Below are 72089 nucleotides of genomic sequence, written 5' to 3'. Positions count from 1 at the left end.
GCAAGGCTCGGCTTCGCTCGCGCTCACGCTCTGTGACGTTTATGCGTGAGCACGAGCGAAGCCGAGCCTAGCCGAATGTAGCCGAGTGTACTGCACTCGGTATATATCGGCGCAGGATTTCAAACTGAGCGCGGGAAGCGGCTATCGGCGTATATCGCGCACCCACGATTTTCCCCTTATTTTAAGGGGAAAATAGTGCGATATACGCCGATAAATACGGTAATTTTTTTACTATTTTAAAAAGCACATTTAACGCCTGGAGCTTTGTGACAATCCCCAGTCCTTCTATATTTTGTGAAAGCAGAGACCCTGGAGAATAAAATGGTGGCAAGCTGCAATTTTTTTTACATCGCCTAATATTAAAAGTTTATCAAATTTTTTGTAAAAAAAAAAGCACACACTAAAGTTCATGCATGCACGCGACCCGGTCCGAAGCTCCGTGACCGCGGCCGTGGGACCCGATCGCCGCCGGAGTCCCGCGATCGGGCCTCCGGAGCTGAAGAACGGGGAGCGGTGTGTGTAAACTTCGTTGTGGCAGTGTCATTGATCGTGTGTTCCCTGTTATAGGGAAACACGATCAATGACGTCACACGTCCAGCCCTGCCCCCCTACAGTTAGAAACACATATGAGGTCACACTTAACCCCTTCAGCGCCCCCTTGTGGTTAACTCCCAAACTGCAATTGTCATTTTCACAGTAAACAGCGCATTTTTATAGCATTTTTTGCTGTGAAAATGACAATGGTCCCAAAAATGTGTCAAAATTGGCCGATGTGTCCGCCATAATGTCGCGGTCATAAAAAAAATCGATGATCGCCGCCATTAGTAGTAAAAATATATATATATATATATAAAAATGCAATAAAACAATCTATGTTGTAAACGCTAAAAATTTTGCGTAAACCAATCGATAAACGCATCAAAAAACAAAAAGTGGGGAACAGGGACGGGGGGAGCACTCACATTAGCCACATGCGTAGGTAAGTAAACAAAAAAGGGAACAGTTGCTCAAGAAAAGCAATTGATGGTCGGACTTTAGGCAAAAGTATATAAAAAATATAAATTTATTACAAAAAGTAGATTAAACAAACAGCAATAAAGATAATAGAAAACCATATAAATTGATAAATAAATATGGACAATATCCTCTGTACATCGTCCGGACGATGTACAGAGGATATTGTCCATATTATGCTTATTGCGATTTTTTTTACCAAAAATAGGTAGAAGAATACGTATCGGCCTAAACTGAGAAAAAAAAATGTTTTTTTATATCTTTTTTGGGGATATTTATTATAGCAAAAAGTAAAAAATATTGCATTTTTGTTCAAAATTGTCGCTCTATTCTTGACTATAGCGCAAAAAATAAAAACCGCAGAGGTGATCAAATACCACCAAAAGAAAGCTCTATTTGTGGGAAAAAAAGGACGCCAATTTTGTTTGGGAGCCACGTCGCCCGACCGCGCAATTGTCAGTTAAAGCGACGCAGTGCCGAATTCGCAAAAACTGGCCGGTCCTTTACCTGCATAAAGGTCCAGGTCTTAAGTGGTTAAACTTCAGCTTTAAGAAAAACAGCGGCATCGGCTGTATTTGCGTTTTCCTCCTCCTGATGGAAAGAAGCCGTGTTCAGCCGGTAACTTTTGAAATGACCCGTGACGTGTTTTTTTTAATATTCGCCATCGTGCAATTTAAACGTAATTTAAATACAACTTATGTTTACTAATCGTGTTTGTTCCATTTGTCACATATTGTTATAGTCATCGGTTCGCTCGCTGGCGATGACACTGCACAGGAAAGTGGCCGGCACATTATATTGCACAGTGGCTGGCACTATCATTGCAAATGTGATCCTGGCCACATACACACATCAGATAACATTGAATGCTTACACATCTGATTGATCGCTTTGATCATTTTTGGTTGTCCCTTTGTCCCATTGGTCACACACATTGGGCCAGATTCACAGAAAAAGTACGCCGGAGTATCTGCTGATACTCCGGCGTACTTTCAAATTTGCTGCGTCGTATCTTAATTTGTAATTCACAAACAAAGATACAACGGCATTTGGCTAAGATCCGACAGGCGTACGGCTTCGTACTCCTTCGGATCTTAGGATGCAATACTTCGGCGACCGCTGGGTGGAGTTTGCGTCGTTTTCTGCGTCGGGTATGCAAATTAGCTGATTACGGCGATCCGCGAAGGTACGCGCATTCGTCGCATTCTCTTACGTCGTCGCTAGTCGGTTTTTCCCGTCGCAAACATAAGCCTGCTTTTTCATGGCTTACATTTAGAACAGCCATGTTAAAGTATGGCCGTCATTCCCGCGTCGAATTTCAATTTTTTTTTTTTTGCACAAGACGTCCGGGAATACGAAAGTACATTACGCACTTCGCCATTCAAAAAACACACCGTTTTCTTCGCGCAAAGCACGGCGGGAAATTTCCTAACGGAGCATGCGCAGAACGGGCGGCGCGGGAACGCGCCTAATTTAAATGGTACACGCCCCATTTGAATTAGGCGGGCTTGCGCCAGGCTTTACGCTACGCCGCCGCAAGTTTACAGGCAAGTGCTTTGTGAATCAAGCACTTACGCCGAAAACTTGCGGCGGTGTAACGTAAACGGGATACGTTACGCCGCCGCATTTGTACCTGAATCTGGCCCATTATTTTGGAGGTTTTGTTTGCCCATTCAAGTGGTTTTCAATTAGGTTGCAAAAGTGCTGTGCCCCCCAAATACAAACCAGTTTATTCTAGTGCAGAGATCCTGCATGCTTTTGGCGAAACCGGCTTCAAACACCGCATAAGAGGAGTATGTAGAATAGGGGTTCATCGAGATTAGGGCTCAGTTTAGGTGTATGTGGAAAATTGGCATGTAGAAAGGCATACATGTTTACGGGGGGAATTTATAAAAATTTGCATAGCAAAATGCCTGCAAATTCGCTCTGTGCAAATGGGGTGAAAAAAACAAATATTAGGCTATTTCCTTTGCTGGTCGAATGTTTTTAGTTCATTTAAACTGCTAAATAGCACATTTGGCCACTAGATGGCACTAAGAATCTTGAGAAATTCCTGTGATACTTAGCACCACCTAGTGGCCAAATGTGATATTTTCATTTTTAATCAATGAAAAACATTCAACCTGCACAGGAAATCGCAAAATAAAAAATGTTTTTGATGTTGTCCCATTCACACAGATTGAATGTACATGCATTTTTTTTTTTTATAACTATATCCCTATGTATGTAAATACTTGCTGGCATTTGTTTTTTCTCACAGAGATCACAGTACACATCCTGAAAAGACAGAGCCCACCCCGTTTTCTGGCTGGAGGGTGTCCAGCATCACCTTGGCAGGCCCTCCTGCTGTTGCAGAACTACAAGACCCATGAGGCATTGAAATGGTGACATTTACAAACATGACTGCCAAAGACAGAGGCATGATGGGACTTGTAGTTTTGCAACAGCTGGAGGGCTGCCAGTTTGACACCCCTAGCCCTTCCCTCCCCATCTTGGCTATCCCTGGCCCATAGTTCCCAGCTGTCCTGGATTTCGAGGGACTGTCCCTGATTTCGAGGGACTGTCCCTGATTTGGAACAAAGTCCCTCTGTCCCTCTTTCCTCCTCATTTGTCCCTCATTTTGTTCTGATTTTTATAGTTGTATATAAAATGCACTATTTATCTTTCAAAAAGTGTTTCCCAATGCTAAACCTTTCATCCATTTTCCAAATTGCTGCATTTACAAACAGCTCCCGATCCTCGCTCTGTAACGAGCAATCGCGGGTGCCAGGCGGCGATCGCGCCCGCCGGGCACGCGCACGGGAGTCAGGGACGAGCGCCCCTTGTGGCAGCTTAGAGAGCTGACGTTATAGTACGGGCTCTCGCGCAGGGGAGCCGACCTGCCGCCGTAGAACTGCTGCGGCAGGTCGGCAAGTAGTTAAGGGGTTCCCAGAAAAGGCTTTTCGGTGTTTAATGTTAAGTCGTACACCCTGGAGGAGATCTACCATTGTTTTCAAATGTAAATTTTTTTTTTGCATTTTAGTGCAGTGACAGATATACTTTAACTTTATGACCTCCTAATTTTAAATGTTGCTATTTAAAGCGAAAAGTGGTAAAAATGCTCGGCTTTTCTTCTACCATTGAAGGTTTCTGGATCTAGGCAAGAAAATGTATTACAAAATGCCAAATATAATTGAAGGTCACGGAATCATAGTCGTAGCAGTTTATAGCTCAGAGTAGAAAAAGTAAATGTCTAAGAGTTATTCTGACCTGAATTATGGCTGGACTTTAGAAAAAAGGTCATTTTATAACCCATATCTCTATTCTTTAAGTGCACCTGTCACCCATATAAAAAAAAAAGCAAATTATTTAAGGGTGGTCCTGGACCAAGAAATGAGCGATAGGCAGCATTTTTGGGCTTGAGGGGTGATTTTGTGAGCTTAACCAAGATGAGTTTTAGGATGCTGACAGCCTACTTGCAACCATAGAGCCAAATTTTTGGGACAAAGGCAATATTCAGCCTACCAGGGGCGTTGCTAGGTCTGCAAAAGATCTGGGGCTTGCCATGGATTTGCAATAGTCTGGCAGCTTACCTGTTTCCATCTGTCCATTAAGAGACCTGACTCTGTTCTGGTTACCTTCTTATCTCCTCTGCTTCCTGTATGGCCCCACCCAGGCCATCCCAGGAAGTCTTTATTAACTGTTGCACTACAGGTCTGCAGTGCTGTTCAACAGTGTTGTTTGCTTAAGTTTCTGTCTGCAGTGTGCTACGATTATCTTCCTGTGTACCGTTTTTGGCTCGTCCCTGACTTCTCCTGTTTGCCAGTGCCCTTGACCTTTTGCCTGTCCCTCGGTTACCCTTGTCTGCCTGTTGTCCTGACCTTGGCTTACCCATCACTACCGTTTGTCCTGCTTGCTGCTTCCCCTTTCTCTCTGCGGAGTGTGGCCTAGGGGATCCCAGGGGTCGCGACCTGGATCCAGCTGCGGCGAAGGCCATCCTCACCACTAGAGGCTCTGGTGAACACAAAGCTGAGTCTTGGACTCCGCACCCTGGGCGATCTTGGGTTCACGCTTCCTCTCTGATAGCAGTAGTCGGCTATAGGGTTCACTACCCTGTGGTGCATCCCTGACCCCAACGGGGTGCACTTGTCACCTGGCCACAGGTGACCTGACAGGGCTAGAGCAGAGAAGTCATAGAAGAAGAAAGAAATTCATACGCGTGGGCGGGCATACACGTGTATATATTATATACGTGTGTGTATATGTATATTCAGTGGAACCCTTTGGATTGCGAGTAACGCGGTTAACGAGCGGTTCACAATACGAGCACTGTATATGAAAGAATTCTAACGCGGTTTGCGAGTTTTGTCTCGCAAAACTATCAGGATTCAGGACAAAGCAGTGTGCAGTACCGTGGGGCGCCGAAGCCGAGCGGAGCCGAACGCAGCTGAGCAGAGCCGATCACACCCAGTTGGCGCCATTTGGAAATGCTTGGAAAGCCACGGAAAGTCTCAGTTTCCAAGCCTTTCCGAGGTTTGCCGAGGTCAGCCGAGGTGTCCTTGGGCCTTTTTTTCTGACCGTTTCAGAGGCTCTCCGGCACCCCCCACCTCTGGCCGCATGCGGTATTGCATGCCATTGAAGTCAATGCTGAACAAATTGACTTAAATGGGGAAACTCACTTTGATATGAGAGTACTTTGGATTACGAGCATTCTCCTGGAACGGATTATGCTCGTAATACGAGGTTCCACTGTATATATATATATTAGGGCTGTGCGTTAAACGCGATATTAACGGCGTTAACGCAAACCCATGTTAACGCCGTCAATATTTTTGTCGCGCGATTAACGCAGGAGCCCTCGGGTGGACATGCAGAGTGTGCAGCGGCGCGGCGCGGCTTACCTTTTCACTGGATTCACAGACAAGTTACTCACCTTGTCCCTGGATCCAGCGATGCCACCCCGCTGTGTGATCGAGCGGGTCCTCCTTGCTTGGCGGTTCCTCCTTGCTTGGCGGGTCCTCCTTGCTTGGCGGGTCCTCGCTCGATTCACAGTGCCTGTGTGACGCCGAGCTCCGTTCCCTGCGACGTTACGACGCACGGGAGCGGAGAACGGCGCCAAATTTAAAAAAGTAAACAAACACAATGCATACAGTATACTGTAATCTTATAGATTACAGTACTGTATGTAAAAAATACACACCCCCCTTGTCCCTAGTGGTCTGCCCAGTGCCCTACATGTTCTTTTATAAAATAAAAACTATTCTTTCTGCCTGAAAAACTGTAGATTGTCCAAAAGTGTCCCTTTATGTCAAAAATGGTTTTAGATCAGCTAGAAAACAGCGATAATAAATTATAATCACTTGCAGAATTGTGCGATATTTGTGGGGAAATTCGTCATAAATTAGAGCGATTAATCGTGAGTTAACTATGACATTAATGCGATTAATCGCGATTAAAAATTTTAATCGTTTGACAGCACTAATATATATATATATATATATATACACAGTGCCTTGCGAAAGTATTCGTCCCCCTTGAACTTTGCGACCTTTTGCCACATTTCAGGCTTCAAACATAAAGATATAAAACTGTAATTTTTTTTGAAGAATCAACAACAAGTGGGACACAATCATGAAGTGGAACGAAATTTATTGGATATTTCAAACTTTTTTAACAAATAAAAAACTGAAAAATTGGGCGTGCAAAATTATTCAGCCCCCATAAGTTAATACTTTGTAGCTCCACCTTTTGCTGCGATTACAGCTGTAAGTCGCTTGGGGTATGTCTCTATCAGTTTTGCACATCGAGAGACTGAAATTTTTGCCCATTCCTCCTTGCAAAACAGCTCAAGCTCAGTGAGGTTGGATGGAGAGCGTTTGTGAACAGCAGTTTTCAGTTCTTTCCACAGATTCTCGATTGGATTCAGGTCTGGACTTTGACTTGGCCATTCTAACACCTGGATATGTTTATTTGTGAACCATTCCATTGTAGATTTTGCTTTATGTTTTGGAACATTGTCTTGTTGAAAGACAAATCTCCGTCTCAGTCTCAGGTCTTTTGCAGACTTCATCAGGTTTTCTTCCAGAATGGTCCTGTATTTGGCTCCATCCATCTTCCCATCAATTTTAACCATCTTCCCTGTCCCTGCTGAAGAAAAGCAGGCCCAAACCATGATGCTGCCACCACCATGTTTCACAGTGGGGATGGTGTGTTCAGGGTGATGAGCTGTGTTGCTTTTACGCCAAACATAAAGTTTTGCATTGTTGCCAAAAAGTTTGATTTTGGTTTCATCTGACCAGAGCACCTTCTTCCACATGTTTGGTGTGTCTCCCAGATGGCTTGTGGCAAACTTTAAACAACACTTTTTATGGATATCTTTAGGAAATGTCTTTCTTCTTGCCACTCTTCCATAAAGGCCAGATTTGTGCAGTATACAGGGACTGATTGTTGTCCTATGGACAGAGTCTCCCACCTCAGCTGTAGATCTCTGCACTTCATCCAGAGTGATCATGGACCTCTTGGCTGCATTTCTGATCAGTCTTCTCCTTGTATGAGCTGAAAGTTTAGAGGGACAGCCAGGTCTTCGTAGATTTGCAGTGGTCTGATACTCCTTCCATTTCAATATTATCGCTTGCACAGTGCTCCTTGGGATGTTTAAAGCTTGGGAAATCTTTTTGTATCCAAATCCGGCTTTAAACTTCTCCAACAGTATCTCGGACCTGCCTGGTGTGTTCCTTGTTCTTCATGATGCTCTCTGCGCTTTAAACGGACCTCTGAGACTATCACAGTGCAGGTGCATTTATACAGAGACTTGATTACACACAGGTGGATTCTATTTATCATCATTAGTCATTTAGGTCAACATTGGATCATTCAGAGATCCTCACTGAACTTCTGGAGAGAGTTTTACTGAAAGTAAAGGGGCTGAATAATTTTGCACGCCCAATTTTTCAGTTTTTTATTTGTTAAAAAAGTTTGAAATATCCAATAAATTTCGTTCCACTTCATGATTGTGTCCCACTTGTTGTTGATTCTTCAAAAAAAATTACAGTTTTATATCTTTATGTTTATAGCCTGAAATGTGGCAAAAGGTCGCAAAGTTCAAGGGGGCCGAATACTTTCGCAAGGCACTGTATATAGAGCGAGAGAGAGAGATAGAGAGACACCCCTTACATCAGGGTCCCCAGAGCTGCTCCTCCTTTAGCATTAAATAATATAAGCCTCCTAAACTTTCTTACCTTCTTTAAATTCACAACATGTGGCAGGGCACTGGCAGCAGCCATGTCTAAATGGGAAAGTTCCACACTGGCAGGGAGCAGAGTTAGACAAACTGTGGTTGTTTGATAGCAACCAACCACTGAGGAGACAGTGATCCGGGAAATGTGGCAGCAGATGCTGGGCAGTCCTAGTAACCAATCACCACTGGAATGTCGGTTAGTAGCAAGCAGGAACCGGGACTGCGGCGGCAAGCGTACGGCACCGCTGCACCCGGTAACACACTCGTGGGCTATGGGCCCCAGATTCGGGGCTATTTCCCCAGAAGCCACCCCCTAGCAACGCCACGGCAACCTACCATCTCAATAGATACCAATGACATCAGTGTGCTATGGGTATACCTGAACTGCCTACGCAGGGCATAGGTGCCTGTCTAGCGCTAGCTACTCTTTATCTAACAGACCAAACACAATTAATTGTACTGGTAGCAACACCAAAAGAGGGAATTGTGTGAGAGGGTGCAAAATGTGAGCCAACAGATTTATATTTCTGCAAGAGAGCCATGTGACTACTACTATATGGAGAAGAAATTGGGAGCACCTGATCATTGTCAGGGCTTTTTTTCTCAGATAATAGGTGCAGGAACTCCTTCTTTCCTCCGCCCCCTAACCACCTCCAAGCACCCTCCCTTGATTCCTCCCACTATCCACCTCCCAGTACCACCCCTTTTAGCGAATACAGAACCAAGTATTATTTTACGGTACGGTAAGTCATTTGTATGGAATTTGTTAATGATAAGCTGTAAAATATATCCTCTGCAGCCAGAGACAATAAACCCCCCTTTCAACAATTTTTTTGCCCTTGCAACAATAGACCCCCCACAACAAACAACTAGAGATCCACCCCAGCGTTGTTAGACCCCCACCAGCAATAATAGATTCTTCAGCAGCCAGCATCAACAGACCCTCCAGCAGCCAAAAACAATAGACCACTTCCTCAACAGTAGAACCCTCTCAGCAACAATTTACTATCCCCCTAAGCATCAATAGACCTTCCAGCAGCCAACAACAATACACCACTTTCTCAACACTAGATCCCCCCCCCCAGTAGCTATTAACCCCCCCCCACAGCAACAATAGATCCTGCGGTAGCCAGCATTAATAGACCCCCCAGCACACCTCAACACCCCTTGCCAATAATACATTCAGTGGTGAAGGTGCCGGAACTGCATTCTCCGCGTTCCCACTGAAAAAAAGCCCTGGGTGTTGTAAAGAACAGTGCTGAGACACCATGGGCCAGATTCTCAAAAGATATACGCCGGCATATCGCCTGATACGCCGTCGTATCTCTGAGTCTGCCCGTCGTATCTATGCGCCTGATTCATAGAATCAGTTACGCATAGATAACCATTAGATCCGACAGGCGTAAGGCTCTTACGCTGTCGGATCTTAAATGCAAATTTTTTTTCGCCGCTAGGTGTCGCCGACGCCGTTTTTCCGATCGAGTATGCAAATTAGCAAAATACGCGAATTCCCGAACGTACGCCCGACCGACGCAGTGAAGTTACGATGTTTACGTAAGATTTGCGACGCGTAAAGTTGCCCCTGCTATATGAGGCGCAGCCAATGTTAAGTATGGCCATCGTTCCCGCGTTGAAATTTGAAAATTTACATTGTTTGCGTAAGTCGTCCGTGAATGGCGCTGGACGCCATTTACGTTAACGTCTAAAACAATGACGTCCTTGCGACGTCATTTAGCGCAATGCACGTCGGGAAATTTTAGGGACGTTCAGCGCGGGACCGCGCCTAATTTAAATGATCCACGCCCCCTACCCGGATCATTTGAATTAGGCGGGCTTGCGCCGGAGGATTTACGCTACGCAGCCGCAACTTTACAGGCAAGTGCTTTGTGAATCAAGCACTTGCCCGTAAAACTTGCGGCGGCGTAACGTAAACGAGATACATTACGCCCGTGGAGATTTACGCCGAGATACGAGAATCTGGGCCCATGTCTATAATTTTGGGCTATTTTGCTCTATATATCAACAGTTATGGATGTAGATCTGGCCTATGAGGTGTAAAGAATTTATTTGCATGGCCCCACTTACTCTCCCGAAAATAGGACTCCTACTTTTTTATACGGGATGGATAGAGTCATGCAAATACCTTCTGTTCTACGTACTAGTAATGCAGGTCAATGGAAGCTTGTATCTGTAGGGGATCGCTTCGTCACATTTCTTGCATCAGCTGCAGTTTCTATAATACTCCATTTTTTTTTTCCTAAAATCCTTTTAATCCCATAGAAAATAAAAGATATGACACGGTTTCTGGCCAACGATTAGCATAACTTGGCTCTGTAATTGGCAAAAGGTAGACCGTGAGATATTAGGGATTATTCAGGCACAGATACAGATCTCTCGGCAAAGTGAGACTTAATCATAGGCGAGCAGCGAGTGCATTACAAGACAGCGGTAAATTGGGAAAGTATGAAATGTATCATTTGTATAATGATAGATTGGAATGTAACCGCGCCGCTACGCTAACAGACAAAAATGAGGTTTGTGCAGAATTTGGCGCACGCAAACGACTACACACAAAGAATGGCCGTGCCATCTGACACCCATTTAAATGCCAGGAATAAGGGCGCCCGAAATGACAGATGACTTCATTAAGCCTCAATCAATTTGTTACTGAGATTTCCTAGTGCACGTCTGACCATACTGAATCACAGACCTAAAAGAATATGTTTTATTAGTCAAAGTTTGAACATTTTATTTGAAATAATAGAATGGGTCATGCCACCCGAAGCTGATATTTTATATTTGATAATAGATGCCGGAGAGTTAAAGGAGTTGTAAAGATTCCTGTTTTTTCACCTTGATGCATCATATGCATTAAGGTGAAAAAACATCTGACGATTACCAGCCCCCCGTTTTACTTACCTGAGCCCTGGAAAGTCACGCCGCGAACACGCTGGATCTTTGCCCGGGGTTCTTGACTCTTCATTGGATAGATTGATAGCAGCAAAGCCATTGGCTCGCTCTGCTGTCAATCAAATCCAGTGACGCGGGTGCCGAGTCCTGCAATTGGCGGCTATGGACGCCGAATGCGGGACTCAGGAACATGCCCGCAATGTAACCCTCTTGGGAGAGCGCTTCCCAGAGGGGGTTATCTGAGGCAGGAAGGAGCCGGGGGACCCCAGAAAATGCCATTCGGGACCACTCTGTGCAAAACGAGCTGCACAGTGGAGGTAAGTATGATATGTTTGTTATTTAAGAAAAAAAACTTTAGTATCACTTTAAAGTATATCTAAAAAATGTATTTATTTAGTTATTATTTATTTATTTATTTATGATATAATACAGATATTGGTAGCATGGAGGGTATTTTTGTTGTTTTTGCATAAGACAGTCAATGCATTTCAGGGATTCAGCACTCTTCCCCTTCTTCAGGGCTCAAATATTGTATGTAGTTTGGCTATTAAAAGTGGCCAGGACCAGCATAGTAAACTGATTATAGATGCTTTTCACTGTCCATCCTGCAAATAATTACAGTATTTATCGGCGTATAACACACACTTTTTCTCCCTGATAATCGGGTTTAAGTAACGTATGTGTTATACGCCAATATTTACATTTGTCTCCCTTGGCGGGGAAGGGGGCGCCATCAGATTACAAAGAGCGAGGATCTCCTGTTTACTCAGTGGTCTCTGAAATCTGGAGAGCTTTTGGCCGGGAAACCAGACGTGTGTATGCTTCCTCGCAGTTTTCCCGTCAGGAAAAAAGCCGGGAATCCCGGCGGGAAAATAGAGAACCTGCTCTCTATTTTCCCATCAGGATTCCCGGTGTTTTTTTTTTCTGAAAGATCTACTTATTACCTTTGGGAAAGTAGATGGAGTATACACCCGGCTGGGATTCCCAGGCAAAGCTCCGTGACATGATCGCGGGACACCTGCGGGCACGGTCACGGAGCTCGCGGTGGGCACACACGCTCCCTCTAAGCGGCAGATTCAAAGCAACATACAAGTACGTTGCTTTGCCTGCCCATGCCATGTAAATGTACGTGAGGCAGTCTACAAAAAAATGTATAAAATATAAAAAAAATATTTACAAGTAGACTAGTGGTTGTTACAACTTAACCACTTAACCCCCGGACCATATTGCTGCCCAAAGACCAGAGCATTTTTTGCGATTCGGCACTGCGTCGCTTTAACTGACCATTGCGCGGTCGTGCAACGTGGCTCCCAAACAAAATTTGCGTCCTTTTTTTCTCACAAATAGAGCTTTCTTTTGGTGGTATTTGATCACCTCTGCGTTTTTTTTTTTTGCGCTATAAACAAAAATTGAGCGACAATTTTGAAAAAAATGAATATTTTTTACTTTTTGCCATAATAAATATCCCCCAAAAATATATAAAAAAATATTTGTTTTCCTCAGTTTAGGCCGATACGTATTCTTCTACATATTTTTCGTAAAAAAAAAATTTGCAATAAGCGTTTATTGATTGGTTTGCGCAAAAGTTATAGCATTTACAAAATAGGGGGTATTTTTATGGCATTTTTATTAATATATTTTTTTTACTAGTAATGATCAGCGATTTTTTTTCGGTACTGCGACATTATGGCGGACACTTCGGACACCTTTGACACATTTTTGGGACCATTGGCATTTTTATAGCGATCAGTGCTATAAAAATGCATTGGATTACTATAAAAATGCCACTGGCAGTGAAGGGGTTAACACTAGGGGGCGGGGAAGGGGTTAAGTATGTCCCTGGGTGTGTTCTAACTGTGGGGGGGGGGTGGCCTCACTAGGGGAAACACTGATCTTCTGTTCATACAGACCGGACAGCTCCCGGTCCCCGCTCTGTAACGAGCAATCGCGGGTGCCCGGCGGCGATCGCGCCCGCCGGGCACCTGCACGGGAGTCACGGACGAGCGGGGGGCGCAAAGAGAGCCGACGTAGTATGACGGACTCTCGCCCAGGAGAGCCAACCTGCCACCGTAGAATGACGGCAGCTGGTCGGCAAGTAGTTAAAACATGTCCCTTTAACTGTGTCTCGCGCAGACACCATTTCTCAGCCACCTCCACTCGTCGATAATATACTTTTCTTATTTCTTGTCTTATTTTTTGTTTAATAGCCTATTAAAAAAGGCTGCAAACATGGGCACCGTCGATGGGACAAACATGTAAACCAGTTAGTAATAAAAAAAAAAGTAAAATACATTAAATAAAAATGGGGAGATTTTACTGGCTTGGAGGCGATAAATAACCCCCCCCCCCCCCCCATTTTTTTTTTTTACGCCTCTAACAGCAATCCCGAGATGGATTTATACGTTCGGATTTACGGCACCTTAGAATATTGTAATCAGCGGCTCGCCTCATGGATTAAGTATAAATTATCTGCCTTGTTTCTCAGACAAGTGAAAGTAACATAGTGAATTGAAAAACAAACAAACAATATGCGCAGATAAACAGATGGTTAGGAGAGGAATCGCAGTGTACATATGCTAATTTCCGTGTATGACAACAACCGAGCTGAAATATTTAGTGAGGCTGTTTATACTGTTTATTTAAATCAAAATATGGCGAGTTTCTTGCAGATAATATATAAAAGATGCAAACATCTAATTACCTAGAAAATCTAAATTTAATGTAAAAGTTGGCTCGGCGGGCCCCAGGCAGATATCACTGTGCGGGGCGGGTTCATTAAAACAGAAGAAAAGTAAATGAGTACAAATGGGAAGTTATTGCCAGTAGCAACCAATCCGGGTTTATCTTCTATTCTCTAAAGAAAAAAAAAATACACAGACGTTGTAAATGACGACTTTCTGTAAAAAAACTAAAATTTGGTGTTTCTTTATCTTTTCTTCTGTTTTAATGATATAATGCCCACGGGAGTTAAAGATTTTATTTTTTTATGGGTATAGGAGAGAGAGGGAGGCAAGCCAAGACAAAATGAATATCCTTATAGTGTACACATGGTTGATGAAGAAACTTCAGACCTGCAGCATTATTATTAAGACATTCATTGAGAATGCAGCCTATCCATTCTCTGGAGACCGGTGACCTCACTGACATTTCAGCCTATCGATTCCCTAGAGACCGGTGACCTCACTGAGAATGCACCCTATGCGTTCTGTAGAGGCCAGTGACATCATTGAGAATGCAGCCTATCCATTCTCTGGAGACTGGTGACATCACTGAGAATGCAGCCTATCCATTCTCTAGAGGCCAATGATATCATTGAGAATCATTGAGAAAACACACGACCGTTTTTCCTGTCATGCAAAAAAACAAAGTTTTTCTCGACGTGATTCGTCGTGATTCCTCTCAAGCCTGCCTTGCATACATATGTTCGTAAAAAAAAAACGTACGACGGCACTATAAAGGGGAAGTTCCATTCGAATGGCCCCACCCTTTGGGACGATTTCTGAGCATGCGCGTTTTTTTCCCCTCGGAAAAGCATACACACGAGCGGTTTTCGCAATGAGAAAGAGAACGACGGGAAAAACGTCGAGAAAAAATAGAGCAGGTTCTAATTTTTTTGCGGGCAGTTTTCTCGTCGTGAAAACGGCTATGGAGCCTACACACGACCGGTTTTCACAACCAATCTAAAAAATGGCAGTTTTCTCATCATGAAAAACAGTCGTGTGTACGCGGCATAAGGCGGATGACATCATTCTAGAGAATGGATAGGCTGCATTCTGATGTCATCAGCCTCTAGTGAATGGATAGGCTGCATTCTCAGTGATGTCACCAGTCTCTAGTAACTGCAATGCCTACATTCTTAGGCCCCTTTCACACTGGGGCGGGAGCCGCGGTGGCGGTATAGCGCCGCTAAAAATAGCGGCGCTATACTGTCGGATTTGCCGCGGGATTCGGCTGCTAGCGGGGCGGTATTAACCCACGCTAGCGGCCGATAAAGGGTAAATACCGCCCGCAATGCGCCTCTGCAAAGGCGCATTGCGGGCGGTATTGCCGCAGTTTCCCATTGTTTTAAATGGGAAGGAGCGGTATACATACCGCTCCTCTCACCGCTCCAAAGATGCTGCTGACAGGAGATTTTTTTCTCTCCTGCCAGCGCATCGCGTCAGTGTGAAAGCCCTCCGGCTTTCACATTGAGGTTGCTGGGCAGGAGTTTTTCAGGTGGTATATCAGCGGTATTTATATATATATATATATATATATATATATATATAGTTTATGAATTGAGTATTTAATTCTTAGAGATAGCGGCATATACATACCCACATTTAATATAAATTATCACATTTATGGTACCAATTATATAGTAGTTGGGTGAGTGCAGAATAACCAAACCATATATATATTCACTAGAGACTCAGACTGGTGACCTCACTGAGAATGCAGCCTATCCATTTACTAGAGACCAGTGATATCATTGAGAATAAGGTAAATGACATCATTCAAGAGAATGGATAGACTGCATTCTCAATGATGTCATCAGCCTTCAGTGAATGGATAGGCTGCATTCTCAGTGATGTCACCAGTCTCTAGTAAATACATCACTGAAAATGCAGCCTATCCATTCCCTAGAGACCAGTGACATCACTGAGAATGCAGCCTATCCATTCACTAGAGACCAGTGACATCACTGAGAATGCAGCCTATGAATTTACCAGACACTGGTGACATCACTGAGAATGTAGCCTATGAATTTACCAGACACTGGTGACATCACTGAGAATTCAGCCTATCCAATCCCTAGAGACCAGTGACATCAGAATACAGCCTATCCATTCACTAGAGGCCAGTGACATCACTGAGAATGCAGAATACCCCTTTACTCAGGGCCGGATTAACAATGGGGCTGATGGATCTGCAGCTCCAGGCCCCTTTCTCAAGATAGGCCCATTTGCCCAAAAAAAAAAAAAAAAATATTTTTTTTTTTTTTAAAGATTTTTTTTTTTTTCTAAGATCGAATTTGGGGGGTTGTAGCTCGATGACCAGAAGTCACAGAAACCCCACATTTGGGGGTAGGCATGGGAAGAGCTACCCCACAACTGGTTAAAATATGGGACGGCTATCATTTATGGTTCCGGAGATACGGGCCTGCTTGCACAGCCTGTCAGAAGCTACATTCAGAGCGGCCAATATAAATACAATCTGACACACTGCAGCAGACTGATAGGATCACAGTGCTTATAATAATTATTTGTATATTACTCATGGTAATTAACCCCTTGCCACCCAGGCCAATTCTGACACTTCTCTACTACATGTAAAAATCATCATTTGTTTTTTTGCTAGAAAATGACTCTATGGTGGTCTTTGCACTTTTTATGTTGCAGGGTACAGAGCTGCACGATTCTGGCTAAAATGAGAATTGCAATTTTTTTGCTTAGAAGATAGATCACGATTCTCTCACGATTGTTGCGGCGTAACATCATCTTTCACATTAAAAAAAAAAAATGGGCTAACTTCACTGTTTTGTTTTTATGGTTTTTATTATTCATTGAAGTGGGAAAATGCAGTGTGACATAACATATTGCAGCAATAGCCATTGTATTCCCTAGAGTCTCTGCTAAAATATATATAATGTTTGGCAGTTCCAAGTAATTTTCTAGTAAATAATATTGCTTTCTAACTTAAGAAACAAGTGTTGGACTTTAAGTGGTTAAATTTAGTTACAATGTTAGTTAGTTACAATGTTTCATTTTGTTTACAAACTTCGCAGACTGCCCAGATTTGATCTTTACACACAGAAGTGTATCCCTTTGATCTAAGAAGGAAGTGTCAGTTACAATGTTTCCTGTTAAAAACTTGGCAGACTGCCCAGATATTTTCTTTTGATAGCTGAAAGTCTCTCCACTTGTTATATGAAAGAATCAGCAAACTCTGCATTGAAGATCGTCAGGGGGGTTGAATCGAGATCAAGATTTTTTTTAACGATTAATTGTGCAGCTCTAGCACGGTATTTGCGCAGCAATTTTTCAAACATGTTTTTTTGGAAAAAAATGTTTCATTCATTAAAAAAACAGTTAGTTAGTTAAGTTAGCACAATTTTTTTTGGTATCCTAAGCGATGCTTTACATTTTTTTAGGTTACATGTTTAGAGTTACAGAGGAGGTCTAGTACTAGAATTATTGTTCTCGCTCTAACGATCGTGGCGTATGTAACCTGTGTGTATCTGGCTCTGACACTACCAGTGCCTACCCAGCCACTGACTAGTATCTCTCCCCAGCCTGTCCCCACACACCCTCTCACCTGCTGACCTGTGGATGGGGGAATCGCTCCTGCAGTGTTATTGTGTTCTGCCAGTGCGTACAATGATCAGTGTTGCTAACTTTAGCTGGCAGCACTGATTGTTTTAAGAAAAAAAAAACAGGCTGGTTGTACTCAAGTTGATTAATAGATTGACTTGTGTAAAACCAGCTAGCCCATACATAGATTGACTATGGCTGGTCTCTGCATAATTGGCGTAATTTCAATCCATGTATGACCCGCCTAACCACTACTCAGTCCCTAAATATCCTTCCACTCCTGTACATAGTGCTCACTGTCATACTCTCCACACTCCTCTCCTGTACATAGTGCCCACTGTCATACTCTCCACACTTCTCTCCTATACATAGTATCCACTGTCATACCCTACACACTCCTCTCCTGTACATAGTGCCCACTGTCATACCCTCCACACTCCTCTCCTATACATAGCGCCCACTGTCATACCCTTCACACTCCTCTCCTGTACATAGTGCCTGCTGTCATACACTTCTCTCCTGTACTTAGTGCCCACTGTCGCACCCTCCACACTCCTCTCCTGTACATACTGCTCACTGTCATACCCTCCACACTCCTCTCCTATACATAGTGTTCACTGTCATACCCTCCACACTCCTCTCCTATACATAGAGCCCACTATCATACTGTCTACATTCCTCTCCTGTATATACTGCCCACTGTCATACCCTCCACACTTCTCTCTGGTACGTACTACCCTCTGTCATACCCCCTCACTCTTCCTGTACATACTGCCCATTGTCATACCCTTCACACTCCTCTCCTGTACATAGTGCTTTTTGCCGTACCCTTTGTACTCCTCTCCTGTACATAGTGCCCACTGTTAGACCCTCCACATTCCTCTCCCTCACCTGCACATACTTCCCACTTATATACCGTCCATACTCCTCCCCTATGTCGCTTACCCACAAAAACAGTTCTTTAAAATTATACTGAATATCCTCAATGTTACCAGCTCTAGAATGGACACACTTTTGTTAGTTCAACTAAAGGAAATATCAGTTCTCATATTTGTTCTGCCCCATTATTAGTACTCATTTAATTTTGTGATTACTACTATGATGTATAGAGGAACATCGGGGATCTCAGCTACTCTAAATATAGCACTTATATAAAAAAGTGGCCCTGAAAATATTTTTTAAATGTTGGCAACTGTGCACTTAGGCACTGCCCAAGGGCCACCGTCCACCGGGTCAGTAGGGGGCCCCATGAGAGGCTCCTGGGATCCTGTGATAATAAAGCGGTAGTAAACTTTCCTGACATTACTACTTTTTAGAGGCCCTGGGGTAGGTTATGCCACAATGTACAAGTATGCACAGCATATTAGCACATTAGTGTACACTTCAATTTTCAGACTGAGCCCTCCAGTGCTGCGATGAATCAGGCGGGGCCTGGACACTTCCATCTTCACCCGGTCTTCCTTCTGGGTTCTGTGCCTTTGGTCACTTGCCTTGGCTGGGCTGCGTTCATGTCATTCCCACGCATTTATTTATTATTTATTACACCCCATTCACACCTCCGCGACAAAACGCCCGACGCCGGCCGCTCGTGCCGCTGGAGGGGAGAATTCCCATTGCTGTCTATGAGATGGTTCACATCTCATAGACGCCGTACACCTGCGGCATGAAAAAAAGTCCCGGACCCTTTTTTTCAGGCGGCATTGGCGTTCGGCCATACAAAGCAATAGGAAGGATTTGTAAAAAAAAAAGTTACACTATTCGCGGCAAAATACGCCGCGTACGCGGCGTTACTTGTCGCGGAGGTGTGAATGCAGCCTAAAAGGCCCCACCAAAATCCTCAGCACCAGGCCCATGATGTTCTTAATCTGGCCCTGCCTTTACTAGAGACTGGTGACATCACTGATAATGAAGCCTATCTATTCTCCGGGAGACAATGACATAATTGAGAATGTAGATTATCTATTCGCTACATGCTGATGATATCACTAAGAATGCAGCCTATCCATTTACTAGAGAAAATCGATAACTAGAGACAATGCATTTGAATACAGTAATTATTTGCAGTCAATGTACTGAAGAGTTTACCTTTCTAAATATGAAGAAAATAAATGTTTTTTTTTACATGGTAAGAAAACTCTTCACCAGTTTTTACAATGTATTTCTCTTTAATAGGGTCACCAGCTCCCTGTCCTGTGTGACTGACCCGGCCGCCGGAGCTCCACTGTGGTAATAAATTGTTATCTAGAAAGAGGGAGAACTTTGAAGGCATTGCAAAGATCATTTTGACACTACGAATGTTCCCATTGTTCCGGACAAGGCTCGTTAGAGGATGTTTTTGCTTTACGTCTGTTCCATTTTTTAATGATTTTCCAACTGAACTTTATCTAAATGATGTGAGATGCGGTTCGGGTAATTGTATTAATTGTAATAAGCCTGTGAATTCTGTTATAAATGTATCCTTTTGCTGAAGAGCATTCATTAAGGCAAATTTAACAAGAGCAAACCTCATTTTCAATAAACGAAGTCATGGATCACATTAAGATGGTAGGATTACTTTGTGCTATAAATATCTGCTGGCTTCTTTTTCCAGAATAAAAAATTACCGCCTCTGTGAGGAGCTACTTTCTCATTTCTTCCTTTTATGTTTCCTTGAAAATAAAAATATATTCGCACGATTATGAAAACTCCCAGCAACCTACAGAGCAAACTCCATGATTTGAAGTCTATACATCGAACCATGCCCATTGGCCGAGAGGGTTCTGGCAAGTTTGTAGCGTAAATCCAACAAGCATGCTTTGGGTTTAGCCACACCTCCTCCGAGTTGTCGGATACAGTCCCAATAGGACCTCTCAAAGACCACCTTAAAATGCAATACCGGGCTAACCCTAACTACTCAAAACTATCCCCTCCAACTTCTAACACCTATACTTACTAACCTATGTAAGGAAAGTGTATATACCGTATTTATCGGCGTATAGCGTGCACTTTTTTCCCCTTAAAATCAGGGGTGCGCGTTATACGCCGATCCCCGCTGTCTCTGAGGGCTGCCGACAAAGACCGAGCCGAATGTACTGCGTTCTCGGCTAGGCTCGGCCACGCTCGGCTCCGCGCGCAGCCACGCGAGAGAAGCCGAACACACCAGAAATCCGGCTCTGCACAGCTCGACCGAGGCGCCAAACTCAAACCCGGCAGACAGACGCGACGGACACCGACGAGGCTAGACGGACAGGCAGATGGTCGCGACGGACACCGACAAGGCTGGACGGACCCCGCGCACTGACGCTGGACATGGCCGTCGATGGACGCCGGGCAAGACAGCAGACGGACACCGACAAGGCTGGACGGACCCCGTGCAAGGCCGCAGACGGACGCCGGACAAGGCCGCCGATGGACGCCGACAGCAGACGGACACCGACAAGGCTGAGCATCCAAATTGTACGTTTTTTCCTAAACTTCCCTTCTAAGCTTGGGGTGCGCGTTATACGCCGGCGCGCGTTATACGCCGATAAATACGGTACTTACCTGTTTTCAGCCAGTTCCAGTAATGCATTTTCCCCTGTGTCAGCCAAGAGCAGCAGCAGAGGAGAGGGGATAGCACCCCGAGAATGGCTAGTAAAGCCTGGAGCGGTGCCGTCACCCAAAGGCTTTAATGAGACATCCATTGTTGGCTCTCCCCTGAAGCCACTCTGTGTCAGTACCCGGGTCTGGACCTGCGACCTCTGCTGTGTCTGGTGATGTCTCTTCTTGCTGAGCCACCTGAGATGTTGTAAAGCACCCTGTCTGATTCATTGCACAATCCTACCTTGTGTCTTGTTTCTGCTATACCTTGAACTCCTTGCTCCACCTATGAACTTCCTATTTAAGCCCTGACTTTGCACTTCCTCTTTGCCAGATTATTGTGCTCTCTCTGCCTAATATCTCACGCTTGTTGCTCTGCTCCCTTTTTTATCTTCACTACCACTTGTTACCCACTGTCAGGACCTGTGATATTGCTTGGGTCACCTGCTGGTGGTACTGTTGTTTTTAGCACCAAAGGGTGAAGTTCTCCCAGAGGACACCCCAAAGCACCATCCCCATGTTGAGGGCAAGCGGCCTGGTATGGTTCAAGAGGGGTGGCACTAGTCCGTCCGTCCCCCCCCCCTTTGCTGGAGTGTCAGGCTGCTTGCTCGGATAAGGATCTGGTATGGATTTTGGGGGGGACCCCACGCCAATTATTTTTAACATTTTGGTGTGGAGTTCCCCTGTAAATATATGCCAGATCCAAAGGGCCTGGTATGGATTTTTGGGGGGGGGGACCCCATGCTGTTTTTAGTTCTTAATTCTGTCATAGGGTTCCCCATAACCACTTCAATACATGGTATTATATACTCTGCACTGCACTTCTATATACCCTGCACTGTGTATATATACAGTGCAGGGTATATAGTGCAGTGTATATATATATATATATATATATATATATAGATATAGATACTAGACTGCCTGCACTGTACACATAGGCCCAGATTCACAACCGAGATACGACGGCGTATCTTCAGATACGCCGGCGTATCTCTGCGTTGCGCCGTCGTATCTATGCGCCTGATTCTTAGAATCAGTTACGCATAGATAGCTGTTAGATCCGACAGGCATAAGTCTCTTACGCCATCGGATCGTAACTGCATTTTTACGCTGGCCGCTAGGTGGCGCTTCCATCGAATTCCGCGTCGAGTATGCAAATTAGGTAGATACGCGAATTCCGGAATGTACGCCCGGCCGACGCAGTAAAGTTACGCCATTTACGTTTACGTTAGGCTTTTCCCGGTGTATAGTTGCCCCTGCTATATGGTGGCATAAGTGCGGCGTAACAATGTTAAGTATGGCCGTCGTTCCCGCGTCGAAATTTGAAAATTTTGCGTCGTTTGCGTAACTCGTCCGTGAATAGGGCTGGACGTAATTTACGTCCACGTCAAAACCAATACGTCCTTGCGGCGTATTAGGAGCAATGCACACTGGGAGATTTCCACGGACGGCGCATGCGCCGTTCGTGAAAAACGTCAATCACGTCGGGTCACAGTACATTTACATAAAACACGCTCCCCTGATCCAAATTTGAATTAGGCGGGCTTACGCCGGCCGATTTACGCTACGCCGCCGCAACTTACGGAGCAAGTGCTTTGAGAATACAGCACTTGCCCGTCTAAGTTGCGGCGACGTAACGTAAATCGGATACGTTATGCCGCCGCAGAGATACACGGATGTACAAGAATCTGGCCCATAGTCTACACTGAATACACACACATATATATATATATATATATATATATATATATATATACACTCTACACTGTGTGTATATATATATATATATATATATATATATATATATATATATATATTAATACACTGCCTGCACTGTATATATATTCTACATTGACTGCACCGTGTATAATCTGCCTAATTTAGCTCAAGTTCTCTCAATCGCCACGTTATCACACTACATACGGCGTGGACTTAGTGCCCTGAGCCATGATTGTCCAAAGGCACCCTGTCTTTGGCCAATCATGGCTCTCGCAGCAGATCACGCTATTATTGGCCAAAGCATGCAGGTCAGGTGCATGATTTGGCCAATCAGTAGCCGTCAATGCACTGCGATCTCGCATTGCATTATGGAGCACTCTGCAGCACTTGAATTTTCCATAAACACCCCATATGTTCGGTTTGTCTGTGAACAAGCGAACACCCGATGTTCGAGTGGAACTTACGTTTGGTTCGAACATGGGGACCATCCCTAATAGAGAGAAAGCTTTTTCTGTTCAGAGGTGCATTAATGGTATATTGGTAAATTGGGAAGTTGACCTTAGCCTTTAAACAGCTTAATTTGTGTTGGGTTTTTGAATAAAACGATCACGCGCAGTCGATTAAACTCATTAAGACCTCAAAGGCGGCCTGTGTACCACCGCTATCAGATTCCACGGCATGAAAATTAATTAGGCCCCTGTTATCCCTTGTCTGGATTAGTTTCTGCCGGCCCAGAGGCCTGGTCCTTTCCCCGCGAATCCTAGGCCTATAATCTCCTCGCCGGCTCCAACCGCCTCCGCAAGGCCCTGCGAGGCTCCAGCTTGATTTTTTTTTTTACCTCCTCAAACATCAAACAATTGCTGGTGACAGTTCTTCCGAAGGCTTCAGCTCCTTAGTAGATGTTCATTAATGGAGGAAAAGAGCGGTTTGTTGTGACAGAGCGGAGTGGTGCGGCGCTAAATTACAGTTCTTTAATACACCGAGTAAAATTTACAGAACATGGAAGATTTAATAAATGAGGAATAAGTGATAGGTTCTCCGAGAAGTAACTTTTTGTTAAAAGGGAAGTTTTGATTCTGCTGAAGGAAAATATTGCATTAAAGGAGTACGCCGTCTTCGTAATATGGATAAAAACAGGTTCGTAAGGCAATAAAAGACACAAATTTAAAGGAAATCGCTATCAGCTTCAACATGTTTATTTGTTTATTTCGAAGTCTTTATATCATTATATTATTTAACCAAAAGTATTGGGACGCCTGCCTTTACACACTCACATGAACTTTAATGGCATCCCAGTCTTAGTCCGTAGGGTTCAATATTGAGTTGGCGCCGCCCATTGCAGCTACAACAGCTTCACCTCTTCTGGGAAGGCCGTCCACAAGGTTTAGGAGTGTGTCTATGGGAATGTTTGACCATTCTTCCAGAAGCGCAATTGTGAGGTCAGGCACTGATGTTGGAGGAGAAGGCCTGGCTCACAGTCTCCGCTCTAATTCATCCCAAAGGTGTTCTGTCGGGTTGAGGTCAGGACTCTGTGCCGGCCAATCAAGTTCCTCCACCCCAAACTCACTCATCCATGTCTTTATGGACCTTGCTTTGTGCACTTGTCCAAATCATTTGGTGGAGGAGGGATTATGTTGTCTCAGAGGTTGGGCTTGGCCCCTTAGTTCTAGTGAAGAGAACTCTTAAGGTGTCAGCATACCAAGACATTTTAGACAATTTCATGCTCCCAACTTTGTGGGAACAGTTTGGGGACGGCCCCTTCCTGTTCCAACATGACTGCGCACCAGTGCACAAAGCAAGGTCCATAAAGACATGGATGTGCGAATTTGTGGTGGAGGAACTTGACTGGCCTGCCGCGGCGAACTCAGCAGGAAGCAGAAGCAGGTACCTGTCAAAACCAGGTACTCGCCTGTGGCACCAGAGGAGGGGGGGAGGAGGGGACCCCTTTTGGGTAGAGCTCCGCTTTAAATATATTCTTCATCGAAAATTGCGCTTGATACACCATTTCATTAATAATCTAGGATATATAAATTTGGCACTACCACCATTTTAGAAACTATATAATGTTTAGGGGGTTTTAACTAATCTTCAGGCCTAAAATTTATAAAAAAAATTTAAACATGTGCATTAAAAAAAAATAGCTCTGGCAGCGAAAGGGTTAAGTCTATCACCGCGAATCCCGGCACTACGAATCCGTCATTTTATTTTTGTATTTTTTGGACGACTAGTTTAGTAAACAGCCCGACTGAATGAATCTAGAAGGCTCGTCTCACCTCCCCGGCTGTAAGCTTTATCCGTGGCCTTTGGCTTTCTCCTGTAAACCCCTGTTTGGAAGTAATATAAGAACAGCTTGTCGTGTCTGATAGCAGATGTCGGTCTATTCCAGCGCGGTGTATTCTCTCTCTCTCCATCCTCCTTGCTTCCAGCAATATGGCAGCCGCTCTTCTCCGGCATTGGCTCGCACCGAGATGATAAATGGATGCGCTTGGCAGCGTTTAACCCCTTTCCTTCCGCGTTTCCTGCGCTAGGTATGGCCGGTGGCACCTAAAGAAAATGATACCGCAAGTTCAGACCAGAATACCAATTCTCTATCTTCAGTCTTGCGTTTTTTTTTTTTTTTTTTTTTCGGTTGGTTCGTAACAGCTTGCATCTTTTTTACCGGAGTCTCCAAATCTGGTGTTTTTTTTTTTAATGGACCACACAGGAGTGTCAATTTAGAGGGCTTACTATTTTCAGAGATATGCTGATTATTAAAACAACCGATTCTCGGTGATTGGGTGTAGATTCAAACTAGTGCACGCAAAATCGCACGCGCTCCCAACACCTTAGGGGCAGATCCACATACAATTAGATGGGCGCAGCGTATGTGAGATACGCTACGCCGCTGTAACTTACTTTTGGCAGCTTTGGATCCACAAAGAATTTGCGCCGGCGTAGTGTATCTCTCGCGGCGTAACGGCGCCTAATTCAAATCGGCGAGTAGGGGGGCGTGTTTCATTTAAATGAAGCGCGTCCCCGCGCCGAACGAACTGCGCATGCGCCGTCCCTAAATTTCCCGCCGTGCATTGCGCTAAATGACGTCGCAAGGACGTAATTTTTTTGGACATGGACGTAAATTACGTCCATCCTGATTCACGGACGACTTACGCAAACGAAAAAAAAATTCAAATTAAACGCGGGAACGACGGCCATACTTAACATGGCAGGTTTAACTATACGCCGCAAAACAGCAGCTTTAACTATACGCCGGAAAAACCGGACTAGAGACGACGTAAGAGAATGCGACGGATCGTCGGAAACAGCTAATTTGCATACCCGACGCGGAAAACGACGAGAACTCCACCCAGCGGACGCCGAAGTATTGCATCTACGATCCGACAGGCTTCGTACGCCTGTCGGATCAAACCCAGATGCCGTCGTATCTTGGTTTGAGGATTCAAAACAAAGATACGATGCAGGAAATTTGAAAGTACGCCCGCGTATCAGTAGATACGCCGGCGTACTCTCTTTGTGGATCTTCCCCTCAATCTTTAGCAGACATATGGGCGTGCCATTAACCACTTCAGCCCTTTAAGATTTGGCTGCCCAATGACCAGGACATTTTTTGCGGATTAACAAAGCACTTGCGCCGACGTATCTCCAGATACGCCGCGTAAGTGCAAATATGCGCCGTCGTATTTGTGCGCCGGACCCACATACTAAGATACGCCTAAAAACAGGCTTCATCCCACCGACGTAACTTGCCTACGCCGGCGTAGAGTGGGCGCATATTTACGCTGGACGCATTTGGCGCTCCCATTGATTTTCCATTCAAATATGCAAATGAGGGAGATACGGTGATTCACGAACGTACGTGCGCCCGACGCAAGTGCGCGTAAGTTATACGTACGTCGTAAAGTTATGTCCCATAAAGGAGGTGTAACTCAGCAGCATCCATGCAAAGGGCTGCACCAGGGATCACAAGTCGGCGTATTTTACGTTGGACGTGAATATGGCTGAGCGTAGGTTACATTCACGCCATAGGCAGTGATCTGACGTATCTTAGGGAGTAGTTCCGACCTGATCCTGAGCATGCGCACTGGGATGCGTCCATGGGACAGCGCATGCGCCGTTCATTATACGTATCTGTCTGGCGCTCGGCCCATCATTTGCATGGGGTCACGCCTCATTTGCATTGCTCACGCCCACTTCCACCTACGCCGGTTTACGCCTAGGAAACCCAGCGCAGTTTTGGGAGCACTGGCTTTGTGAATTCATTGCTTGCCTCTCTGCGCTGCGTCGGCATAGCGTACAGGAGATACGCTACGGCGGCATAAATGTGCGCCGCTGTCTGTGAATCCGGGCCAATATCTTTTACTTTTTGCTATAGTAAATATCCCAATAAAAGAAAAAAAAAAATCCTCAGTTTAGGCCGATACGTATTCTTCTACATATTTTTGGTAATAAAAAAACGCAATAAAGCGTATATTGATTGGTTTGCACAAAAGTTATAGTGTCTACAAAATAGGAGATAGATTTATGGCATTTATATGGCGTTTTTACTTATTTTTTTTTTTTAACTAGTAATGGCGGTGGTTTGCGATTTTTGGTGGTATTGCGACGTTGCGGCGGACAGGTCGGACACTATTGACACATTTTTGGGACCATTGACACTTACAGAGCGATCAGTGCTATAAATATGCACTGATTACTATGTAAATGTCACTGGCAGGGAAGGGGTTAACACTAGGGGGCGATCAAGGGGTTAAATGTGTACCCTATTTTGTGTTCTAACTGTAAGGGGGATGGGGACTGACTATAGGAGATGACAGATCGTGTTTTCTACTTTGTAGAAAGACACGATCTGTCTGGTCTCCTCAGACAGCACACACAAACCCACGTGCTCCCGCTCGTGCACGCGATCGCGCCCGCCGGCCTTCGGGGGATGAATTTAACAAAAGAAGCGAGTGTTACATTGCAATATTATAAACTTATGAATTGTTTAAAAAATATATATATATATTCGTTGTCGTTAGAACTCCACTTTAAAGCATGTGGGGTATTGATTATACGCATTTTCTACAATGCTTTGGATGGTAACTAATCAAAAATATATATTTTTATAAATGACATTGTAGCACATGATGGCCAACTAGATAAAGTTCCATCTTTGCGTTTGGGAGGTGTGGTGGTCACATGACTCATCCAAATCCGCACAATGCGCTCCATACAATGGCCTCTCTATCTACCTCTATAATATCTGGTGGCATGTGACCGATTTCCTATACATGAATTGCTTTTAACTTTACGCCCCTTTGATCTGTCACATTGCCAGCGAAGTTCAAAACAGTGAAACGGCAGAATCCCCGTAACAAGCAACAAATAAATGCTGAAATCGAAGCCAGTTATTTTTTCCCCCAGCGCTCCGAGGCTTTGCATGTTGCAATATGGAGAAGGTGTGAAAAAAGCAATCTGGGGATATTGAGCATGGCTTCCCGAGGGTCAAAGTTCGCACGTCAAGGCCCGTTACCAACATGCTAATCAGAAGCATATGCAGAGCCCGTGCAATTAACCTGCAATACCCCAGCCAAGCGCCTTCGCCGAGCCTCGTTATTGTATTCCGCTCTTCCTCCTCTGTTAATTGTATCACATGTTAAAAGGAGGCAAAACGAACGAAAAAAAAAAAATAGAAACGCCCACGTGCGCTTTTTTTTTTTCACCATTTGCGCTTGCTTTAAATCCTACATAGACGTCTATGCGACTTCTCTGCTAATTGCTCAAAAATATAGGGAGAGTATATAATATATGTGTAGCTGCATGGATTTAACTGGAGCGCTGAGGAAAAAGGCGACCTCGCCATTAAATCGTGAATCCAGATTGTGCATGCGATGTGTTAGATCCATGGCGTATACGGAAAGGGGGGGGGCGCTATTATTTTCGCCTGCTCGTTAATGGTGACCACATCTGTCGCGGCAAATAATATTTTGTCACACAGGCAAATGATCATTAGTTATCAAGGTTTCCTCCGTCATTAATATCGCTCAGAAAGACTGCAAATTAAAACCTGAATTTCAGATTTACTTGGGCTGAAAGAATTCTGGCAGATGTTAAAAAAAATTAAAAAAGTAAAATTTCTCTATGTGTTGAAAATGTGGCGAGGATTTTTTTTTTAAAACTTTGTTCTAGTGGATCGTATGCAATTCTCTTTATTTCAAATTCTTACTCTTGCTAGCTGAAATTTAGATTAGGCGTACGGTGGTAGCGCACACATAGGTAGATTCACAAAGAGTTAGGCCGGCTTATTAGTAGATGAGCCGACCTAACTCCGAATCTACGCCGCCGTATGTTTAAGCGTATGCTCAAACAGAGATACGCTTAAACATATCTAAGATAGGCCGGCTTGCGCCGTTCTATCTTAGCTTGCAATTATTCGGATGGCCGCTAGGTGGCGCTTCCATTGCGGCCAGCGTAGATTATGTAAATGAGCTTGTACGCCGATTCCCGAACGTACGCCAGCCCGCCACAGTCGAATTACGTCGTTTCCGTAAGGCCTTAGGCGGCCTAAAGTTATTCCACCTATGAGGTGGAATAACAATGTTAAAGTATGGCCGCCGTTCCCGCCGCGAGGTTCGAATTTTTTACGTCGTTTGCGTAAGTCGTACGCGAATCGGGAGTTACGTAGTTTACGTCCACGTCGAAATCAATAGGCCCGTACGGCGTACTTAGCCGCAATGCGCACTGGGAAATGTAGGTGCCCGGCGCATGCGCAGTAGCGAAAAACGTCAAAAAACGTGAGGTCAAGCCTCATTTCCATACAACACGCCCCCCTCCAAGTGATTTGAATTAGGCGCCCTTACGCCCGCTCGTTTTAGGCTATGCCGCCGTAGATTAGCAGGTAAGAAGATTTAGAATCATTACTAGCCTAGCTAATTTACGGCGGCGTAGCCTAAAAAGGCTAGGCTACGCCACCGCAAGTTTAATCCTATCTACCTGAATCTACCTAACAATGCCTGTTGAGAGAGGAAATAAAGGACAGGAAACAATGACATCTCTGGTCCTCTAGGATCTGCAGTCAGGCCTAGTTTACCCTTGGGAGGTCAGTAAAAACAGACAGTTGAGCTGCGTTTTTACTGCACCCCACTAAACTGCAAAGGCAGTAATGCTCACAAACCGAACATACCGAACATAATAATTTACCCTCTGTCACAGGTTTGGGAAAAGAGGGAGGGGCAGCTTTACTGGGTTCATGGGCAGGTTGGGGGAAACAAGCTGCACCCTCCATGATCCCCATCTCTTGCCTGGTGCCCGAATGCTAAACAACTTGAATGCAAAGGGTGCAGAGGTGAGATGTGGACTAGGGATAGCTATGGCCGGGGAGAGCAGAGGTAAGCTGTGGACAGTAATTAGCTATGGTTGGAGGGAGCAGAGGTGAGCTGTGGACAGGGGACAACTATAGCCAGGGGGTGCAGAGGTGAGCTGAGCTGTGAAAGGGGGTTAGCTATTGCTGGGGAATTGCAGAGGTGATCTGTGGACAATGGGGATTGCAGTAGTGAACTGTGGACAGAGGATAGCCATGGCCGGGGGTGCAAAGGTGGACTGTGGACAACAGGGATTGCAGAGGTGAGCTGTGGACAGGGATTAGAAATGGTTGGGGGGAGCAAAGGTGAGCTGCAGACAGAGGATAGCCATGGCCGGGGGGTGCAAAGGTGAGCTGTGGACACCAGGTATTGCAGAGGTGAGCTGTGGACAGGGAATAGCCATGGTGGGGGGAGCAAAGGTGAGCTGTGGACAATGGGGATTGCAGAGGTGAGCTGTGGATAGGGGACAGCTATAGCCAGGGGGTGCAGAGATTAGCTCAACTGTGAAAAGAGGTTAGCTATGACGGAGGAATTGCAGAGGTGAGCTGTGGATAGGGGACAGCTATAGCCAGGGGTTGCAGAGATTAGCTCAACTGTGAAAAGAGGTTAGCTATGAAGGAGGAATTGCAGAGGTGAGCTGTGGACAGGGATTAGTTACGGTCAGGGGGAGCAGAGGTGAGATGTGGTCACTGGGGATTGCAGAGGTGAGCTGCGGACAGGGGATTGCCATGGCTGGGGGACAGGGATTAGTTACGGTCAGGGGGAGCAGAGGTGAGATGTGGTCAATGGGCATTGCAGAGGTGAGCTGTGGATAGGGGACAGCTATAGCCAGGGGTTTCAGAGGTTAGCTGAACTGTGAAAGAGGTTAGATATGACCGGGGAATTGCACGGGTGAGCTGTGGACAGGGATTAGCTACGGTCAGGGGGAGCAGAGGTGAGATGTGGACACTGGGGATTGCAGAGGTGAACTGTGAACACCGGGGATTGCAGAGGTGAGCTGTGGACACTGGGGATTGCAGAGGTGAGCTGTGGACACTGGGGATTGCAGAGGTGAGCTGTGGACACCGGTGAATTGCAGAGGTTATCTGTGGACATCGGAGATTGCAGAGGTGAGCTGTGAACAGGGGAAATCTGTGGTCGGGGGAGCAGAGGTTAGCTGTGGTCACTGGGTATTACAGAGGTGAGCTGTGAATAGGGGATAGCCATGGCTGGGGGGCGCAAAGGTGGGCTGTGGACAGGGGTTAGCTATGGCTGGGAGGAGCAGACAAGGACTGTGGACAGGGGTCAGCTATGGCCAGGGGGGAGTGAGCTGTGGAAAGGGGTCAGCTATGGCCAGGGGGGAAGTGAGCTGTGGAAAGGGGTATCTATGGCTTTTGCATTGACACTGACTCATGTATAATAATCTTGGGGGAATGCACAAATTAGGGGGGATGCACAAGAGGTGACCTTACTTATGTCACCTCTATGACTAATTCCCATTGGGTGTGGAAAAATGCATCAGTGGGTGTGGCTTGTGGAGTGGTACAGGCTGAGGACATCACTTATGTCACCTCTACGACTAAGTCCTGATGGGCATGGTGAAATACATCAGTGGGCATCGCTTGTGGGGCAGTACCGGCTGAGGACATCACTCATGTCACCTCTATGTCCCGATGGGCGTGACAAAATTCCTCAGTGGCCGTGGCTTGTGGAGCGGTACAGGCTGGGGTCATCACTCATGTTAACAACACAGGCTGGACTGGGAGAGAGGCGGTTTTTAGATAGATGAGGATGGTGCAGCTTCTAGTGCACATTGGGAGAAGCTCACAGTGTGCAGTGAAATCAAAGTTAGCCTTTTCAGTCCAGGAGAGGAGCCGCTACAACTGTACAAGACTGAAGGGCAGGCCGGAGCTCAGATTTAAACAAAGAGAATGAGTTATGAAACCTAGGAATTTTTTTTCTGTTCTCTTTTCAAAACTCCATCTCTTCATTTCAATGGTGGATCATGAGATCTGTATGCTCCTAACAGGCAGAAAACCCCCAACTGCCAATCAGCAGCCCCTCCGCCACAGGACCGCGCCATCCGGGTGAGCCGCCATTCACCGCGCGTTTGTGGGAATTGATTTTCTAAGGCGGTTTATAAAGCTGAATTGTGTAATATCCCCCAGTCATCCTGCAACGCCTCGGACTGATTTATTCTCGGCAAGCGTGTAATAACCAAACTATGCCCTCATCAGCACAAAATCCTTCTCCGTCTATTACCGCTCAAGGACGGGCGGAGTCACCGCAAATCCTCGCCTACAGGTGCCATGCATGCTAAACCGTCAGGGCTACAGACACGGAGCATGTGACATCAAAGGAGACATGTAGTGATAGGAATACAGCGGCCATCGCTGAGGACGTGGAAATGCTACATTCCTGGCTTCAGTACTTCGTTATACTACAACTGTGCGAAGGAAAAAGTCCAAGTTACAGTAAAACTATAGGCCAAACTTTTTCATTTCAAATAGAGTAAGGGAGGGTTATAATTGGTAGTTCGATTTTTATTTTTTTTAATTGTCTTATTTATTCTATGTTGTATTTTATTTGTATTGATGGTTTATTAAGCCCTGTACACACGATCCGACTTTTGCCCCGGCCAAACTCACATCGGAATTCCGCCGGAATTCCTTTGGAGTAAAAGAGATCGGCCAGATTCACAAAGAGATACGACGGTGTATCTCCTGATACACCGTCGTATCTCTGAATTCCGTTGGTCGTATCTATGCGCCTGATTCATAGAATCAGTTCCGCATAGATATGCCTAAGATCCGACAGGTGTAAGTGACTTACACTGTCGGATCTTAGGCTGCAATTCCAGGCCGGCCGCCAGGTGGCGTTTCGGTTTATTTACGCGACGAATATGCAAATGAGGAGATACGCCGATTCAGAAACGAACGACTGGCGCTTTTTTTTTTACGTCGTTTGCGTCCGGGTTTTTCTGGCGGATAGTTACCGCTGGGTCTATGAGGCACAACAAAAATGTTAAGTATGGCCGTCGTCCCCGCGGCGCGATTTAAAATTTTTAAGTTGTTTGCGTAACTCGTCCGTGAATGGGGCTGGACCCCATTTACGTTCACGTCGAAACCAATGACGTCCTTGTGACGTCATTTACCGCAATGCACGCTGGGTAAATTTGCGGACGGCGCATGCGCTGTTCGATCGGCGCGGGAACGCGCCTGATTTAAATACTACACGCCCCCTAGCTGCGGAATTTTCATTCCGCCGGGGGATTTACGATACGCCGCCGCAAGTTTTGAGGTAAGTGCTTTGTGAATTAACCACTTGCCTCAAAAACTTGCGGCGGCGGATCTTAAATCAGATAAAGAACCGCTAACCTATGTGAATCTGGCCCAACATGTTCTTTATCTAAACTCCGACGGAATTCCTCTGAATATCCGATGGAAAAACTCCTATGGGCATATACACGGTCGGAATTTCCGATGAAAAAACTCCTGACTTTTTGCATTGGAAATTCCGATCTTGTATACGGGGCATAAGAGTATAGTTTTTATGGGTGCTAATTGCTGTTATTGGTAATTGTGTTGTGTACTAGGGGGAAATGCTCCGATGCTTCACCCGATACTTGTACAGTCAGGTATCGGGTGGTGGGGGAAGTTACAAGTCTTCTCTGTGTTGTCTTCTCCCCCCACCCTGATGTCTTCTCCCCCATGCCGTCTTGTTCCCCCCGTGATGTCTTCTCCCCGTCCGTGCCACTCCCCCTCCGTGATGTCTTCTCCCCGTCCATGCCGCTCCCCCTCCGTGCCGCTCTCCCCTCGTGATGTGTTCTCCCCCTCCGTGCCGTCTTCTCTCCATCCATGCCGCACCCCCTCCGTGCCGCACTCCCCCCGTGATGTGTTTTTCCCCATCCATGCCGCTCCCCCTCCGTGCCGCTCTCTCCCCGTGATGTGTTCTCCCCCTCCGTGCCGTCTTCTCCCCATCCATGCCGCTCCCCCTCCGTGCCGCTCTCCCCCCTTGATGTGTTCTCCCCCTCCATGCCGTCTTCTCCCCATCCATGCCGCTCCCCCTCCGTGCCGCTCTCCCCCCGTGATGTGTTCTCCCCCTCCGTGCCGTCTTCTCCCAATCCATGCCGCTCCCCCTTCCGTGCCGCTCTCCCCCCGTGATGTGTTCTCCCCCTCCGTGCCGTCTTCTCCCCATTCATTTCAGCTGAGGCTGCAGAGAAAGGAACTGGGGAATCTGTGTCCCTAGTCCCTTTCTCTGTCTTAAAGGGGAGATGTCAGAGGTCTGTTAAGACCCCTGATATATCACCAAAGCCCCCCAACAGGGCAAATTACAAAAAAAGAAAAAAAATTGCAATAAATAATTAAAAAAATAAAATGTAAATAATAATAATAGAAAAAAACACAAACTGACAATCCACTACCCCCCCCTCCATGCCGTCTTCTCCCCATCCATGCCGCTCCCCCTCCGTGTGCCGCTCTCCCCCCGTGATGTGTGCTCTCCCTCCGCGCCGTCTTCTCCCCATCCATGCCGCTTCCCCCCCCCCCCCGTGATGTGTTCTCCCCCTCCATGCCGTCTTCTCCCCATCCATGCCGCTCCCCCTCCGTGCCGCTTTCCCCCCGTGATGTGTTCTCCCCCTCCGTGCCATCTTCTCCCCATCCATAGAGCTTCTCTCCATTCATTTCAGCTGAGGCTGCAGAGAAAGGGACTGGGGAATCTGTGTCCCTAGTCCCTTTCTCTGTCTTAAAGGGGAGATGTCAGAGGTCTGTTAAGACCCCTGGTGATATCTCACCAAAGCCCCCCAACAGGGCAGATTACAAATAAAGAAAAAAAATTGCAATAAATAATTAAAAAAATAAAATGTAAATAATAATAATAATAGAAAAAAAACAGACACTGACAATCCACTACCCCCCTCTAAAAAAAGGGCGGGTAGTGGAGAGGAGACGCTTCAGGATTAACCCGTTCGCGGCGGCGAGTGGGGGAAAAAAAAAAAGAAAAAAAATTGCAATAAATAATTAAAAAAATAAAATGTAAATAATAATAATAGAAAAAAACACAAACTGACAATCCACTACCCCCCCTCCATGCCGTCTTCTCCCCATCCATGCCGCTCCCCCTCCGTGTCCCGCTCTCCCCCCGTGATGTGTTCTCTCCCTCCGTGCCGTCTTCTCCCCATCCATGCCGCTTCCCCCCCCGTGATGTGTTCTCCCCCTCCGTGCCGTCTTCTCCCAATCCATGTCGCTCCCCCTCCGTGCCGCTCTCCCCCGTGATGTGTTCTCCCCCTCCGTGCCGTCTTCTCCCCATCCATGGAGCTTCTCTCCATTCATTTCCGCTGAGGCTGCAGAGAAAGGGACTGGGGAATCTATGTCCCTAGTCCCTTTCTCTGTCTTAAAGGGGAGATGTCAGAGGTCTGTTAAGACCCCTGATATCTCACCAAAGCCCCCCAACAGGGCAAATAAAAATAAAAAAAATTGCAATAGATAATTTAAAAAATAAAATGAAATAATAATAATAATAATAATAATAATAATAATAGAAAAAAAACACACACTGACAATCCACTACCCCCCCTCTAAAAAAAAATCACTTAAAAAAAAAAAAAGAAAAAATAGTCAAAAATTTAAATTGTGTAAAAAATAAAATAAATACTGTCACAGTCGGTATCGGCGAGTACTTGAAAAAAAGTATTGGTACTTGTACTTGGGCTCAAAAAAGTGGTATCGGGACACCCCTAGTGGAAACGTAGCCTAAGGGTGGCCAGGCTCCGGCGAGTCTCGCAGCGATGGAATGATGTAATCCTCCCGATAGCTGTGCTCAGGGTGAAGTATCGGGGGAACGTTATGTAACGTTATAGAGGAAATTGAGCTCTTTAAATCTCCTTCTTCTTCTTCTTGGCTCGCAGTGTGCGGCTGTTGTGAATGCCTTTTTAATGTCTGTCATTTGCACCTTGACTGAACCTTCTTGTAAATCAGATAAGAACCTGAAGGATCCTTATCTTGGGAGAGATGATTTAATTGTACTAAATGCTGCGAGCGAAAAAGGGCTTTTTATCCCGGCGATGAGCAGGTGCGGGGAGAGGAGACGCTTCAGGATTAACTCGTTCGCGGCGGCGAGTGGGAAGCCATGATGGATTCAGATTCGATCCGCAGCAAATTGGCCCAACTGGTGACACCAGAAGAAGCAGCCTGGATTAACCCAATCCTCCCCTGGAGCTACAGAATGGGAGTTCTTTCTTTGTGACAGGTTCTCTTTCAAGGCAATAGGGTAATAAAGTGTAATAAAGTCCTGTATAGAGCTGTACAATCCTATTAGAGCTGGACTGGGTATGACTGGCCATATACCCATAGGTGTGCGCAGCCTATTGCATTAGGGTGTGCACCCCAAAGCCCAAACACACACTACCGATCGCTCACGGTGTTCATTTAGAAAGGGAAGGAGTCGGTAAATTACATATTTATTGACCCCTTCCCCACTCCTAAAACATCCCAGGAGCAACAGCCGATAGAAGAGGAGGGAAGCTGCCAACGCTGCAGGGGGAAAGATGGGAGCCAGGGCAGTAGGGGAAATCTGTGCTGCATAGGGTGATTAGGGTGTGCCTGGGCACACCTGGCACACCCTGTGCGCACGCCTATGCATATGCCTTACAGCAGGGTTTGACAAATTTGCTTGGAATCTAGGAGCCAGCTAAAAAAGTTAGGAGCCAGAAAACGCACCCCGTCCCAACGAGCTTGCGCGCAGAAGCGAACACATACGTGAGCAGCGCCCGCATATGTAAACGGTGTTCAAACCACACATGTGAGGTATCGCTGCGATTGGTAGAGTGAGAGCAATCATTCTAGCCCTAGACCTCCTCTGTAACTCAAAACATGCAACCTGTAGATTTTTTTAAACGTCGCCTATGAAGATTTTAAAGGGTAAAAGTTTGTCGGCATTCTACGAGCGGATGTAATTTTGAAGCGTGACATGTTGGGTATGAATTTACTCGGCGTAACATTATCTTTCATAATATTAAAAAAAATGGGAATAACTTTACTGTTGTCTTATTTTTTAATTAAAAAAAGTGTAATTTTTTCCCAATAAAGTGCGGTTGTAAGACCGCTGCGCAAATACGGCGTGACAGAAAGTATTGCAACGATCGCCATTTTATTCTCTAGGGTGTTAGGATAAAAAATATATATAAATGTTTGGGGGTTCTAATTAGAGGGAAGAAGATGGCAGTGAAAATAGTGTAAAATGACATTAGAATTGCTGTTTAACTTGTAATGCTTAACTTGTAACACCAACGGCTCACCACCAGATGGCGCCAGCTCACATCTGGTGGTAATAACTTGTAATACCAACGGCTCACCACCAGATGGTGCAAGCTCACAAAAAAAAAAAAATCGCCAGGACACTATTTCTAGTCGCCATGGCGACCTGGCGACCGGGATTTGTCGAGCCCTGCCTTACAATCTGATTTTACAATGCTTTTTTTTTTTAGAGTGCACTTGCTCCATTTATGACAGCCCATTTATATCAATGGGCTGCCAAACACCTGGCAACGCACAAAAAGCAGGGCAGGCGCGACCGCTTAGGTTTTTTGTGCGCTTTATACACATTAACAAGCGTCACGCCAAGGGCTGCCCTACACCAAACACCCTAAAGCAGCTCCAGAACCTTTTTCGGTCTTGAAGCATCGGACGTTTTTTTTTTTCAGCGTGCATTTTGTCATATTTGTAGCGGGTTTGGTTTTGCGGTAAAACATTGGTCTGCTACCCGCCCTTAGCAATTAAAAAATTGGCACCGCAAGTGTGACCCTCAATTGCAGCGCGTTTCCAAAATGAGATGCGAAACCCATATTCCTATTTGTTTTGTTGAGTATTTTGGAAACGCGGAGGCGTGAATACAGCCTCGGCCATTCATTTCAATGAGGAGCTGCCAAACGCACAGGATTGCATAGAAAGTAGTGCAGACGCAACTTTTAAACATTGCCCCGCACCAAACATGTTGCTGCCGTACCATGGAGTTTGGTGGCCACAGAACAAAAATTCTTAGTTCTTAACAGGAATTTTTTTTCTCCCTTACTGATGTGTGCTGATGAGGCAGCACTAATGGGCACTGATTAGGCTGCACTAATGAGCACGGATAGGCTTCACTGATGGGCACTGATGAGGCGGCACTGATAGGTGGCACTAATGGGCATTGATGAGGCTACACTAATGAGCACGAATGAGGCTGCACTGATGGGCACTGATGAGGCTGCACTGATGGGCACTGATGAGGCGGCACTGATATGTGGCACTGATGAGGCTTCACTGATGAGGCTGCACTGATAGGTGGCACTAATGGACATTGATGAGGCTGCACTAATGAGCATGGATAGGCTGCACTAATGGGTACTGATGATGCTGCACTGATGGGCACTGATGCTGCTGCACTGATGGGCACTGATGATGCAGCACTGATATGTGGCACTGATGGGCACTGATGATGCTGCACTGATATGCGGCACTGATGGGCATTGATGAGGCTGCACTAAGGAGCATGGATAGGCTTCTTATTCAAGAATAACTTAAAAGTATTTAAAGCGGGAGTTCACCCATTTCTAAAAAAAAAAAATTTCTTCCCCTAGATTCCTGCTAGTTTTGTCTAGGGGAATCGGCAATTTGTATTAAAATATGATCCGTACTTACCCGTTTTCGAGCTGCATCTTCTTCCGTCGCTTCCGGGTATGGGTCTTCGGGAATGGGCGTTCCTTCTTGATTGACAGTCTTCCGAGAGGCTTCCGACGGTCGCATCCATCGCGTCACTCGTAGCCGAAAGAAGCCGAACGTCGGTGCGGCTATATACTACGCCTGCGCACCGACGTTCGGCTTCTTTCGGAAAATCGTGACGCGATGGATGCGACCGTCGGAAGCCTCTCGGAAGAATGTCAATCAAGAAGGAACGCCCGCTCCCGAAGCCCATACCCGGAAGCGACGGAAGAAGATGCAGCTCGAAAACGGGTAAGTACGGCTCATATTTTAATACAAATTGCCGATTCCCCTAGACCGAACGAGCAGGAAGCTAAGGGGGAAAAGTGCCCTCTAAAGGTGAACCCCCGCTTTAATACATTAAAATGAATACATAAATAAATAAATAATAAAATTAGTAAAATCAAATGAATAAAAACAAATATTTACAATTAAAGAATAACTTAAAATAAATAATTAAAAAAATATTTAAAAATTGTTGGCGGGGGGGGCAGAGGTGGAATCAGGGACGGCAAAATATAAGCGGATTATACTTAAAGTGAATAGAGACGTCATAAGTGAGAAGGCTTTAGAAAGGAGCGCCTCCGACTCTCACCGAGGACCATATGTGTGACCATGGAGCATATGGCAGAGAGCAGCCATACACTACAGACTGGTTCCTGTACAAAGACTAATGCCTAGTACACACGAGAGGATTTATCCGCGGATACGGTCCTCCGGACCGTTTCCGCGGATAAATCCTCTGAGGATTTCGATCCGCTGGATTGTACTCACCATCGGATCGAAATCCGCGCCGAATTCACACCGCGGTGACGTGTCGCGCCGTCGTCGCGATGATGACGCGGCGACGTGCGCAACGCTGTCATATAAGCAATTCCACGCATGCGTCGAATCATTACGACTCATGCGAGGGACGGATCGATCCGGTGAGTCTGTACAGACCACCAGATCGATCCGCTGGAGCCGATTCCAGCGGATAGATTTCTTAGCATGCTAAGAAATTTTTATCCGCTGGAAATCGGTCGGCCCGAGAAAAATCTGCGGAAAAAGATCCGCTGGATTGTACACACCAGCGGATCTATCCGCTGAAACCGATCCGCAGATCAATTCCAGCGGATAGATCCTCTCGTGTGTATGGGGCCTTAGAGTGAGATCTTCACTGTGACCTCATTCAGCTGAAAGTGTTTCTAATAATGAGTCCGGAGAAGATTCCAGAGACAGACCTCATGGACAGACAACATGCACTGCGGACTGCGCTGTCACATCTCATTTATAAACAAACAATTATACCGCAAAGTTCAACATGGCAAAGAACTCTCTGAGGATCTGGTTGTACCATGACAAAATGTGGAAAATTTCAAGGGGTATGAATACTTTTTCAAGGCATTGTAAATAGATAAACTTTTGACTTTTTGATTGGGTTTAATAAGATTTGTATCCAATATTTTGTATTTATTTTGTATCTTTTTTCCCCCCGGCTGGAGTGCCACGTTAAGCCGCTCTTCAGTAGTGGCGACACTCAGCCATTCAGGGAAAAGGTAGAAGTTGGACCAAAACTCGTTCCTGAATAATTCATTCTAAGCACCTTTGGTTTCTTGTTTATCGATCTTTTAGTGCAGATGGTTGTTTGAAAAATACCCGGAGACCGCGCATAAAAAGGAATTATAGATATATAGAATTATAGATTCCTATACAGCTTGTTTATGTTTTACATAGTTACATACGTGAATGTGATCAGCATAATTAATAGTATCCACCTGTGTTTATGTTGTACAGAAAAAACAGCGTCATTTCCATTATTATCACAAAAATGACATAAAAGTAATTTTTGCTAATAGTGGCCCAGATTCAGGTAGGGGCGCGCACTGATACGGCGGCGCAGCGTATAGTTTTTACGCTACGCCTCCGTAAATTACTGGAGCTACGCTTCATTCACGAAGCATTTGCTCCGTAATTTGCGGCGGCGTATCGTAAAAGGGGCCGGCGTAAGCGCGCGTAATTTAAATGATCCCGTAGGGGGCGTGGATCATTTAAATTAGACGCGTTCCCACGCCAAACGTACTGCGCATGCTCCGTCGGGAAAATTTCCCGACGTGCATTGCGGTAAATGACGTCGCAAGGACGTCATTTGCTTCGACGTGAACGTAAATGGCGTCCAGCGCCATTCACGATCCACTTACGCAAACGAAGTAAATTTCGAAAAATCGCGACGCGGGAACGACGTCCATACTTACCATTGGCTGCGCCTCCTAATAGCAGGAGCAGCCTTACGACGAAAGCGACGAACGCAAAAGACGTAAAACACGACTGCCGGGCGCGCGTACGTTTGTGAATCGGCGTGAGTATGCAATTTGCATACTCTACGCTGACAGCTACGGGAACGCCATCTAGCAGCCAGCGGCAGAATGCACCCTAAGATACGACGGCATAAGAGTCTTATGCCAGTCGTATCTTAGGCTACAGTCGGCGTATCTAGCTTTCAGAATACAGAAAGTTTATACGCCGGCGCTACTTAGCAATTACGCTGCGTATTTATGGATACGCAGGCGTAATTGCTTGCTAAATCTACCCCAATGATAACGTAAATCGCATTAGCTCCCTCTAGTGGTCATTAGGGAGTTTGGCAAATCCCCTAATAAGATCTCATTGACACCTAAGAGACTTGCAGTGCGATTTGATGCTTCACCAGAAGCGCCTACACGCTTGACACCAGGATTTTCATTATAAATCATTGGTGCCGTCCCGAGGGAAATGTAGAAGCTCTTCACTAAAATATACATGAGTTTCTTTTGGGTTAGAACACGTGTCAAACACAAGGCTTGTGGGCAGGGCCGTTTGAAGGAATTTGGGGGCCCCAAGCAAAGTGAGGGCCCCCAAGATACCCCCCCCCCCACGGGCAAAGCCTACGTTAGCGCTACACTCATTTTTTACACCCATGTTCTTACTCCCCCCCCCCTCCTCCCTAGTCCCTATGTTTTTCTATTCTCACCTCCCCCTTCTTCCCTGTAGGCTGCCACTGTAGTGTGGCCGAGCTCCTCTTCCTCCTGTCAGTCCGGTGTTCTATCATTATGGGTCCCCATATCAGATAGTGCCCTGGCCAGGCCAGGCCGGGTACCGCGTGGTACAGGAGATTCAGTTTCCTGTGTTCCCAGCCGGACTGAAAGGAAGTCAGCACTCAGCGTGCACTTCCTGTCAGTCCAGCCGGGAACAGGAAACTGAATCTCCTGTACCACGCACAGTACCCGGCCGGACTGACAGGACTCAAGGAGGAAGGAAAAGGAGCTCGGCCACGCTATAGCCTGGGAAGGGGAAGTTGGGGGCCCCAAGCTAGCTCGGGGCCCCAAGCAATTGTTTGTTTTGCCTGTCCTGTAGCGACGGGCCTGCTTGTGGGTCGAATGCGTCCTGCCATTCCATGTGGCCCTCACGCCTCTCCTGTAGCTGTGGCACCCCCCTCCCCCTGTTTTAGCAGTCAGGAGCAGGGAGGAGGAATAAACTCCTCCACCAGATCCTCCACTTCTCTGCGCAGCTGTGAAGAGCTTCATCTCTGCCCCCCCCCCCATCTCAACAGTCAGCAGCAGAGAGGAGGACAGAACTCCTCCTACAGATCCATCACCCCCTTGTCTCCGCCTCCCCTGGTCTCAGCATTCAGTAGACTCCAGTAGCTGACTCCAGCCCTCCTCTGGTCCTCCTCCAGACTGCGCGGTCTGCTGCCCAGCTCAGCCCAGGTTCTTCCTGGCAACAACACAAGATAAGGGGGTTCACTGTGATGTAAGGGAGGGTGGGGGACTCTTGACATTCATGACATTGAGAAAATTGCTCCTACAATGATCTTCATTGTAACACAGTGGCCGCTCATAAGAGGCGCAGGGGCACCGCACCCCCCCCCCCCTCCCCGAATCCATGCGCCCAGCCACTAATCTCTATGCAGGGTCCCGGAACCAATGGATTCCAAGGTTTTTTTGTTTTTTTAAGCACATGATTAGAGCCTGAGGTTCTAATTGGCTTTCAGAAAAGGCGGGGTCGGGTGCAGAGCACTGTGCCCCGAGCCCATCCACTTGTGTGACATTAGAAAATTTATATTCGCTAATGTCTTCCTGCTCCTCCTCCTGACCAATCAGGAAGCGGGTCCTGAGACCCAATTGGCCAGGAGTCCTAAGACCTCATTGGCTGGGAGTCCTAAGACCCAATTGGCTGGGAGGGGAAGCGCCCGCCGAAACTCAGAAGGTGATGAAGGGGGGGAAGCCGCCAAAGCCGTGACCTGGATGGGGTAAGTGCGGGGCCGAGGGGCGGCCCGGCAGGTAAAATTTAGCACCAGCCGCCACTGCACAAACAAACAAAATGTTATGTAAACAGTGTTCGCACCACACATGTGAGGTATCGCTGTGAACGTTGGAGCGAGAGCAATAATTCTAGTGCAAGACCTCCTCTGTAACTCTAAACTGGTAACCTGTAAAAAAATTGAAAGCGTCGCCTACGGAGATTTTTAAGTACCTTAGTTTGTACCTATTCCACGAGCGCAATTTTTAAGTGTGACATGTTAGGTATCTACCTAATGGGGGCTAACATCGTCTTTCATATTTTACAAAAAATTGGGTATATATTGTGGGGGTTTTTTATGAATCAACGTGTATTTTTTTTCCCAAAAAATTGTGTTTGAAAAACTGCTATACAAACTGCTGTGACTCGAGTATAAGCCTAGGGTGTCCATCTGCATGCTTCACTGTGCCTCACTTTGCCTCACTGTGTCCATGCCTCACTGTGTCCATGCCTCACTGTATCCATGCCTCACTGTATCCATGCCTCACTGTATCCATGCCTCGCTGTGCCCATGCCTCACTGTATCCATGCCTCGCTGTGCCCATGCCTCACTGTATCCATGCCTCACTGTGTCCATGCCTCACTGTGCCCATGCTTCACTGTATCCATGCCTCACTGTATCCATGCCTCACTGTGCCCATGCTTCACTGTATCCATGCCTCACTGTATCTATGCCTCACTGTATCCATGCCTCACTGTATCCATGCCTCGCTGTATCCATGCCTCACTGTGTCCATGCCTCACTGTGTCCGTGCCTCACTGTGCCCATGCTTCACTGTGCCCATGCTTCACTGTATCCATGCCTCACTGTGTCCATGCCTCACTGTATCCATGCCTCACTGTATCCATGCCTCACTGTATCCATGCCTCACTGTATCCATGCCTCGCTGTGCCCATGCCTCACTGTATCCATGCCTCACTGTGTCCATGCCTCACTGTGCCCATGCTTCACTGTGCCCATGCCTCAGTGTATCCATGCCTCACTGTGCCCATGCCTCACTGTGTCCTGCTTATACTCGAGTACAGGGCTTTTTTTATCAGAGAATAGGTGCAGGAACTCCCCCTTTCTGAGTCACCCCATTTCTCCTCCCCCTACCCACCTCCGAGGACCGTTTCTTGGCGCCACCCCCTGCCCACCTTCCAGTACTGCCCTTTATAGAGAATACAGAACCAAGTATAATTTTTTTGTGCCAAGTAATTTGTATGGAATCTGTTAATAATAACAAGAAAAGCAGTAAAACATATCCCTTGCAGCCAGGAACACCAATAGAACCTCCAGCAACAATAGATCTCCCTACAACAATAATGGACCACCGGCAGCGAAATATCCCCCAACAAAAATAGACCCCCAGTAACAGTAGACTCTCCAGAAACTATCGACCCCCGGCAGCAACAACAGATATCCCCACAGCCAGCATCAAGAGACCCTCCAGCAGCCAGCAACTACAGACCCCTCCTTCAACAGTAGATCTCTCCCAGCAACAACTAACCCCCCAAGCAACATAAGACCCACGCCCACCCACAATAGATCTCCCACCAGTAACAACAGACTTCCTCAGCAACAACAGACCCCCCCATGCTAAAATAGACCCCCACCCAGCTACAATAGATCCCCCAGCAGCCAGCATTAGCAGACCCTTCAGCACACCCCAGCACCCTTTGCACACATTCAGTCCTGGAGGTGCTGGAACTGCGTTCCCCCGCGTTCCTACTGAAAAAAAGCCCTGCTCGAGTATATACGGTACTCATTTCAGCAGTCCATGTTTTTTCACCTTTCTTTGGTTCAACTGTGGGTACAGAATTGTGTATATGAAGATTTTCTTTTTTTTGTATTGTTTCTATTGGTTGAACTGGATGGACCTGTGCTGCTTCCCCCTATTATAGTCTGAGCTTTGCTGTAGAGGTACAGCAAGGAGATGATACCAAACCGAATTCAGGTGCTTTAATATAAAAAAAATATGTTTTTTAAATTTAGAAATTAAAAAATGAGTACAGAACTGCCATTCTATCTATAAGTTCAACGGCTGACTTGCCCTACATCTGCCGGTATCTTGTAGCGGGTAATTCTCCCATCACCCACCATGTAATATAAAATGTAGCCATTTGCTTCCCGTGACATCTCGCCCCTATCATCATTCTCCTTATTCCTGACCCACAGATAGTGACACTGTCCTCACATGTAACAACGTGACTTCTTTTCTTTTATCGCAAGCCAGGCACACGTCTCTAATTAAATTACAATAATCTCCTTTTAATAGGAGTAAGCCTATCAACGGAATACATTAGCCTGGTTGGAAGGAGCTTATGATCAGTGGCTTGGTGAAGACGCTGTACAGAGATACGGCTCCCGCGTGAGCGCCGGCCGCAAGGGCGCAATAATGATTTTGTCTAAAGCTGATAAAAACTCTTCCCTTCCTACGAAAACATTTGGGCACCTATGTGTTTAAGTGATATGATGTAGAGAACCCCCAAACTCCTGTTTGCGTGGAGAGACGCCTGGGGTCCCGTACTCATAATCACTTGCATATAGAGGTGTATTGAAATCATTAACCACTTAAGCCCCAGGCCAATATGCTGCTAAATGCCCAAAGGCGTTTTTACAATTCGGCACTGCGTCGCTTTAACTGACAATTGTGCGGTCGTGCGACGTGGCTCCCAAACAAAAATGGCGTCCTTTTTTCCCCACAAATAGAGCTTTCTTTTGGTGGTATTTGATCACCCCTGCGGTTTTTATTTTTTGCGCTATAAACAAAAATAGAGCGACAATTTTGAAAAAAATGCAATATTTTTTTACTTTTTGCTGTAATAAATATCCCCCAAAAACATATATAAAACATTTTTTTTCCTCAGTTTAGGCCGATACGTTTTCTTCTACCTATTTTTGTTATAAAAAAATCGCAATAAGCGTTAATTGATTGGTTTGCACAAAATTTATAGCGTTTACAAAATAGGGCATAGTTTTATTTTTTTATTTTTTTTACTACTAATGGCGGCGATCAGCGATTTTTTTCCTGACTGCGACATTATGGCGGACACTTCGGACAATTTTGACACATTTTTGGGACCATTGTCATTTTCACAGCAAAAAATGCATTTAAATTGCATTTTTTATTGTGAAAATGACAGTTGCAGTTTGGGAGTTAACCACAGGGGGCGCTGTAGGAGTTAGGGTTCACCTAGTGTGTGTTTACAACTGTAGGGGGGTGTGGCTGTAGGTCTGACGTCATCGATCGAGTCTCCCTATAAAAGGGATGACTCGATCGATGCAGCCGCCACAGTGAAGCACGGGGAAGCCGTGTTTATACGCGGCTCTCCCTGTTCTTCAGCTACGTGAATTCTCAGGAAGGAACAACACAAAAAATATAAATACAATACAATAAAATACAAATATATTTAAGGATGTGGTGACACTGTATATACAGTACTTACCTTTGTAACTCATACTCAAATATAAATACATATTTTAATATATATATATTTTATTTTTATTGTTATTATTTATTTGTTTTTTTAAAGAAAAAACATACACCAATAGGTAGATTCAGTAAGAGTTAGGCCGACGTATCAGTAGATAAGCCGACCTAACTCAGAATCTACGCCGACTTATGTTTAAGTGTATTCTCAAACAGAGATACGCTTAAACATATCTAAGATAAGACGGCTTGCGCCGTCCTATCTTAGATTGCAATATTTCGGATGGCCGCTAGGTGGCGCTTCCATTGCGGTCGGCGTAGAATATGTAAATGAGTAGATACGCCGATTCACGAACGTACGCCCGGCCGCCGCAGTACATTTACGCCGTTTCCGTAAGACATTATCAGGCCTAAAGTTATTTCATCTATTAGATGGAATAGTAATGTTAAAGTATGGCCACCGTTCCCGCTTCAAGATTCGAAATTTTTACGTCGTTTGCGTAAGTCGTCCGCGAATAGCGATTTACATAGTTTACGTCCACATCAAAATCAATAAGCCTGTGCGGCATACTTGGCCGCAATGCACACTGGGGAATGTAGGCGCCCGGCGCATGCGCTTTAAGAAAAAAAACGTCAAAAACGTAAGGTCAAGCCTTATTAACATAAAACACGCCCCCCTTACACACATTTGAATTCGGCGCCCTTAAGCCCGTCCGCTTTAGGCTACGCCGCCGTAACTTAGCAGGCAAGTACATTGTGAATCATGTACTTGCCTAGCTAACTTACGGCGGCGTAGCCTAAACACGCTAAGCTACGCCGCTGTAAGTGTAGGCACATCTACCTGAATCTACCTATACGACTTTTAAGGTACGTGAATTCTCAGGAAGGAACAACACAAAAAATATAAAAATACAAATATATTTAAGGATGTGGTGACTGTATATACAGTACTTACCTTTGTAACTCATACTCAAATATAAATACATATTACAATATATATATATTTTATTTTTATTATTATTATTATTATTTATTTATTTTTTTAAAGAAAAAACATATACATAGTATATAGCCAAGAACAAAAGAGAGAAAAGTTTGCGACTTTTAAGGTACTTGAATTCTCAGGAAAGAACAACACAAAAAATATAAAAATACAAATGTGTAAGATGGCGCTAATTTTGAACCCAACCAGTGAACTCAATAGAAGCCAATGACATCACTTCAAGACTTGTGCCGCAGTGATGTCACTAGTTAAGCCAACAGCCAAATTATTCCATCCTACACAACATGGCCGCCTTCCCTATGGGTAACAGGTACACTTTAAGAGAAATCAAAAACAAACATGAAAGCTGAATGGCCCCCGGAGATTTATGGAGTACAAGGCCGTAATATTTGGATTTGGTGGGTTTATAGGCGTTAAATGGAAAGTTATCATTGTGTAAGTGGCACGCCGTTTGGGAGATGATTTGTGAGATGGCGATAAAGGCGGACAGGTTTATGGGCAGGAAACTCTCACTTTGTGTGTTTACCACATCTCTCTCCACAATGCTCCCCAGACACAGATTTGTATATGATTAATAATACTCGGCCCGCCAGCCGGGGCACAACCAGGAGACGCGTCAGGTGGACTCGTTACCGGAAAGAGAAGACGACTTTAATCTTCTGATCCATCAGAACATCGAGATGAAAATAAACATTGTTATCTTTACTTTACATCTTCAATAAAATACACAATACTCTTTTTTTTTTTTCTCAGAATGTGAGGTGTTCAACACAGATATCTAATGCCTAAAGGCGGCCTTACATGGATCAAAATTTGGTTATTCCAGCAGGGCCCGGCTGAGTTTCCATCCATGTATGGGCAGGCTGGTTGTACACAATGGGGCAGATCCACAGAGATCTGCACCCGCGCAGCGTATCAGAGATACGCTACGCAGCCGTACCTTACCTGGCTTTAGTTTGAATCCTTTAAGATTTTGCGCCGTAAGTTACGGCGGCATAGTCTATCTCTGGCAGCTTAATTCAAATCGGCGATTAGGGGGCGTGTTTCATTTAAATGAAGCGCGTCCCAGCACCGAATGAACTGCGCATGCGCCGTCCCTAAATTTCCCGCTGTGCATTGCGCTAAATGACGTCATTTTTTTTAACATAGACGTGAATTACGTCCATCCCGATTCACAGACGACTTGGCTCCTCTCGGCTCCTCTCGCAGTCCTGCCCAGTCCCGCCCCTTGGCCCGGCTCGTATGACGGACACCACAGCAGTTCAATGGCGGGACATAAAGGCTAGGAGGCGGGACAGGGCGTGACTGCGAGCGGAACCGAGCCTAGCTGAGTACACAGTACACTCAGCTCAGCTCGGTCTATGTCGGCGGCGCTCAGAGACGGTGGGGATCGGCATATAACACGCACCCACAATTTCCCCCTGATTTTAAGGGGAAAAAAGTGAGTGTTATACGCCGATAAATACGGTAAATTGGACCAGCTTGGAGCAATATAACTATGCATATACTATACATTTGTGATCATCTAGAAACTGGAAATTTCTGTAGAGACATCGCTACTCCTGTCATCTCTGCTAGTTCCTGGGAAGAGGGAAGGGGTTCCTGAAAAGGAGGGATTAACCAGTCCCCTGTAGTTCCCCCCCTGCAGAAGCCGGTGGGAGGGAGGAGAGGGAAGCTGGAAGCCTGGGGGGGGGGGCACATAGGGGGGCCTGGGAAGCAGAGGGAAGGGGTTCCAGGAAAGGAGGGGTTAACTAATCCCCCATAGTCCCCCCCCCCCCTGCAGCAGCTGGCAGGAGGGAGAAGTGGGAGGCCGGAAGCTGCGGGAGGGGCACACAGGGGGGCCTGGGAAGCAGAGGAAAGGGGTGGTTAACTGATCCCTTGTAAATCCCCTCTGCAGCAGCCGGTGGGGGGGCAAAGACTAAAGCCGGAAGCTGCGGGAGGGGCACACAGGGGGGCCTGGGAACAACAGGGAAGGGGTTCCAGGAAAGGAGGGTTTAACCAATCCCCTGTAGTTCCCCCCTGCAGCAGCTGAAAGCCGGCAGAAGGAAAAGAAAAAGAAAGTCGGCACAGCATTGCGTGTTGGGGGGGGGGGGGTGTTGGAAACCAGTGGGGCACACAGAGGGGCCAAGGCAGCAGAAGGAATGGGGACCTGGACAGAATGGGGGTGATCGGTGTGACTGTGGCAGGATTTACTCAGCAGCCAGAGAGAGAGAGGAGTGAGGGCGGAAGCTGTGGGAGGGAATCATGTAAAGGAGGGATAAACCTGTAATTCCCTCCCCCCTGCGGCAACTAAAGGTTGGCGGGAGGGAGAAGCGGAGAAGCCAGTTTTAGCTGCTGCAGGGAGGAACTCCAGAGGATCGGTTCCAGTAAATGCCAGCTCTGCCGAACCAATCACCCCCCTCCTGTTCCCCTTCTCTCTGCTTGTCAGCTGCCTGGGCCCCCCTGTTGAACCAATGGGCCTCAAACCGAATAACTGGTGGTACCCCCTTATCGGCAGCCCTGCCCACAGGTATGTAAAAATTGCCATACCCAAAATTCAACTTTAAATCAAGCCAAGCTAGGCCAATGTAAGAATGCCAAAAAGTATAGTTCCTGGAGTTCAGCTTTAGGAAAAACGATGCCAATCAGTGCCCAAAAAAAAAGTATGGCGTCCAGGTTAACAACTTGGCACCAGGGCCTACAAAATTTAGCAATGCCCTTGACAAGTCCAGTTCGAACCTTTCTCAGCCGGTACACCGGATTCAACAAAAGAGCGGCATGGTAGAACACGATCGATAATCTACCTAAGTTACAGTTCGGTCCCCCGGCACCCCAGAGCCTTCCAGGCGCAGTTAGACGTGGAAGGTCAGCCCCATCACGCGCCGCTCCCAGACAATTCCGAGAACATTATTACAAGCAAAGAGATAATGAAGGATGGCGTTGGGGAACCGGGACACGGATATAAGAGCCTCCTTTATTACACAATCAAAAATAATCTTCAAGACTGACAGCCGATGGGGCCTTTTTCCTTGGCCGCGGCGGCGTTGGCTCGGGACTGGAATTCATGCTAATATTCAGAGCTGTTGTACTGTTATTTCTCTCGATTTGGCCATGGAATTGCTGTGGATCTCCGGAGAGCTCGGAACATTAAAGGGCACAGAATGAGGTCATCCTGTTATTACCTTCACCCTTTTCATAGGCTTCAAATGCAGAACATTATCAACCGCGAATGCAGAGCCGAGAATTTATGCAACCAAGCAAAACTCTGCAAGCGCTAATAATACCGTTAAATAAGAAGGTAAAGAAGAATTAAACTGCCGTATATTTGTATAGCTCCAAATGGTATAGGTTAGTTACAGTATATATTAGTGATTGGACATAGGCAGGCAGCGTTAAAGGGTCCATCCACACAAAACCACGCCATCCCTTATAACATTGCTATACAAATTATTTTGTATTTTGAGCTATTAACCACTTCCATACCGGGCACATATACCCCCCTCCTGACCAGGTGAAATTTCAGCTTCCGGCACTGCGTCGCTTTAACTGACAATTGCGTGGTCGTGCGACGTGGCTCCCAAACAAAATTGGCGTCCTTTTTTCCCCACAAATAGAGCTTTCTTTTGGTGGTATTTGATCACATCTGCGTTTTTTTTTTTTTTGCGCTATAAAACAAAAAAAGCAACAATTTTGAAAAAAAATTCAATATGTTTTACTTGTTGCTATAATAAATAGCCAATTTTTTTTTTCCAAAACATTTTTTCTCAGTTTAGGTCGATACGTATTCTTCTACATATTTTTGGTAAAAAAAATAAAAATAATAAAATAAAAAAAAATCGCAATAAGCGCTTACAAAATATAGGACAGAATTATTATTATTATTATTATTATTATTATTATTATTTATTTATTTATTTATTTTTTTACTAGTAATGGCGGCGATCTGCGATTTTTTTATTGGGACTGCGACGTTATGGCGGACACATCGGACACTTTTGACACATTTTTGGCGCCATTCACATTTATACTGCGATCAGTGCTATAAATATGCACTAATTACTGTATAAATGTGACTGGCATTGAAGGGGTTAACACTAGGGGGTGAGGAAGGGGTTAAATGTGTATCCTGGGTGTGTTCTAATTGTGGGGGAAGGGGGGTGACTGGGGGAGGTGACCGATCTGTGTCCCTATGTACAAGAGACACAGATCGGTCTCCTCTGTTCCCTGACAGGACGTGGAGCTCTGTGTTTACACACAGAGCTCCACGTCCCTGCTCTGTCACTGCTGATCGTGGGTGCCTGGCGGACATCGCGACCGCCAGGCACGCGCATCGGCATCTCGGGGACGCGCTGGGCGCGCGCGCGCCGCCGCCGGTGAGCTTGCGCGCCCCCCAGCGGCCGGAGGAATCCAGGACGTCAATTGACGTCCTGTTGAGTTTTCAGAGCCACTGTGAAGCCGTCATTTTACATGCGGCCGGTATTTAAGTGGTTAAAAAATTTTTTTTTTAATCCTATAAGGTCTAATTGAAGCTGAAATTCAATTAGAGAGAGAGAGACGGTCTGAAAACAAACAGCTTGTTTTAGAAAAACACATAGGCCCGGATTCAGGTAGATCGGCGCATAGTTATGCCGGCGTAGCGTATCGAATATACGCTACGCCGACGTATAGCAGAGCGGCGAGCACAGTATTCACAAAGCACTCGCTCCCAACGTTGCGCCTGCGTAACGTAAATTCCTCGGCGTAAGCGCGCCTAATTCAAAGTAGGTGGAAGGTGGGCGTCAGGGGAGGGCTGGGCCGGGGGGAAGGGTGGCAATTGCCTCCCAGGCCGCCCTGACTTATGGCCGGCAGCCACTGCCCGCTACCATTTTCTTTTTTATTCTGGTCTAGGAAGTTGGCAAGGACCTGCTAAGATCACTGTGGTGAGAGACCCTAACACCATAGCTGACCCACCCCATGTAAACTGCCCCAGTTATGAGGTTGCATTGATGGGCACTGGAGTTGACTGCACTGGTAAGGCTGCATTGAAAAACCAGATGGGCCATGGATGGTGAGCTGATTCGGCGGTTCAATGGGCCAATTGACTGAACCTGCCCCCCAGGCCTAAGGTTGCCAGCCCTCCCCTGGTGGGCGTGATCCATTTAAATGAAGCGTGACCCCATGCAAATGATGGGCAGAACGAATCCCGTGGACGCATCCCAGTACGCATGCGTCAGAATCACGTCGTAAATACACCAAAAGATACGTCGAATCACTGCCTACGACGTGACGTAACCTACGCCCAGCCCTATTCACGTACTACTACGTAAACGACGTAAAATACAACGGCTGTTACCTGGTCCATATCTTAACATGACTTACCCCTGCTTTATGAGGCTTAACTTTACGCCGGACGTACGACTTACGTAAACAGCGTATATTAATGCTCCGGGCGCAAGTACGTTTGTGAATCGGCGTATCTCACTCATTTGCATATGGGAATCGAATTTCCTATATGCCTCCAGCGTAAATATGCGCCCACGATACGCCGGCGTAGGAAAGTTACGTCGGTTGGATGAAGCCTATTTTCAGGCGTATCTAGTTCTGTTGGCACGGCGCACAGATACGACGGTGCATATTTACACTTATGCGGCGTATCTCGAGATACGTCGGCGTAAGTGCTTTGTGAATCCGGGCCATAGGCGTTAAATAATAAAGAATTTGCATTTGGCCACTAGATGGAGCCAAGTACCATAGGCATCTCCTATAATGATTGGCTCCATCTAGTGGCCAAAGGGGGTATTTTCTGTTTAAATCAATTATTTATATTCAAACAGCCAAGGATATAGCCTATTAAGATACACATAGTATGTTGGCCCCTGTCATGGATATGCAGTAATGTTTGTGTGTCAGCTTACCTCCTCCATGTGTTCACCTTAGAGGCCTGACACTCTCACCTGGCTGCTTTTATCATCTATCCTCCCTGTATGGCTCCACCCCAGGCCATATCAGGAACTCTATATTAACCGGGGCACTGCAGGTTCCGCCTTGCTGATCAACGTTGTTTGTTAAGCATTGTGTGTTTGGGTTCCTGCTTGCCGTGTGCTACGTTTATCTCTGTGTACCGATCTTGGCTTGTCCCCGACCATCCTCGCTTGCTTATGACCCTGACCCTTGGAGCGTTCTCGACTATCCCTGCCTGCTTGTGACCCTTGACCTTTGGCTTGTTCACCGTTTATCCTTGTCTGCTTGTCGCCCCGACCTTTAGCTTATTCTCCAATAGCCTACTGTGAACGTGAGCTCGGAGACCCCAGGGGCCGCGACCTGGAGCCAGCTGCAGCAAAGTCCATCCTCACCACGTGAGGCTCTGGTGAACACCAGCTGGTTGTTAGACTCCGCTCCCTGGGGAATCTTGGGCTCAAGCTCCCTGTGGGATCCCTGTTGGCGCCCCAGTGCACCTGCCTTTCTGCACCACCCAGGGTTCCATCCGCAGTAGTCTGCCATAGGGTTCACTACCTTGTGGTGCACTCCTTGTTCCAACGGGGTGCATCTGTCATCTGGCCACAGGTGACCTGACAGCCCCATTCATACGCCGGAAAAAGCCGACTAGAGACAACTTAAGAGAATGCGACGGCCGCGCGTACGTTCGTGGATCGTCGGAAATAGCTAATTTGCATACTCGACGCGGAAAACAACGAGAACTCCACCCAGCGGACGCCGAAGTATTTCATCTAAGATCCGAAGGCGTACGACGCCATACGCCTGTCGGATCTAACCCAGATGCCGTCGTATCTTGGTTTAAGGATTCAAACCAAAGATACGACGCGGGAAATTTGAAAGTACGCCAGCGTATCAGTAGATACGCCTGCGTACTCTCTCTGTGGATCTGCCCCAAAGATGGCAAAACTTTGTCAGCCAACAAATCAAAAAACAACGTGGTTTTTCAGCTCTTTAGCGCCACCCTTTAGGCAACTTCTGCTAATGTTGTGCTATGGTTAGCATTGCTTCTGAGCCTGCGTGTTTGTACTTTGGATTTTCTTTCGGACGGACTTGTGGACACACGATCGGATAAACACATTTGCGACGTCACCCGCGACCATCGCATGCCATTTCACTCGCACATCACGCTAGCACTGGCTGAGTGCTTCGTATTGTAAGTGCATTTCTGTTCTTTTAATTAATGTTCTGTGACTGCGGAGAGCACTATGGTATTATTATTTATCGTTACGTGCTACATGTTTGACTGAGAGAATATGATCGCTTGTGACACCGCTACTTCTGCCATAAGGATCTGGATCCAGTATCACCCATTATACCCTTAGGGGATTGCTGTATTGACCCTTTCATAGCAGGGTCCATTTCGTAAGGTGAGCGGCATAGGTGTGCGCAGCCTATTGCATTAGGGTGTGCACTCCAAAGCTCAAATACACACTACCGATCATTCACGATCTTCATTCAGAAAGGGAAGGGGCCAGTAAAGGAGGAGAGGGGGGAGAGGAGAGGAGGGAAGCTGAAAGCGCTGTGACGTGGGAAGGGGAGGAGCTAGGGCAGTAGGGGGAATTTGTGCTGCACAGGATAATTAGGGTGTGCCTGGGCACACCTGGCACACCCTGTGCGCACGCCTATGGTGAGCGTCAATTTGATCTTTTGGTGGAGGTTTTTTCACATAGCACGAAGATCTCTGCGTGTTCCACTGTGTGCACTGAAGATTCCTCGGATGGTGTTTTAATTGTTTACATATGGACTTTCTTCATAGCGCTGCACCATCTTTTGTATAAACACATTTGTTGTCGGAAAATTTTAAAGCATGCTATCTATTATTTGTTGTCGGGAAATCCGACAACAGTTTATCCGATGGAGCATACAAATGGTGCCATTACACATTCCCGTTTGAAAATCCGATCGTGTGTACGAGGCTTAACCACTTCCATACCGCGCCATAGGGAAATGACGGCGGCAGGAACCCCTCGCCGATCCGGATGGACGTCATATGACGTCCCGTGTTCCCGGCGATCTAGGGCTGCGCTTGTGATCCGGCGCGGGTGCCCGGCGGCCGCGATTGCCAGTAATCACGGCAGGAGTGTGGATCTGTGTGTGTAAACACACAGGTCCACCTCCTGTCATCGGTGAGGAGACCAATGTGTGTTCCCAGTACAGAGGAACACACATCGGTCTCCTCCCCTTGAGAGTCCCCTCCCCCCTACAGTTAGAACACACCTTAGGGAACATATTAATCCCTTCAACGCCCCCTAGTGGTTAACCCCTTCCCTGCCAGTCACATTTACACAGTAATCAATGCATATTTATAGCATTAATCGCTGCATAAATGTGAATGGTCCCAAAAACGTGTCAAAAGTGTCCGATGTGTTCGCCGCAATGTCACGGTCACAGTAAAAAATCGCAAAATACTAGTAAAAAAATGAATAAAATAAAAATGCCATAAATCTATCACCTATTTTGTGGACGCTATAACTTTTGCGCAAACCAATCAATATATACGATTATTGCGATTTTTTTTTTACCAAAAATATGTAGAAGAATACGTATCGGCCTAAACTGAGGGGAAAAAATTTTTTTTTTTTAAATTGTGATATTTATTAAATAAAAAAGTAAAAAATATTGTGTTTTTTTTTTAAATTGTCGCTCTTCTTTTGTTTATAGCGCAAAAAAAAAAAAACGCAGAGATGATCAAATACCATCAAAAGAAAGCTCTATTTGTGGAAACAAAATGATAAAAAAATAGTTTGGTTACAGTGTAGCATGACCGCGCAAATGTCATTCCGCCCTGGTTCACACTGGGTACGATTTGGAACGATTTGAGATGCGATTTGACATGTCAAATCGCATCTCAAATCGGCGGCAATTGTCGGCAATGGCACTGTCCTAATCAGTGCGACGCCGCATCTGCGATTTCAAAAAGTAGTTCCTGTACTACTTTTTGCGATTTCGGGCCGCGATTTACATTAAATTGCGTCCGAAATCGCGGCAAATCGCGGCAAAATCGCGGCCGCGAAATCGCGGTAAAATCGCGCATTTTACTGCGATTTTGAATTCGCAGCAGTGTGAACCTAGGCTCAAAGTGCGACAGTGTTGAAAGCTGAAAATTGGCTTAGGCAGGAAGGTGCGTAAGTGCCCGGTATGGAAGTGGTTAAGCACCACAGAGTTCTCCTTTTAATATCTGAATTCTATTATGGCAAAGCCTTCCACAATCCCAATAATCAGCTGCTTGGACAATATAATTAGCAGGGCTGGACAGCGGGATACAGACTGCTGCCACCAGGGGGCGGTGTGCAGTGCTGAGGTTAATTAGCACAGGTGAGCATGCTGCAAAGCAATCAGAATTCCAGGGGGCGCTGTGCAGTCCTGGGGCTAATTAGCACAGGTGAGATTGCTGCAAAGCTATGAGAAGTTCAGGACTTGGTGTTGTGGAGGTAAGTGTTCTGCTCATCTCTTCAATTGTAGCTCATTGTGCTGTCTGTGGGGTTCCTGAAATCACCAGTACAGGTTGTCAGGGAGCTTAGTAATAATGCATTCATATGTTGTAGTTGTGAAAGTTGTCAGTCGCTGTGGAACGGTCACGCTGGCAGCTCATTGGTTCAATTTGAAATTTTGCACAATCTCCTTTAGTCAATCAGGGCTAACTTTCTCTGGATTGCATTGCATTGGATTGGATTGTAGGATTTCACCTTCCAGATTTGGTAACTCTATAGGTGACCATATATGTATCAATTTGCTTCAATCGTTGATTAAAACATTGACTGATGTGGTATTGTCCTTGATTTTGCAATCAACTAAAATTTTGATCAGCAATCAACTAAAATATTGATCAAAAATGCAATCTATCAGTTGTTACTGTAATAAAACAAACAAACAAAAAATCTGTGAGCAGTGGATTGCTTTTCAGAGGGTGTTTGACAAATGGAGAGGAGGCAATAGGTCACCTCCTTACTGACTGTTTTAACCCTCAAGATGCTGACCCGCGGTGCCGCAACCGCATGCTATGAGGCGCAGCCCCAATTGCTTGAATGGGTTCCATTTGGTGTCGGTAGTGTCTGCCAAATGCAACATGCCCTTGTTTTTATCCCAGACACAAAGCAAAGCATCGGGGACCAGTGCTGGATTTATAAGGGGGGCAAAAGGAACAACTGCCCTGGGCCCCCTTGATGGAGAGGGCCCCTCTCTATACAAACATGATATACATTTTAGAAATATAGTGTAATTAATAAATGACTTTCTTTTATAAGGGCTCTTTCACACGGGCGGGGTGCGTTCAGGTCCACCTGCCAGTTTTTTAGGCGGACCTGAACGGGCGCTCCGTGCTCCTCTATGGAGCTGCGGATGTCAGCGGTGACATGCCCGCTGACATCCGATCCGCCAAAGTGTGACCGAGGAAAAACCTATTTTTCCATCCGTATGGCGAATCGGATCGGGTGAACACGGACAGACGGTCCTTGTTCATGCGATTCCCCCCATAGGGGAGAGCGGAGAAAAGACAGGGCGGTCCCTGCACAGTGTGCGGGGACCGCTCTGTCATCCGCCGGCTCAGCGGGGATCAACGGAGCGGAGTTGGCGGAAAAACCGCCAACAATTGTCCGATGGAGCGCACAAACAGTCGTCTTCTCTGACAACATCCTGTCATCACACAATTCCCGTCGGAAAATCCGATCGTGTGTACGGACCTTTAGCCTGGGTTCACACTATTGCGATGCAGGAATGCGATTCCGCAGCCGGACGCGCAGGCGCAAGCCACGCTGCACATTGTGAATGGCTGAGCAATCTTCTGGGACCTGTGACGTGGCCCAGAAGATTGCAGGGAGGGAGGGGAGAACTTCCGCTCGACGCCGCTGCGCCAGGAGAGGAAGTGGGAGCTGGGTACCTGGTAGACATGCGCAGAACGAAAAAAAATAGTTTTGATCCGTTATTTACATAAATGTGCTTAGTTAAATTTGTTTAACTGGTTGCCGACCAGCCGCCGTCGTTTTACGGCGGCAAGTCGGCTCCCCTGCGCGAGAGCCCGTAGCTATACGTTGGCTCTCGCGCAGGCCACTAGGGGCGCATCTCCCCCGACTCCCGTGCCCGGCGGGCGCACGCACGCGATTGCTCGTTACAGAGCGGGGACCGGGAGCTGTGTGTGTAAACCTTTCCCGTACGATTCAGAAACGTACGTCCGCCCAGCGGAATTTTTTTACGTCAGGCTTTTTCTGGCGTAAAGTTACCCCTGGGTCTATGAGGCGTACGCAATGTTAAGTATGGACGTTGTTCCCGCGTTGAATTTTGAAAATTTTACGTCGTTTGCTTAAGTCGTTCGTGAATAGGGCTGTACGTAAGTTACGTTTTACGTCGAAAGCATTGACGATTTTCAGCGGAATTTCGAGCATGCGCACTGGGATTCTTTCATGAACGGCGCATTATGTTCGTAAAAAACGTCAAATACGTGGGGTCACACTAAATTTAAATAGCACGCCCACATCATCCCCATTTGAATTACGCGGGCTTACGCCGGACCACATACGTTACGCCGCCGTAACTTAGGGCGCAAGTTCTTTCTGAATACGGAACTTGCACCCTAATTTACGGCGGCGTAATGTATCTGAGATGCGTTACGCCCGCAGAAAGATACGCTGATCTTTCTGAATCTGGGCCCTAGTAAATAACCCCTACTGAATAGTGCTGCAGTACCATGCAATTTGGTGCCAACAAACGCACTGCATTTGTGATCTACTTTTTGGGAAGCCATTAACATTACGTTGGCACCCGCGTGCAAATGGCAAGGGCAGTGGTTCAACCACGTTGTCGGAATCTTGCACGGAATGCGCTTTTCTTGCGCTGCGTTCTGGCCCTAAAAAATTAAGGGCTGGATTGTCGTCCCCCCCCCCCCCCTTTTTTTTTTTTTTTTTGCTTACGCGAAACTTTTTGGACTTGTCAAATTTTCTCGCTCTCCTTTTTTGCGTGGTGATATTTACAAGCGATGGCGTTCCGATAGATGACCTGTAATCTCCAGCGCCTTCAGTCCCCGTCTGCAATCTAGGCCGGCGCTGCGGCCAAACCACCTGACGCTGAAACAGAAGAGAGACGCACTAATGAAACACCTCGGAGATGTGAGGTCACGGCGCCGGGGGGGTTGGGGGCACGCGGGGGCCCGGCTGGATTTCTAGCCGTAGAGAGCCGGTTCCCGGGCTCAGCAGGTTAATGTGAAGATCGGCTTGTGACAGTGTGTCAATACAAAGCAATTTAGGAGCGTGTGAAAAATCGACCCGAGGTAACAGGCAATTTCTCCGCTCCGGTGCCTCGATCAGAGTAACCCACTCCGTCAGCTGCCCTCCGCGCGCTCCGCCACGTTTGACTTTGTATGGAGGGAGGCGGAAAAAAAATGCTCCAGATTCCCCGGGGGCCAAAGATCTTCTAGATGTATTTTCAGGAATTTTTTTTTTTTTTTTGTATTGAAAATGTATTGCCCTTCAATAGACGGGAAGTCAGGTCAGCCGCTGACATGCCGGGATAATGGGCAGGTGGATGGCGGAGAGCGGCAACGGTTAATGAAGCTTCCCGCTTGCGCAGAATTATTCTGATGGGTTTCAATTCCATTTAACTGTTGTGGATATTTTATTTTTTATGATGACCTTCACCTGTCACCTTGGTTTCCTAAATTTCACTACGTCAAACCCCCCCCCCCCCCCCTCGTTCGCAGGTCTAAATCGCATGACAAGTCGCACCCTAGTGTCCGCAATGAAACCGTTCAAATCGGTGCGACGCCGACTTTGCAGCGGGACACACAGGGTAGTAGCTATTGCTTTATTTTTGCCGATTTTGGGGTAGATTCAGATAGGAGATACGACGGCGTATCTCTGAGTCTGGCCGGTCGTATCTATGCGCCTGATTCATAGAATCAGATACGCCTAGATTTGACTAAGATCCGACTGACGTAAGTCTCTTACGCCGTCGGATCTTAACTGCATATTTACGCTGGCCTCTAGGGGCGTGTACGCTGATTTACTCCTATAATATGTAAATCAGCTAGATACGCGAATTCACAAACGTACGCCCGGTCGACGCAGTACAGATACGCCATTTACGTTAGGCTTTTTCCGGCGTATAGTTACCCCTGCTATATGAGGCGTATCCTATGTTAAGTATGGCCGTTGTTCCCGCGTCGAATTTTGAAAATGTTACGTCGTTTGCGTAAGTCGTCCGTGAATGAGGCTGGACGTCATTTACGTTCACGTCGAATCCAATGACGTCCTTGCGGCGTACTTTGGAGCAATGCACACTGGGAAATTCCACGGACGGCGCATGCGCCGTTCGGGAAAAACGTCAATCACGTCAGGTCAAGCCTGATTAACATAACACACGCCCACCTCTTCAGAATTTGAATTAGGCGGGCTTACGCCGGGCTATTTACGCTACGCCGCCGCAACTTTCTTTTAAGAATACGGCACTTGCCTGTAAAAGTTGCGGAGGCGTAACGTAAATAGGATACGTTACGCCCGCACAAAGAAGCGCCATTCTACCTGAATCTACCCCCTTGTGGGGTTTTTTTTTCCAGGTGCGAGTTGCATAGACATCTGTGCATGAAGTCGCACAGATGTCAGCCGGGTCGCATATGAAGTCGCCCCGTCATGTAGCTTTGAAATTGCGCAGTTTTAAGTGAAGTTGCACTATTTCAAAGCCGCATTCAGTGTGAACCAGGGCTACAAGGTGTTTATTGTGCTCCATATTAATAATTTGTCGCTATCATAAACAGCGAGCGATGTCATTACATTTTAACCCCTTTCTGCCACTGTCTTCAGGCCCTTTTAAGAGCTTCTAAATGCCAGGAAGTGGGCATTCGGGTCATGTGACCGCTGTCGCATCAATCAAAGCTCCCGATCACAAATCTGTATCTGGGACAAGGGATGGGCAGGACGGGAGGCTGCGGTATCATGTGACCCAAGGAAATCGGGAGTGGAGATTTGTGTTGGAGGGGGAATTTGGGGGACAGCAGGAGGTAATAATTGTTTTAGGTGGGGAAATGGTGATTTTGTGCGATTTGTGTTTGGGGGGGGGGGGAGGAGGAAGGATTGGGGGGGGGGTTGTGATAGAATAGGTCATATGGTAGAGAGGGGGCAGGGATTTGTGCAAGAAGAGGGATTTTTTTTTGGGGGGGGTGGAGCAGGAATTTGTAATTTGTTCTATTAGGGATGATTGGGGGGGGGGGGGTGTACATTAGTGCTAGAAATTTGGGGTGGGGGTTTTGCCAGGATGGGGGATTTGTGGTATTTTTATTTTGTTTTTTGAGGGGGAATTTGGTGAGAGAGAGGAATTGAATTGGGGGGGGGGATTTGTACTGGGAGAAGAGGAAATTTATACTTGGGGTAAGCAAGCAGTCTAGTGCTCTATTTTTATTTGGGGGCGGGGGGGGGGATTTTTGCTGACACATAATGCCCACACATCTTGAATGGGGGAGGGGGGGCGCAGTTTGCCATGTTCACCCTGGGCTTTAAATTGCCTTGTCCCGAAACTGATCAGGAGTAGTTTTCCGGTCCCCGCCGGGGACTGTGCTGGTGGCACGCAGGGACGCGTTCTCTCAGCACAGGAAACTGTTTACATTCACACTTGTACGACTCCAAAGTCGCACGACTCTGGAGTGTAACTTTGGATGTGTGCAACTTGCATGCGACTTCAGCTTTTACCAACAATGGACAACTGCACCACTGTCACATATAAAACAGGTGCGTCTTTCATGCGAACATTACATTGCCGTCTATGGCACTCGACATATGAAAGTCATACCAAAGAGAGCAATGATGCTTCAGTGCAGCATGCTGGCAGGGGACAGGCTTTTTTTTTTTCTTTTTTCCAGGGACAGGCTTTTTTAAGCTGTGGTTGATTTAAAGAAAATGCACCAGAATATATTTTGATGATTTATATTGGATTGGGCTTTAATGTCTTTGGTAGGAATTTAAACCAGAACCCATCGTCGCCATAAGGGACAATTTCTGCTCATTTAGCCGTGGTGCTGTACATGTTGGCCTTGTATACATACATCTCATTTCTTGCTAGTGCTGCATTAGGTCCCGGCCGCGTTTCCCCGCGGTTTGTACGGGTCTTCAGCATCTGACAATTTTAGGCCGGTTAAATCGACCTCTTTAAATAAGTTCTCTGAGCTGTAAAGCCGTCAACGTGCTAAACCCAGAAGAATGCGGCCCGCTTAGAGATGCGGCGCTCAGATAATGTGCATCTACCTCTTCTCTGCGAATAAAAAGTAGGTTATCTGTGGCAGCGCTCTTTGTGAATCATTGTGATGTTCCACATATTGTATTCATCCCTCATGAATTAAACAATAAGGTGAAGGACTTTATGTTTATTGTATATACAGCACTTCAATGCCGAACATTGCTAAGCAAACATCTTCATACATACCGGAGTCTGGCGGCGTTAAAGAGCCAGTCCCCGCAAAAGTCATATTTCGACTATAGGTGGCGCTAGCTTGGCTTACCTGCCCGCTAGGTGTAAGGTAATCCGGCTATACTGGCCATGTAGCTTCCAGTTTAGACTTGGTTTGCGTACGCGTTGACGCGCATTTTGTGGTGCATTGCGGTAGTGTGGCCCATTCATTAAAATTAACTTTAGATTGTGTCCAAACCGCACAAAAGTGTGTCCATAAGAATGAATGGGTACATCGGGGGGGCCAGTGAGAGTTAATGGGCACGTTGGGGTGTCAATAAGAATTAATGGGTGTGCTTTGGTGTCAATAGGAATTAATGGGTGCATTGGGGGTGCCAGTAAGGGTTAATAGACCCGTTAGTGTGTCAATAAGAATTAATGGGTGTGTTTTTGTGCCAAGAAGAATGGGTGCGTGGGAGTGTCAGTAAGAATGAATGGGTGTGTTGGGGTGCCAGTAAAAATGAATGGGTGCGTTGAGCTACCAATAGGAATTAATGAGTGCATTGCGGTGCCAGCAGGCGTTAATGGGTATGTTGAGGTGCCAGTAAGAATTAATAGGTGCGTTGAGTTAATAAACTTGTTGGGGTGCCAATAAGAATTAGTGGGTGTGTTGGGATGTTAATATGAATGGGTGTGTTGGGGTGCCAGTAAGATATAATGGGTGCGTTGGTGTGCCAGTAAGAATTAATGAGTGCGTTGGTGTGCCAGTAAGAATTAATGGGTGCGTTGGTGTGCCAGTAAGAATTAATGGGTGCGTTGGTGTGCCAGTAAGAATTAATGGGTGCGTTGGTGTGCCAGTAAGAATTAATGGGTGAGTTGGTGTGCCAATATAAATTAATGGGTATGTTGGTGTGCCAATATAAATTAATGGGTATGTTGGAGTGCCAATAAGAATTAGTGGGTGCATTTGGCTGGCAATAAGAATTAATGGGTGCGTTGGGGTGGCAATAAGAATGAATGGGAACATTGGGGTGCCAGAAGAAGTTAATGGGTGTGTTGAGATGTCAATAAGAATTAATGGGTGCATTGGGGTGGCAATAAGAATGAATGGGTGCACTGATGTGCCAATAAGAATTGGGGGTGCCAATAGGAATTATTGGGTGCACTTCAGTGTCAGTAAGAATAAATGGGTGTGTTGGGGGTGCCAATATGAATGGGAACATTGGGGTGCCAGAAGAAGTTAATGGGTGTGTTGAGATGTCAATAAGAATGAATGGGTGCGTTGGGGGGTGCCATTTAGAATAAATGGGTGTGTTGGAGGTGCCAATAAGAATAAATGGGTGTGCCAATGGGAACATTGGGGTGCCAGAAAAAGTTAATGGGTGTGTTGAGATGTCATTAAGAATAAATGGGTGCATTTGGGTGTCATTAAGAATGAATAGGTGCGTTGGGGTGCCATTAAGAATGAATGGGCATGTTGGGGTATCAATAAGAATTAATGGGGCGAGTTGGCATGTCAGTAAGAAAGAACAGGGTGCCAATAAAAATGAATGGTTGCGCCGGGGTGCCAATAAGACTTAATAGGTTCATTGGGGTGTCAGTAAGAATTAATGGGTACATTGGGGTGCCACAGTGCAAAGATCAGATGTAATCTGAATTCTCCATCAGCGCCCTCACACCACATAATGGTTTATCAATGTTGCTGATTTTGGCAAATGATATCGGAAAAGAAGCGAGCTTTGCCGCGGTTTCATTCTCAGTTGAGCTGTTTCTAAGGAAAGTGTTGCCCATAGCAACCAATCAGATTGCGGATGGTGCTTTGGAGCCCCTGTGTTTAAACAAGCTGCAGTACATGACCCCTCAGCAATAAATTATATCTACACTGGCACTTAACGTCATGAATTAATAATACAGACATCACTCGCCTGTCACAACACCACGGCGTGAACAAGGATCCTGCACTCAGCGGTGAGCACGCGCGGTCGCTGTGTGTATTCAGCCACACGCTGCTATACACACACACAGCACCGCTCCCATACCAGGCGGCTTCCGCTGGCTGAAATGTAGAATTTCTTCTAAAATCCTTTTGTTTTTGCTGAGAAATAAAATCATTTCCTTCTCAACTACAACAACCTTAAACTTTATTACCTGCTTCTATTCTGTAGATAATAAGGCAGTCAATGCAGATGCTGACATTTTCTAAATTAGTAAAGGGTGGGAAGTTCTTCTTTAAGCCTTGTGCACATTGGATGCATGTGGCCAAATATAACAAAGTATCCTATCCCAGCACCTGGATTTACACAGCTGCAGCGGTATGTGTTTTGGGGGGGCGCAAAACGAAAAAAAAAAAACAATTGCAGCCTCACTGTGCCATCAAACGCAGCCACTGTGCCATGCCATCAAACGCAACCACTGTGCCATGCCATCAAACGCAACCACTGTGCCATCAATTGTCACCACTGTGCCATGCCATCAAACGCAGTCACTGTGCCATGCCATCAAACGCAGCCACTGTGCCATCAATTGTCATCACTGTGCCATGCCATCAAACGCAGCCACTGTGCCATCAATTGTCATCACTGTGCCATGCCATCAAACGCAGTCACTGTGCCATGCCATCAAACGCAACCACTGTGCCCTTTAATTGTCACCACTGTGCCCATTGATGCCACTGTGCCCTTTAATTGTCGCCACTGTGCCCATTGATGCCACTGTGCCCTTTAATTGTCGCCACTGTGCCCATTGATGCCACTGTGCCCATTGTCGCCGCTGTGCCCTGTAAAATGCCCTTTCTGACTTACCTTTCTGGGGGTCAGCCATCCTCCTTCCACGTCCCTCGATGTCTTTTCCTGCCCTCGATGACGCTTCAGCCAATCATGTTACCGGTAACCAGAACCGGTGAACCTGATTTGCTGAGACGCCTGTCAGTCTTATCCAAGGAACGCACCGCCGGTCGCTCACCATCCGACCATCTGAATAGTGGGCGGCAGCGGCGAAAATACATAGATTCATGCAATGCATGAATCTATGTATTTCAGTGGCTGTGCAAGAGCCAGAGGGGGCGGCGCTCCGGCGCCCTCTATGGACGATCCGCCACTGGTCTGTACTAGACATGTGCAGTTCGTTTCGTTCCAACTTGAAATTTGAACAAATCTTTTGCCACCAAAGGCGTGCGCACAGGGTGTGCCTGGGCACACCCTAATCACCCCATGCAGTGCATATTCCCCCCCTGCTTCTTGGTGTCCACTGTCTCTCCCTTGCAGTGCTGTCAGCTTCCCTCCTCTCCTTTCCCACTGGCTGATGCAGGCAATGTTTCAGGATGGATGCATGAATTAACACCATTGGTGATCAGTACCAATCGCTCCTGTGTTCATTCTCAACTGAAGCATAGTAAACTGTTTACTATAATTCAATTTGTGAATGAACATGAAGCAGCTCAGAACAGAGAACTCCCCATTCATTTACTGTCTTAAGCCCCTTTCTCTCTGTTTAGACCCTTGATATTTCACCAAAGACCGCCAACTGGGCTCCTTTAAAACAAAAAGGGGGCTAAAGTAAAAAAACTACTGAAACCGCCCACTGCCTTACTGACACCAATCTCTGCTCTACTGACACCGTCCTCTGCTCTTCTGACATGCACACATGTGTGTTTGTGCATGAAATAGGCTGGCACACCAATGTTTGCCACCAATGTAAGGGGGCCTCTCTTCCGCTGGCACACCAAGGTATGGGGGCCTCTCTTCCGCTGGCACACCAAGGTATGGGGGCCTCTCTTCCGCTGGCACACCAAGATATGGGGGCCTCTCTTCCGCTGGCACACCAAGGTATGGGGGCCTCTCTTCCGCTGGCACACCAAGGTATGGGGGCCTCTCTTCCGCTGGCACACCAAGGTATGGGGGCCTCTGTTCAGCTGGCACACCAACAAAACCCTGCCATCACACATTTGTTGTCGGAAAATTGTGTGTACGAGGCTTTAGGCCTCGTACACACGATAGGGATCGCCAGAGGAGAACGGTCTGAAGGACCGTTTTCATCAGTCCAAACCGATCGTGTGTGGGCCCCATAGGTTCTTTAACCTTCGGTCAAAAATTTTAGAACTTGCTTTAAAATTGAACCGATGGACTGGTAACCGATAGGTCAAAACCGATCATTAGTATGCAAAAGCATCGGTTAAAAACCCACGCATGCTCAGAATCAAGCCAACGCATGCTTGGAAGTGTTGAACTTTCGTTTTTTTCAGCACGTTGTTGTGTTTTACGTCACCGCGTTCTGACACGATCGTTTTTTTAACCGATGGTGTGTAGGCGCGACGGACCATCAGTCAGGTTCATCGGTTAACCGATGACAACGGTCCTTCGGACCGTTCTCATCGGATGGACTGATCATGTGTACGCAGCCTTAGACTGCCATTCTTCCCAATGATCAGCAAGTAGGGGGCATTCCTCCCACTGACCCCCAAGGAAGAGGCACAAAATTTATAATCTCAAACCCTGTTGTCTATTTTGAAAGCTTCCATTGGGTTATTGATGGAAAAACCAATTGCATGGAATGTACTGGTCCAGGGAAATCTGTTATCCACGCCTTGAGTGACCATATGGTTGAACCTATAGTGGAAATTGATTGACGGCACCAGTACCTTTTTAATTGTCATTGTGATGGTTAAAATCGTTTTTTTGTTGCAATTTCAGTCCATTGATTGCTCAAAATCATAAATAATTGGGTGGAAAGATGCCAAAACACAAAGTTGCAAGTGAATGACTATAGTAGCAATAAATACTATACTGCCATGACAATAAATACTATCGCGTTGAAAACGGCACGCAATATAACCTTTGCCGCCGATTTGCAACGCGCTAAATTATCAGCTCCGATAAGCCTCAGTCAGTTCAAAGAAAGAAAAAACAAAAAGAGAGAGCGACGCGTTTGTTACAAAATACACATTAAAATCCTTTTCCTGCATCAGGCCCGGCCTTTATTTTACAGGCCAATTATTTTCATTGTGCTTGATAAGAAGTGCGGAGAAGTTCATATAATCGTCACACCGCTGATGTGTGATTAGTTATCTAATTATGCAGTGCGTTTTCCATCATTAACGAAGAATTAATGTATTCCAAAAGCCGACACCAGACGTATTAACAAAAATGATATTTAAATAACATCCTGACTTTCTCGATATGACTGAAAAAGGAGACAGTGACCGATTCGCACAGCGGCGAGGTGTCGTCGCGCTGACTAATGCTTAATAGATAAAAGGAAATAATAACCATTATTCATATTTTTACAGCTGTCGCAGGGCAGAGTTGTCTCTTCCTTGCACTTTAATGACTTGTGTGAATATTTCTGTGCATGTGAAAATTATATATATATATATATATATATATATATATATATATATATATATATATATATATATATATATATATATATATATATATATATATATATATATATATATATATATATATATATATATATATATATATATATATATATATATATATATATATATATATATATATATATATATATATATATATATATATATATATATATATATATATATATATATATATATATATATATATATATATATATATATATATATATGTGTGTGTATATATATATTAGTGCTGTCAAGCGATTAAAATTTCTAATCGCATTAATGTCATGATTACTCACAATTAACAATGCCTCACGATTAATCACAATTAACAATGCCGGTGTTTTTTTTTTTTTTTGTCAGCACGTACCTCTTAATCCCGATTTTCACCTGACGGCGATCCCGCGGGAGTGGGCGTTCCCAAGCACTGCTTGTGATTGACAGGCTTCCGAACGGTGCATACTGCGCGTCACAGGTTGCCGACAGAACCCGAACGTCGGTGCGCATGCGCCGTATAGAGCCGCACCGACGTTTGGGTTTTTCCGGCAACCTGTGACGTGCAGTATGCGCCGTTCGGAAGCCTGTCAATCACAGGCAGTGCTTGGGAACGCCCACTCCCGCGGGATCGCCGGGATTAAGAGGTACGTGCTGACAAAAAAAAATTTTTTAAAGGGTGAACCTCCTTAATCGCGCGATAAAAAAATTGACGGCGTTAAAATGGGTTTGTGTTAACGCCGTTAATGACGCGTTTAACTGACAGCACATATATATATATATATAATATATATATATATATATATATATATATATATATATATATATATATATCTCTATACATACATATATAAAATACGAGTGTGTATTTATTATGTGTGTATATAATGTATGCCTATGTTTTTGGCCTGTGTTGTGTGTAGTTTTTCTAGTTTTCTATCCCGCTCACATACTGCTCTGTGACAGACTCCCGCGGTTTCCCATTATAAAGCAGACAGCACTGTTATATTAAAAGAAAATATATATTTCTTGGTCTCCTTACAAATAGCGGTTTGTGAGATTTCATAGATAAATGTGCTTTGAAGCTTCTTGGTCTGCAAACAGATTGTATGAATAAATGGATCTTTTTTTTTCTATCTTTAGAAAAAAAAAAAAAACGGTCTTATTTTGTAAAGCATCATAAAGGGCGGTCATGATGTGTGAAGTGCAATAGTCCATTACAACCAATCACATTTGTTATCTAAAGTAAAATGTGAAGAAGGATTCTGATTGGTTTCCGCATGCTTGGGAAAAGTCTGGCAAAGTTTTTACAAGTATACTTCAGCCAAAATGTAAAATGTAGCTATGCAATTCAGGCAGCGCTGTGGTCCTCCAGGCTCTCCATTGCTGTTCCTGGACTTTATAACACTGGCACAGTCCGTGCCTATCATGGGCAAGTTCTAACCATCAACGACAGAGATTCCCAACCAGGGTTCCTCCAGAAGTTGGTAGGGGTTCCTTCAGCTTTGGGAAATTTCTGGCTCTCAGATAAGTTCCCACTGACACCATTGATCTTTTTAGCTATCTGCCAGGAGGCAATTCTTCCCAATGACCATCACATCAATGTATCATGAGTTGTAGATTTTATATTTTAAGCAGGGGTTCCCCGTGACCAAAGAACTATTTCAAGGGTTCCTCTGTGTTGAAAAGGTTGAGAAAGGCTGATCAACGATGTGCAGGTGGCCAGGTACTTTGTGACATTGCTCAGTTGGCAGGATAGTAAGTGAAACCTTTCCCCTTTCCTCTTGCTTCCCTTCCCTTTCCCATCTCTTCTCAATCCCCTTTCCTTTTTTCCACCTCTCTTCCCTCTCCCCTCTCTCTTTCCTTTCTCTTTTCCCTCACCCCTCTTTTTTTCCTTTCCACATCTCCTCTCTTCTTTCGTTTCTCTCACCAATCCACGCTCTCTTTGCTGTTGCCCCTCTCTTTGCTGTTGCCCCTCTCTTTGCTGTTGCCCCTCTCTTTGCCCTCCTTTTTGTCCCCTCTCTTCCCTTTCCCATATCTTTCCCATCTCCTCTCCCTCCCTTCTCTCTCCTTCAAACATTTCCTGTCTCCTTTCTCTCCCCCGGCCCCTCTCTTTTCCCACTCGGCTCTCTTTTGCCATCTCGCGGCCCCTCTCTCTTCCCTTTCCCCTCTCTTCTCTCTCATTCCCCTGTTTCCCCTTTTATTTCCCCCCCATCCCCCTCCCCTCTTGTCCCTCTCCTCTCTTTTCCCTCTCATTCGCTCCTTCAAACATTTCTTGTCTATTTTCTCTCCCCTGGCCCCACTCTTTTCCTAACTCATGATTCCTCTATTCTTACATCTCCCCCTCCTCTCATCACCCCTCCCTTTTTTTTCCCTCTCCCTCACCCCTCTTTTCCCTCTCATGTCTCCTGTCCCCTTTCTCTCCTCTCCCCCTAACCCCCCCCCCTTTTCTTCCCTCTCTCTTGTCTTGTTTTCTTTCATATCTCTCGTGCACAGCCTATTGCATTAGGGTGTGCACCCCAAAGCTCAAACACACTCTACCGATCACTCACCATGTTCATTCAGAAAGAGCAGATAAATACATATTTACCAGCCCCTTTCCTCACTCATCCTAAAGCATCCCTGCAGCAAAACCCGGCAGCAGAGGAGAGGAGGGAAGCCAGTAGTGCTGCAGAGGGAAGGAGGGGGCAGCCAGGGCAGTAGGGGGAATCTGTGCTGCACAGGATGATTAGAGTGTGCCTGGGCACACCCGGTACACCCTGTGCGCACACCTATGCTCCTCTCCTTGTTTCTTTCACTCTCCTCTTCGCAATACCCGATTTCACCATGAATCCAAGAAAAAGGGCTCAACTCTCCATGAAAGTGCCTTCCCTAGATTCCTCCACATTGATAATGATAGTGTGCTGTCTGTGCAGGGTTCCTATTTATCCAGATCATGATATAGCTAGCTAGTAGATAGTCGCACTCAACTGGACTTGTTCTGTAATGTTGAAGATGTTTCGTAGCTTCTGCAGGACGGTCTTTCACTGATCTGGAACTGCAGACACAGTAGAAGAAAGAAGCCAGGGCCGGCCCTATGATGGGACCGGGTGGTACCATGGGTACCAGGCAGCACTTTTAGGGGGGCAGCATACTGATGCCCACCAGCCCGTTCCGCTACCCAAATAAAATTGATGTCCTTTTTTTCCCACAAATGGAGCTTTCTTTTGGTGATATTTGATCACCTCTGCGGTTTTTATTTTTTGTGCTATAAATCTATATATTTTTTAACTTTTTGCTATAATAAATATCCCCAAAATTTTGAAAAAGAAACTATTTTCTTCAGTTTAGGCCAATATGTATTCTTCTACATATTTTTGGTACAAAAAACAAAAAGCCGGCAATTCACAGATCCCTTTATACTCCTGGATACATGTATAGAGCCATGGCAGGTCCTTTTTTACGCCTATATGCATGTATAGAGCCATGACAGGCCCTCTTTATACATCTATAGAGCCATGACAGGTCCTCTTTATACTCCTATATACATGTATAGAGCCATGTCAAGAACTCTTTATAGTCCTATATACATTTATAGAGCCATGACAGGTCCTCTTGATATTCCTTTACATGAAAAGAGTAATGACAGGTCCTCTATATACATGTATAGAGCCATGACAGGTCCTCTTTATACTCCTTTATACATGTATAGAGAAATGACAGGTCCTCTTTATACTCCTTTATACATGTATAGAGCCATGACGGGTCCCCTTTAGTTATCATGATATAAAATAATGAATGTGGGGGCCTTTTGGTTGGCGTGATTTTTTTTCGGGGGGGGGGGGGGGGCAGCATTTTATTCTTAGTCCCAGGCAGCACAATGTCTTGGGCCGGCACTGAAAGAAGCTATGAAACTTCTTT

The sequence above is a fragment of the Rana temporaria genome, chromosome 7, assembly GCF_905171775.1.
Source record: "Rana temporaria chromosome 7, aRanTem1.1, whole genome shotgun sequence".
Taxonomy (NCBI): domain Eukaryota; kingdom Metazoa; phylum Chordata; class Amphibia; order Anura; family Ranidae; genus Rana; species Rana temporaria.
Note: the sequence above shows the minus strand (reverse complement) of the source record.